Source organism: Benincasa hispida, unplaced genomic scaffold (assembly GCF_009727055.1).
Source record: "Benincasa hispida cultivar B227 unplaced genomic scaffold, ASM972705v1 Contig66, whole genome shotgun sequence".
Taxonomy (NCBI): Eukaryota; Viridiplantae; Streptophyta; class Magnoliopsida; order Cucurbitales; family Cucurbitaceae; genus Benincasa; species Benincasa hispida.
In genome coordinates, this window is record NW_024065007.1 from 386,084 (window position 1) to 458,172 (window position 72,089).

General features: G+C 33.2%; 5 protein-coding genes across 8 annotated transcripts; 3 read left to right on the top strand and 2 right to left on the bottom strand.

The window, feature by feature from the left end:
* The first annotated feature begins 20,208 nt into the window (after window positions 1-20,208).
* Window positions 20,209-27,434, top strand: LOC120069884. The gene is made up of 7 exons (XM_039021705.1): window positions 20,209-21,819; window positions 23,073-23,163; window positions 23,448-23,605; window positions 25,002-25,053; window positions 25,169-25,248; window positions 25,506-25,599; window positions 25,910-27,434. The coding sequence occupies exons 1-7, from the start codon at window positions 20,215-20,217 to the stop codon at window positions 26,713-26,715; spliced, it is 2,886 nt and encodes a 961-aa protein (XP_038877633.1). The 5' UTR covers window positions 20,209-20,214; the 3' UTR covers window positions 26,716-27,434.
* Window positions 26,501-29,705, bottom strand: LOC120069885 (very-long-chain enoyl-CoA reductase-like). 2 transcript variants are annotated; one of them, XR_005479717.1, is made up of 5 exons: window positions 29,407-29,705; window positions 29,203-29,242; window positions 28,019-28,773; window positions 27,440-27,613; window positions 26,501-26,631 (listed from the first exon to the last, which is right to left on the bottom strand). XR_005479717.1 is itself a non-coding variant. In XM_039021706.1 (4 exons), the coding sequence occupies exons 1-4, from the start codon at window positions 29,473-29,475 to the stop codon at window positions 27,545-27,547; spliced, it is 933 nt and encodes a 310-aa protein (XP_038877634.1). In that variant the 5' UTR covers window positions 29,476-29,705; the 3' UTR covers window positions 27,231-27,544. The 2 variants fall into 2 exon arrangements, 1 of the variants encoding a protein (XP_038877634.1); XM_039021706.1 differs by lacking the exon at window positions 26,501-26,631 and having other exon boundaries at window positions 27,231-27,613.
* Window positions 29,706-35,226: 5,521 nt separating this feature from the next.
* LOC120069887 lies at window positions 35,227-40,093 on the top strand. Of its 2 annotated transcripts, XM_039021709.1 has the most exons (5): window positions 35,227-35,560; window positions 35,654-35,955; window positions 38,808-38,902; window positions 39,348-39,499; window positions 39,970-40,093. In XM_039021709.1, the coding sequence occupies exons 1-3, from the start codon at window positions 35,448-35,450 to the stop codon at window positions 38,846-38,848; spliced, it is 456 nt and encodes a 151-aa protein (XP_038877637.1). In that variant the 5' UTR covers window positions 35,227-35,447; the 3' UTR covers window positions 38,849-38,902; window positions 39,348-39,499; window positions 39,970-40,093. The 2 variants fall into 2 exon arrangements, with proteins under 2 accessions (XP_038877637.1, XP_038877636.1); XM_039021708.1 differs by lacking the exons at window positions 38,808-38,902; window positions 39,348-39,499; window positions 39,970-40,093 and having other exon boundaries at window positions 35,654-36,148.
* Window positions 39,673-41,469, top strand: LOC120069886. The gene is made up of 3 exons (XM_039021707.1): window positions 39,673-40,093; window positions 40,202-40,417; window positions 40,672-41,469. Exons 1-3 carry the CDS (start codon window positions 40,091-40,093, stop codon window positions 41,005-41,007), a joined length of 555 nt encoding a protein of 184 aa, XP_038877635.1. The 5' UTR covers window positions 39,673-40,090; the 3' UTR covers window positions 41,008-41,469.
* A 3,951-nt stretch (window positions 41,470-45,420) lies between these two features.
* LOC120069895 (putative E3 ubiquitin-protein ligase XBAT31) lies at window positions 45,421-49,029 on the bottom strand. 2 transcript variants are annotated; one of them, XM_039021725.1, is made up of 8 exons: window positions 48,626-49,029; window positions 48,476-48,535; window positions 48,295-48,366; window positions 48,071-48,192; window positions 47,852-47,992; window positions 47,654-47,761; window positions 46,586-46,844; window positions 45,421-46,112 (listed from the first exon to the last, which is right to left on the bottom strand). In XM_039021725.1, the coding sequence occupies exons 1-8, from the start codon at window positions 48,803-48,805 to the stop codon at window positions 45,723-45,725; spliced, it is 1,332 nt and encodes a 443-aa protein (XP_038877653.1). In that variant the 5' UTR covers window positions 48,806-49,029; the 3' UTR covers window positions 45,421-45,722. The 2 variants fall into 2 exon arrangements, with proteins under 2 accessions (XP_038877653.1, XP_038877654.1); XM_039021726.1 differs by having other exon boundaries at window positions 48,279-48,366; window positions 48,626-48,707.
* Between the last annotated feature and the right edge of the window lie 23,060 nt (window positions 49,030-72,089).

Sequence of the window (72,089 nt, forward strand, 5' to 3'; positions counted from 1 at the left end):
GTTGAATAGGTCTACTATCAATGAGGGCAGCCAGGTTAACATAATCCTGCATTTTTTGTAGGAGAGCTTCCTGCAATGTGATTCTTAACAAAGTGAAATATAACCTTACAACTCTCCTCAACGAGTTGTCGACCTACCAATCTTTACTAAAAAGTAAGGAAAGGAAGAAGGGTGAGGCAAATATTGCTTCATCCTCTAGGACGTTCCATAGAGGTTCGACCTCAGGAACGAAGTCTGCACCTTCTACTTCTAACTCTGCAAAGAGAAAGAAGAAGAAGGGTGGTAAGGTAAAAGGGAAGACGCCTGCTAACCCACCGCATGTCGCCCCAAAGAAGTGTCCACCGGTTGAAAAGGGAAAGTGTTTCTACCGCAATTAGGATGGATACTGGAAGAGAAACTTTCCTTGGTATCTGAAATAGAAGAAAGCAGCCAAGGCCGATAAAAGTAAATATGATTTACTTGTACTTGAAATCTGTTTAGTAGAGAATGATGATTCAGCCTGGATAATTGATTCAAGCACCACTAACCACGTTTGTTCTTCTTTTCAGAGGATTAGATCTTGGCAACAGCTGGAGGCTGGTGAGATGACGATGCGAGTAGGCACCAGTCACATCGTCTCAGCTGTGGAGTGAAAGGGCTCCAGTTGGCTTTACAGAATAGGTTCCTTGTTTTGAATGATGTATATATTGTTTCCGAACTAAAGAGGAACCTCATTTCTGTAAGTGTTTATTGCAATGTAAATATACTATCTCTTTTAATATGGATAAAACGTTTATTCATAAATATGGTGTTTTTATTTGTAATGTAAATCTTGAATTGAATTTATATATGCTAAGGCCGTTAGTCATTAATTCCCTTCATAATACTGAATTGTTTAGAATTGTCATAACTCAATCAAAATGTCGACGAATTTCTCCAAAAGAAAATGCCCAACTTTGGCATCTAAGTTTAGGGCACATCACTCTCATTAGGATTGAGAGATTGGTGAATAATGGACTTCTAAGTGAGTTAGAAGAAAATTCTTTACCAGTGTGCGAGTCTTGCGTTGAAGGTAAGATGACTAAATGACCTTTTACTGGAAAAGGTTATAGGGCCAAAGAGCCTCTTGAGTTAGTACATTCTGACCTTTGTGGTCCTGTGAATGTGCGAGCCCGAGGTGGCTATGAGTATTTTATTAGTTTTACTGATGATTACTCCAGGTACGGATATGTTTATCTTATGCAACGGAAGTCTGAATCCTTGGATAGACGGATTAAAACACTTCGATCAGATCGAGGTGGAGAGTTTTTGGACTCGGCATTCCAGGACTATTTGTTAGAACGTGGAATCATTTCCCAACTCTCAGCGTCGGGTACACCTAAGGAAAATGGTGTAGCGGAGAGGAAAAATAGGATCTTGTTAGACATGGTTCACTCGATAATCAGTTACACTTTCTTACCGGACTAGTTTTGGGGTTTCGTAGTGGAGACTGCGGTATACATACTTAACTGTGTTCCCTCCAAGAGTATTGCAAGAACACCTCTAGAGTTATGGAACGGGCATAAAGCTAGTTTACGTCACTTCCGCATTTGGGGTTGCCCTGCACACGTGCTTGGGGCTAATCTCAAGAAGTTGAAACCACGGTCGAGGTTATGCCTCTTTGTAGGCTACCCCAAAAGATACACGAGGGGGTTATTTTTATGATCCGACGGAAAATAGGGTGTTTGTTTCAACGAAAGCTACTTTCCTGAAGGAGGATCATATAAGGGAGCACAGTCCACGAAGTAAAGTCGTATTTCGTGACCTTTCCAATGAAGCTACTGAAACTTCAACAAGAATTGTTGAAGAGCCTGCTACATCAACAAGAGTTGTTGATGGGAGTTCATCTATTAGGTCGGTTCCACCTCAAGAGTTTAGGGAACCTCGACGTAGTGGGAGGGTTGCGAACCCACCTGTTCACTATATGGGTTTCACGAAAATCCTTGCTATGGTAGCAGATGGCGACATTGAGGATCCGTTGTCTTATCAGAAGGAAATGGAGAATGTTGACCCGGATGAAGGGTCAAGGCCATTGATCTCGAGATGGAGTCGATGTACTTCAACTCAGTATGGGATCTTGTAGATCAGCCTGATGGGGTAAGACCTATAGGTTGTAAATGGATCTATAAGCGCAAACGGGGTGCTGATGGGAAGATACAGACCTTCAAGGCTCGACTTGTGGCAAAGGGTTATACTCAAGTAAAAGGAGTCGACTATGAGGAGACTTTCTCGCTTGTTGCCATGTTAAAGTCGATCTGCATCTTCCTGTCCATTGCAGCTTATTATAATTATGAGATCTGGAAAATGGACGTCAAGACGGCCTTTCTGAATGACAATCTTGAGGAGACCATTTACATGGTGCAACCCGAGGGATTCATAGCCCAAAGTCAAGAGCAAAAAGTTTGCAAACTGAATCGATCCATTTATGGGCTAAAACAGACGTCTCGATCTTGGAACATACAGTTTAATACTGCGATCAAGTCGTATGGCTTTGACAAAAACGTTGATGAACCTTATGTCTACAAGAAGATCATCAATGCTTCAGTAGTCTTCTTAGTGTTGTACGTAGACGATATCCTACTCATTGGGAATGATGTAGGTCTACTGACTACAATTAAGAACTAGCTAGCGACCCAATTCCAAATGAAATATTTGTGAAAGTGTCAGTTTGTTCTAGGTATATAGATCTTTCGGAATCGTAAAAACAAAGTGCTAGCACTGTCTCAGGTATCATACATTGACAAGATATTGCTCAAGTACTCGATGCAGGACTCCAAGAGGGGCCTACTACCGTTCAAGCATGGAGTCACTTTGTCTAAGGACATGTATCCTAAGACGCCTCAAGAGGTTGAGGAGATGAGACGGGTCCCATATACACCTGCCGATTGCAGTTTGATGTATGCGATGCACTATACTCATCCAGACATCTGCTACACTGTGGGCATAGTTAGTAGGTATCAGTCTAACCCAGGGAAGGGTCATTGTACCGTAGTGAAGAACATTCTCAAGTATATTCGGAGAACGAGGGACTACATGCTCGTGTATGGTTCTAGGGATTTGATCCTTACTGGATACATGAATTCTAACTTTCAGACTGATAAGGACTCTTGCAAGTCCACATTAGGGTCAGTCTTCACTCTTAACGGGGGTAGCTGTAGTGTGGTGAAGCACTAAGAAGGGGTGCATCGCCGACTCCACTATAGAGGCAGAGAACGTAGTTGCTTGCGAAGTTACTAAGGAGGCCATCTAGTTCAGGAAGTTCTTGAAAGAACTGGAAGTTGTTCCAGATATGTCTATGCCCATTACCCTCTATTATAATAATAGTGGGGCAATGGCGAACTCCAAGGAGCCGAGGAATTACAGGCACGGCAAACACATAGAGTGGAAGTATCATCTGATCCATAAGATAGTGCATCGAGAGGATGTGATCGTCACAAAGATCGCTTCATAGCACAATGTTGCTGACCTATTTACGAAGGCTCTCACGGCTATAGTGTTTGAGGGTCACTTACGGACCATGGGTCTACAGGATCGCCCGCGGCTGGACTAGGGCAAGTGGGAGATTTTCTTGTATTGGGCTTTTATGCCCTAGTTTATTGTTTTATATTAGTTTAATGTATACCCCACTTCGCTTTAGGACAAGTGGGAGATTGTTGGGGTTGATGCCCTAAAGTCTCGTGTCCTGTAGTTTGTAAACAGTTTGTATGAACACTTGTATTGTATAATATATGATATTTATTTCACGTCTTGTTTTTTGCTCAGTTGCATGTTTTATTTTCTTTACCACAAACCAATAAACATAAAATCTCTGGTTATATGTATGTAACTTAAGCATGTATGTGGTGACATACAAGTGGATCATGTCTTGAGTTATAACCAAAATGGACTATAGTATGTGGATATAGGAGGGAAACCTTATCCTGGTAATGCTATGGATGCAACCCGTTTTGTGGAATGATTAGTTGTGACTTGTCACAGATGGTCTGATCTTGATCATTCGTGTTGGGGACATGCGAGCGGGGACGTCCTACACAAAAAGTTTGTATAAGACCTGACCACGAAGTGTTAACGTCTCGTTATATAACACCATTCATGACAGAGACTTCACTTCACTAGAATGACCATAGGTAACATGACCTCAATCCTGAGTGAATTGGAAACTCCTGCCATTGAGGGCGGTCCTTTGATTTGTATGGGTGCGAGTGGCTAAGTCGCCGATTCAAACCTACTATTTTGAGAATTTTTCTGATTTGGGAGCTAGAAACTTAGCTACACAAGATGGAATTTACTCCTTCCCCGAGGCAGGGGTAAGTAGATAGATAGCTCCCTTAAGAACTGATTTTAGAGCTTGAATGATGTGGCGCCACACACCTTCTCTTGGCCTGAGAGGTGTTCACACATAGTTGGACTATGTTGTAGTGTTCATTAGAGGAATCAGTAGTACTTAAGGAGTGAGATGTAACTACATGGGCAAAACGGTAAATTGGTCCAGTTGTACTTACGAGCATCTGTGAAGGGTCATCATGCTCATGATTGGTTATATCCGATAGACATAGAAATATATTTGTGGTAAAAAGAGTTCAGTTGTTGCTTTTTAGTGGAATGTCTGACAGTTAACGGATAGTGGATCCCGTAGCTAAAGAGTTTAGTCAGCTATCCATGGACCGTTGGAGCTTCGAGCCACAGGTCCATTAGATCCCCTAGGTAGCTTGGATAAGGTTGAGAATCAGTATTTGAGTTAATTTGAAATGTTCAAATTGACAAGAGTAAGTTTGATTATATATGATATAATTAGACTGGTTAATTATATATGATATAATTAGACTGGTTAATTATATATGATATAATTGGCTAAATGTATGAGATACATTATTTTGGAGGAAATTAGATATAAATATGATTTATATCAAGTAAAGGAGAAATTACTATAGTAGATATGTGATATCAAACTATAGGGTAAGAATATAATATGATTATATTTATTAATTATTAAATTGGTTAATTATATGACAATTGGTCTAAAATTTCTCTCGGACGTGCATTAGTGGGAGCAGTTGCTTCGGTTATGGTAACCGAAGAATAAAATGAAAATTAGTTTCATTTTACAAAGGTTCGAAAAATTTGGCATCGGTGTGGAAATGTATACGATCGCATAAGTCGAGAGTCTATATGATAGTCGTTGAACGCCTAATCGATCGCACACCTCGCGCCTAAACGATCGCACGTTAGTCCTTAAACGATCGCTTAGCTTTCCTAAACGATCGCATAGTGTGCTGTGTTTTTCTAAATGATCATCCACCTTTTACTAAACGATCGCTTAGTAAAACCTACACGAACGTGTAGCTTCTTCTAAACGATAAACATTTAGCTATACGATAGCTTCCTTTTCTCTCCCACTTGCTTATCGTCTACACAATATGTTCTTCCTCCTACCTCTACCAAACTCACCAAAGACCACACTTTGGATTCTCACTCCGAGAATACTAAGGGCTTCATTTTGATGGTGTCGTCCCCGCTGCTATTCACTTGTTCGTGATAGTTCGTGCTGCTGCAGACAACTTGTTTGTTGGGCGATAGAGATCACGTAGAGGTCTTCCGCTACGTCAGAGTTTCAAACTTGAAGAGGGTTTTCAACTGGTATGAGAACTCTTTCCCTTTGTTTTTTATTGTACAAAGCATGCCTATAATTAGTGTAAATTGCATAACTGTCTGTTAGAATGTATATGTTGTATTTCGGTCATGGTGAAATCGAAAAAATCCGAATGCATTCATGGATGCGCTCTTCGTTAAGAGTTCCTTCAATTGGTATCAGGGCCAAATTCGGATATTCCAATTTCAATTATTCCACTAAATCTTGAAAGATTTCCATTTTAACACTTGAATTTTACAATTATTTCAAAAGGCAACACTAGAATTTTTTGTGAATTGACACAGAAATTAAACATAATAATTGAAAGTGGATAGGTTATAATTATAACTCAATTTCAACAATATATAAAGAAGATAAACGATCATTGTTACTATCTACTTCAGTTAAAAAATATTGTTGACTTTTAGAGCAATATCCACAAAATCAATTTTTACACCTCAATTTTTATGTCAATTTACATAAATGTTAATGTAAATGATGTCATTTATTCATTATAAATTTTATACTATAGTTATCGTGCAAATTTTCATGGATCAATTTAATAGAAAAATCTTCAAAAAAAAAATTTTTTGAAGAATTAAAAAACTCGAGTTTAAATGAAACCTTTCAAAAATCTAGAGCCATTATTAAAACATACTTCAAGTCCACGACGATTTTGTATAATTTAATCATAAGAATATATAAAATTAATTGTCTAAGTAGGTATAGTTCAATTGTAAATGTGTTTTTTACTAAAAAAAATGAAAGAAAGAGTATAAAAAATAAGGAAGAAAAATATATTTTTGATTTCTGAATTTTAGAGAATATGTGTCTTTGATCTCTAATATTTCAAATTATACATTTTAGTTAAAAAAATTTAAAGAACAAGTTTAAAATGTCCTCTAAAAATAGATAATTAAATTTAAATAAAATATTTTCTAGATAACTTACGTGACAAGATGATTTAAAAAGAAAAAAAATATATCTTTTTAATATTTCCCTCCTATTTCTTCTCTCTCCCCTCTCTTGTCCTCTCTCGCTCTCCATACATTTTGCGAACCCAGCTTCAGAATCTAGGGCGGAAGAACACCGGTGAGAGAACTGCGACCAAGATCCATGGGTAGAAGGAATTATGGATTCTGCCAAGCTACCAGTTGAACCAAACCATTTTCAGAAAAATTCAAAAAAACGTTCGGTTTTTAAAGATCCCCAAATGAACTTGGAACCGGACCAGAAAATCTATCAAACCCTTCCATTCCACAATTCCCGATCCCATCTGGGATCTGTCCATAAAACCGACTCTTCTCCAAATTAATAGCTCGCAAATTATTCATACTCTTCACCTTCCAACACATTATCAGACAAATCTAAAGATCAGCCCAGTCAAGGACCAAATCCCAGAAGGCAATGAACCTGAAAACTGACTAGAAGATAAATTAAGAGCCCAAACTTTCTGGGATTTTCTCTGAAAATTTGTTCTTAGCCAAAGAGATTGCCGACCCCCATTGCCGGAAGAAATCATCCGGAATCATACCACGAAATCCATTGCTGCTTAAATCGGCCACTTGAAGATTTTCAAAGCGAGCATTTTTGGGACTTAAATTTTCCAGTAAGATTATTGTTTATGAAGAAACTGCAACCGAAGAAAACCACGGTTCGGAGAAGTTTGGGTTTTCCATTGGTTTTTTTTTTTCCCTTATTTCTCTTGGAAGATTTCGCAATTCCCCGCCTAATCTTAGAAAACTCATCTAAAACTAGTTTAACAAACTAAAAAAATGTTTTTCGAAAAAAGAAAAGTTTAATAAACTAAAAATAATAATGTTTTTCGAAAAAAGAAAATACATGGAACATTCATGACAATGTATGAGAAGAAGTGTCGATCAACTCCCCGCCAACCTTTCAAATCAAATCCGTACAAATACCTTATAACAAAAAATAATGTTGCAACCTTAGGTTGAACCATGCAAATACCTTAAAATACCTTGAACTTAACCGCTAAAATGTTTGTTGAGTCAAAGAAATAAACTATATACTAGAAAGAAAAAAAGAAGGGATTGGGGGTAAACAAAACAAAGTACATACATTCTACATTCTTCATTATTCTACAAACTACATACATTGAATTATCTCCCAAATTAACGGTTTTGAAATTGAATTTCTAGAAAGAAAAAAAACTATGAGACGAGATTTGAGAGAGAACCTATAGAGACGTTGTCGATGGGTGGTGATGCTAAACTGTAGAGGCGGTGTAGTGTAGTGGTGGCGGCGACGGACAGTGGCTAGAGAAACTACCACAAATTAAACATAATTGCTAAGCATTGCTCCTCAATTACAAGTCACAATATCAGAAATCTTCACAAACCTACTCAAATCAAATAGATGCAAGGCCGCTCCAATGGACACGATCACACTGCTGGAGTTGAGCCATAAGGAGTTGGAAACTTGAAATCACTCATTGAGTTCCTGTACAGCGGCTATTTAGCACTAGTGAAAGTGAAGAATCTTTAAAAGCCTAGTGTTGGGTAGAATTTTTTCATTTTAATAATTTTAATTATATTTTGGAATCATATCTAATAATGAAAAACTAAATCCCAAAAAAAAATAGCCCTAAAGAATTTTAAAATTGCTGTAAGATTTGCTAAAATGGTGGGAAGATATGCCTACTTGATGGAAGCCTTGTGAGGGTTGAATTGAAAAACTAAATGCCCAGATGGGTCCCTACGCCTCACCTTTTGGCCATAAATCATACAATTAAAAAAAAACAGGTCATTTTTGCAATTGGATACTCCATTTTGGCCATTCTAAATCATTTCTCAAATAATAATAAGAACAAATGCTAGTTGCATAAATGGAATCCAAGCCCAAAATAATAGAATATGTAGTACAAGTATAAAATAATTGCATATATAGAACAAAAAATGGTAAAAGACCAAAAAACCCATGCTCGGCCACCATTTTGTGCATTGTTTCCCGGTTTTCTCAAATTGAAAACTATCACTGATAGTTATAATCAATGATAGTTTTCAATTTGAGAAGTGTGCTATCAATGGTTATCGGTAGCTTTTCGATTTGAGAAGTGTGCTATCAGTTGCTACCACTGATAATTGCTATCAGTGATAGCTCAATTTGAGAAGTGTGCTATTAGTTGCTATCATTGATAGCTGCAACCAGTAATATTGCTATCAATGATAACTTTCAATTTAAAAAATGTGTTATTAGTTGCTATGACTAATAGCTGCTATCAGTGATGCTGTTGTTGGTGAATATCACCGATAGCTGCTATTAGTGATAGCAACTGATAGTTGCTATTAGTGATAGTTTTCAATTCGAGGAATGTGCTATTAATTACTACCATTGATAGCTATTAATAGTGAGTTGCTATTAGTTATAGCTTTCAATTTGAGAAATGGGCTATCAGTTGCTATCGCTGATATGTTTCTATTAATGATAGCCAAATAGTGGCTATTGCTGATATGTTTATATCAATGGTAATGTTTTGATATTTTTATTTGTTTGAATTTGATATCATGTTATACTTGTTTGTAAATAATCAGGGTATTTTGATTAATTTGTTGATACATTAGCGTTTTTATATGTCATTATTGATGTATATAGGTATAGAATGATATCCTTTTATATTGATAGTCATAAAAGATGTCATTGATAGCTATAATGAGTGATATTTTCTATTACTATCAATGTAAATGATATCATTGATATTATTTATGTAATATGTAATGTTTGAAGAGATAGGAAGCTTGGGGAGATGGAAGCAAAAACTGGAGAAATGAAAAAAAAAAATAAAAGAAAAATAAACCGTAGAAAGGAAAGAAAATTTAAAAATTTAAAAAAAATCAGAGAGGAAAAATAAATAAAATTTTAAAGAAAAATAAAAAAATAAAAAAATTGGAGAGAAAGAAAATAAAATTTAAAAAAGAGAAAAGAAAATAAAATAAAAAATAAAACAAAAGAAGAGAAGAAAGGAAAGAAATTTTTTTTTTTTTTAAAAAAAAAGGCATGTAACAAAATAATGGAAGGCAAAAATAGAAATTAAAAAAATTTAAAAATTGACTAGTTAATATTTTTTATATTTATAAATATTTTAAAAATGTACTATATATTTTTTGCTTTATTTCCTATATATATTACAAATATCAACAATACAAGATGGGCCAAGGGTTAACTCATTGAGGCCCATGCTAAGGCCTTCAAATGGATGTTGTTTGCAGCCCATAATTCATCGGATGGTAAAATGAAAAAAAAAAAAAAAAAAAAAAAAAAAAAAAAAAAAAAGGATAAAAATTTAAATAAAAGCTTTGAAAATTTGCTAAATGGCTTTGTGTTTCATACGTGTGCCATGAGATATGTTTAATATCAAACTATGAGAAATGTTTGATATTAAATTTAATCATCTGACTGATCGGATGAAAGAGTTCGAACTTCTAACCTTTTAGTCAAGAATATATTATATATATTAGAAGGTCGGGATTCAAGTATGTTATTTTATTGAATAATAATATAATACAAATATTTATTATAAATATATTAAATCTCCTCCTTTGTGCGTGTGAAGAGGACTAAACTTTTCAACCCTACAAGTATCTTAACCTAAGAAGCACAGACACAGATACGGATACGATACAATACGACGATACGTTAATTTTTAAAAAAACTAAGATACGGATACGTTGAAGATATATATATATATATATATAATGTCTAATTAATTGCTATAATACATATTTTAAGTTAGATTATAATATATTCAAGAAGAGAGTGAAAACTTGAAAAAAAAATCCAGTAATGTCTAGTGATTGTTGAGTGACTAGAGTAGACGGTAGGAAAGAAATAGAAGATAAAGATTGAATAATGAAGTTGAGAATGAAGGAGATGTGAATCATGATTTAAATAGTGAGAGAGAAGGGAAAAATGAAGATTTAATTACGTTTCAGATTTTTTTAAAATTTTTTTATGTTTTATCATTTTTAATTTTTTTTTTTTTTTTTGATTGCTCAATTTAAGTGGACTTTTATGTTTGAAAGTAATTTTAAAATGGTTGAAATCACTTTTTTCATTTTCAAAAACACCGTGAAACATGTTTAATTCTTCAAAACTAATTTTGATGATATGAAAATTGCATTTAAAAGTGTAAAATTGAAAATTAAATTAATTTTGAGTAATTAAAATTGTGTTTTCGAATGATTTTAAAAATGAAAAAAGCGATTTTTGATGATTTTAAAATCACTTCTAAACATGCACTAAAATAAAATGGGTTGTAGGTTGGGCTTTTTAAATGGTTGGGCTTAAATTTGAAACAAAAAAATTAACCCACGTATCTGGAAGCAGATACGCGTATCTGAAAATTAAAAATAAAAATAAAAAATCAGATACTTCAAATCACGTATCAGACACGTATCTACCACGTATCTGGACGTATCCGTATCTGATACCGATTCTCTGCATAGAAGTATACGTGCTTCCTAGATCTTAACTATTGAGCGTACTGAAGTTAATATACGATATATTCATTCTATATAAAAGGAGGTGAAAAGTATTCATTGATCAAAGTACAGTTATATGTGCTAACATGAACATAACTCAATTGACATGAATGTATACTATCAATCTTGAAATTTAAGGTTAAATCCTTCACTCCCACATATTGTCCCCCAAAAAAAAAAAAATTCTAAGCATAGCTACATCGATTAGGACATTATATATTTATGAAAAATAAAGTTTGAGATTCTCATCTCCACGCGTTGGGAATTTAAAATATATATTATATGCACACGTACATAGATATATATATATATATATATACATCTATGTGTGTGTTGAAAATTGTGTTTGGTTTCTCACAATTTCTTACTCATAGTTTTCATATTTTCTATATAAACATTTGAATTCTTAGCCAATTTTCAAAAACAAAAACAAGTTTACGAAAACTATGGCCCCATCTGGTAACAATTTGGGTTTTGAAAATTAAGCTTATTTCTTCTCAATTTCTTACAATGGTTTGCATCTTTAAGTAAAAGAGTTTGATTCTTAACCAAATTTCAATATACAAAAATAAATTTTTAAAAACTATTTTTTTTAGTTTTCAAAATTAGGCTTAATATTTTGGAAACATCGTTAAATAGTAGATAACAAGTAAAGAAATTTAGAAGTGGAAAGGGATTTATAAGTTTAATTTATAAAAAAACTATAAACCAAAAAACCGAATGGTTATCAAACAGGACATACTTTTTTTAGTTGTTAAAATTTGACTTCGATTTGGAAACACTTTTAAAATCTAGACAACAAAACATATAAATCAATAGATGAAAATAATGTCTGTAGGCTTAGTTTTTAAAATTTGCCTAGAAATTCAAATGTTGTATTACAATATATGCAAATCATAATAGAAAAATTGAGATAAAACAAACCTACGTTCAATCAAAAAAAAAATTATAAAATAAAAAATAAATTCGCCATGGAATAAAGTGTACAACACTGTTAAAAATCGGGAAAATTAAAAATATATTGTAGTTTTAAAAACTATTTAGAAAAATCTGGTACTTTTTAAACTATTTAGAAAAATATTGTTGTTTTTTTTAATAGGTCGAGGGTTCAAAATTCGACCTAGGTAGGTCGAATTTTGAACCCTCGACCTTTAGATTTAATTTTTTTTCTTTTTAATTATTTTAGACATTCGACCTTTTTTTTTTATTTTCCATTTTATAAAAACAATTTTCTTCAAATATTTTATTTAGACTCTAAAAAGAATAAATTAAAAAATATATCTCATAAAAATAAAAAAATGTAAATTAAAAATATCTCATTTATATGAAAATAATTACAAAAATCAAATGTGTCCCACAAGGCAGACGTCATCGATTTCAAGCTAGTTGTAGTCGTCGACTTCGAAATTGAGATTGCTTGGGTTTGATGTTGCTCTTGTACCTCTGCAGGCGCTTCATAATATAAATATTCATTATGCTCCCCATGACCCCGACCATGTCCATGTACGTATGAAGACGAAGAACCAGCCTCTGAGTTATAATGTCCTGAACCAAATACTGGGATCATCATCATCGGACTAACATAATCAGTTTGACTCTACGTCCATCACAAGGGGCAACTCTTCCACATTATGGGCAACCTCATCAAACTCATCCTCTTCCTGAACAGGTCCTCTACGTCTAGGAGCTGGTGGAGGAACAATAGGTATATCGTACATATAATGTATCTCCTTCATATAGCTTTCGTTGTCACTACATATAGCAAGAACCTGGTTCGGATCATTCGCAACCTCACGGAGTCTATTGTTGTTCGATCTCTATGAATTATAAAACAATTAGATAATATTTAAAATAAATTTAGATTAAAAATAATTAGATAATATTCATTCATTTACCAGATGACCCACAGCTTCTCCCGGACGAGTGACGTAGCACCTTGTGATATTATTATACCAATGAATATATTATTGAATGACATCCTTGTCAAACTGTTCAATAAAAACCCCCACTTCAATAAACCTTGCACGATAGTGCCATCCCACTACCAAATGTGCAACTTTTTCAAACCAATCTCCAATTCTTAAGTCAATATCATACAGTACAGGTTCAGTATTACAAAGCAATGGGACATCTTGCTGAAAACCGAATTGTCTCATCACCCTGGAAGATGCCACTCACCAATGTGAAAACATATGAGAGGACTCATCATCCGCCATATGTTTTGACCATTCGTACAAAAATTAGGCAAAGTATGTATAATAATTTTGTACGGCTCCCAAATAACCTGAAACACAAAATATTATATTGGAGAACATTAAAGACAAATACAATAAAAATGTGTATAAAATAATAATTAGGTTCAGTGTAATGTACCTGATCAGGTTGAAGCATATCAAACATATATCTATACTAGCTGACTACATGTGTGGCTGTCCTAATCACACAAAATTTTTCTCTCCACCTAAAATTTTAAATTGATAATTTAGAATCTAAATTAACTAGATCAGTAATATAAAAATTAAATTGAATTAAAACAACATACTGAGAACCGTACGCTCGTCCAGCTAACTGAGCGTCATTAACATGTTGTAGCTGTGGAGCCATTGTTGGAAATCGCTCCCAAGCCCATAGTTGCAAAAGTATGAGAGGCTCAGCTATCTCTCGAACCTCAAGTCTTGTTGCTTTGCATAGTTATCTATACAACCATGCCAAACATGCTCCACCCCATGAATACCGCCCCGCATCATAGAGGTGAGCTAATAGTGGCAGGAACATCAAGTGAACAAAATGACTTGATTTGTCGGAAAACAGACTTCCACCCATCATTTGTAGTATATATGCTCGCGCATATCTTATGATGATTTCCTCATCTGCATCATCTGTGAGTTCACGGAATTGTGTTCCTAACTATATCAAACTTAACCTCGATCCTTTAATCTTGTCGGCAGGTGGGTCGCACCGAGGTATAATTGATAAACTTGTGACCAATTATCGTACATCACTCCGGTGACCGGCTCACCATCAACAGGTAACCCCAACAACACTTCTATGTCTTGTAGAGTGATAGTGCACAATAGACATATGAAATGTATGCGTCTCGAGCCTCCATCTCTCGACCAAGGCTATGATAAGATGTCAGTCCAACTGAATAAATCCCAATATGGCAACTCCATAGAATCCAGATGTGCGCAGTAGCTGTAGTATTCGAGGGTGGAGCGGGATAGTGCGCTGGAGAACTGCCTCTCGACGCCTGCAAGATATTTCTCTAGTAGTACGATCTCGCCATACAACAGATGAATGAATGAATTGGTCGTACAAAACATTGGGATCAACAGGTCCAAGGTTTAAAGCCATGATCTGAAAGAAAAAAAATATTTATTTCTCAATTAAAATAATAATGTACAACTTAATTAACTTGATTAAATAATGTACAACTTAATTAAAAGAATAATATACAACTTAATTAAAAGGATAATGTACAACTTTATAAATTATAATAAAAAAATTGAATATACAATAAAAGTATCTACACTTAATTACATATACATAATAAAAGAAGTATTTATTTCTCAATTAAAAGAATAATGTATAACTTTATAGATTACAATAAAAAAAAAATTAAATATACAATAAATTATTATAAAAAAAAATTAAATATACAATAAATTATAATAAAAAAATTGAATATACAATAAAATGAATATATAATAAAAAAAAATATTTATTTTTCAATCCCTAACTATCTAGAGTCCGTCTTAGTAACACAGGACACTTCTTTCGATTATGGCCTAACTGATTACAAAATCCACATCGTTGTCGAGTGATTGGTTTTGTCCAATCCATCTCGTTGTGATAACGTGAACTTTTCGGTCTACCAGGTTTTCTCAACAACGATGGATCAGGATGTAAGACGGACATATTAAGGTGCGTGATCCAGTAATCTTCATACGGTACATGTTGAAATTGAGGAGAGTAACATTCAGCATACGTTACAATTTATAATAGTTCTCAATAAAGTCTTCGTAGTTCATGTTAAAATGTGAGCAAACGGCCATAAAATGCGAGCATGGAATGTTGAATGCTTGCCACTTGTTACATGAACAATACCGCTCGAACCTGTTTAGCCTCAATATTTGAACGTTTCCTCTTTTGACATTGAGACTATGACGTCCGGTTTTCACATGAAACACACCTTCATACCGATCGTATGATTGTATTTCATGTTTACTAAATCTTGTAGCCCATTTATTTATTTTCTCGTGTGTGTACCTGGATTTTTACTCAACTTAGTATTATAAAATATGTTTGCAATAACTTGTTAATAACATATATATAAAAAAAATAATATTATCGGGTGTATTTATCTTGACGCTTCAATGCATCCCTTATTTCTTCTCTTATTTTCTCGAAATAATTCACGCATTTGAAGAATGTTATCTGAGCAAGAGCATTTATAAGCAACATTCGAGCTCCTTTAAGGACTCCATTTATGCACTCTGATAGATTTGTCGTAATCCACCCATATCTGAATCCTCCATCATGTGCTTGAATCCATTGCTCTAAACTAATATTGTCAAAAAAACTCAGACAGCTCCGATTTATTCCTTTGATATCTTCAATTGCTTTGTTGAACTTTTGAATTTGAAATTGATAACCGACACGATAAATATAATTTTTCAATGAATTAAATTTATACTTTTTATTGAAGTTGCTGACGATATGTCGTAAGCAGAAACGATGGTGACATTTTGGTCCCATCCAACCATTTGCTAGATTATTCACTGTTGTGGTTATACTAGCATATCGATATGAAATTAAACACACCTTTCATATGTTACAATTTCTCTCAAGTGTTTCAGGAACCATCCTCATGAGTCTACGGACTCTTCATCAGCAATGGCAAACGCAAGTGGAAGAAGATGGTCGTTCGAGTCAACTGATTTAACAATTTTCCTCTATATTTGTCGTACAAGTGTGTACCATCTATCTAAATTATCGGCCGACATTTATTAAAAACTTTTATACAATGACCAAACGCCCAAAATACAGAAGTTAGGATAACATGGCCTTCAGTAAGCGTTTCTTTCACTCTCCACTCTACACGTGTTTCGGGATTAGCCTGCTTAACCATACACAACCACCTAGGTAATAATTTGTAAGACTCATCCCAATCACCGAACACTTTAGCCAACGCTTTTCTTTTGCCCTCCCATACCTTATGGTAAGGAACATGATATTTAAACTTTGATTTGATGTTAGACTGTAGTTGTGTCACACTGATAGATAATTTTTCTCTTACGGCATTACAGAACTCTAATGCAATCATTGATGAATCCAATTGCACATGACTTTGACTTAGTTCTGAATAAAAACATGTATGTTGCTCATCGTACTTAGTGATCTCGAACAAGCCATGCGATTTTTTCTTTATTGCACGAAGTCTCCACTTGCAACCTTCCTCCTACTTCTTACACCGAATTGTCCAAATTGTCGGTGTCGATTCAACAACCTCATATGGTGCATGACATTTCATTGCAAAACATTTGACCGCGTATTGTAGCATTTCATTGTCTTGACAAATCATCTCTTTATACAATTGAGTATTGTCAACGTTCACAGGGGCTACAATTGGGTCATGTTCTCGAATGCTATCCAGTACATTCATATCCAAATCGTTGAATGTATCTGAAAGCATCTCATGTTTATGATCATCGAAATTCAACTCTTCAAATTCATCATCCGTTTCAGTTCTGAAGTCTTTGTACAGGTTGTTAGCCGCCATATCTTCATTATCACATGGCTAAATGATGTATTCAATTTTATATACACCCCTATCCTATTTACATTTACATACAAATGCACTAAATTCGACAATGGCATTGCAATTGAGAACACCAAGTTCATAGCTTGTGCATTCGAAATAGGGAATGACATAAACCTTACTGATCTTGATGGTTCTAGATTAGGATGTCTATATATATTATTTCTATCTAATTTGTCCATATCTACACTAAGTGACATCCCAACCATTTCAATGAATTGTTCAAATACAATTCCACGGTTCACATTTATGCTAAAACTCCTACTTGGTGGTTGGTCATAGTCGACTCCTTCAATACCATCAATCATATTACCATTTGTAAACAACAAAAAATCCCAAACATTTACCTGCCATTTTCTAAAACAAAAAAGACAAACATCAACTTTTTTGTATTATACTTTTTATAAGAAGTATATTAAAAAATATTAAACTTTTTTAAAAAATCACAATAATTTTGTATTAAACTAAAAATATTAAACTTTTTAATTTATAAACATAAACTTTTTAAGTTTTATGAACATAAACTTTTTAAATATCACAATAAATTAAACTTTTATAACTATTTTTAAACATAACAATAAATTAAACTTTTTATAACTATTTTTAAACATAATAACAAATTAACTTTTTATAACTATTTTTAAACAAACAACAAATTAAACTTTTTATAACTATTTTTAAACATAACAACAAATTAAACTTTTCAAATTACAATGAGGTAAAATTTTTAAAACTATTTTTTTAAAATTTAATAAAAAATTAAAAAATTAAATTAAATTAAACTATTTTTAACTATATTTTCAAAGTTAATACTAGAAAAATCAAATATCATAAGAAATATATTTAAAAAAATCACAATAATTTTGTATTAAACTAAAAATACTAAAGCGTTTAAACTATAAATATCAACTTTTTAAACATAACAATAAACTAAACATTTTAACACTATAAACATCAAAGTTAATACTAAAGAAATCAAATATCATAAGAATAAACTAAACTTTTTAAACTATACTAAATTTTTTAAATTATACTAAACTTGTTAACTATCACAATAATTTTGTATTAAATTATAAATATCAACTTTTTAAACATAACAATAAACCTGTCTCTTATACACATCTAGATGTGTATAAGAGACAGATAATTTTGTATTAAACTAAAAATACTAAAGCGTTTAAACTATAAATATCAACTTTTTAAACATAACAATAAACTAAACTTTTTAAACTATACTAAACTTGTTAACTATCACAATAATTTTGTATTAAACTATAAATATCAACTTTTTAAACATAACAATAAACTAAACTTTTTAAACTATACTAAACTTGTTAACTATCACAATAATTTTGTATTAAATTATAAATATCAACTTTTTAAACATAACAATAAACTAAACCTTTTAAACTATACTAAACTTGTTAACTAAAAAACAATACTAAAATATAGAATATCATTAAAAAAACGACAAATAAATAAAACTACTTATTGATCTTCAATTAAAAAATAACATTAAAAAATTAACATTACCATGGTAGACATCAATATAAGGAAGAAAAATGATATATTTAGCATAACAAATATTAAAAACAAAAAACTACTAATAAATAAAAGTTAAAGTTCAACTCACAAATTCGACGGTAGTTCTTTTTTTTCCCTTCAAAGTAACAATGTTCACCCTGTTATTTGTTATCTGACAACAACTACAAAAAATTAAAAAAAAAACAATAGAATCTATAAAAAAAAAAATAATATAAGAACAAAAATAAAATTTATAATTATTCTTAAAAAATAAAAATTTAGTAGAGTAACGAAATAGTTTGTGATCAAGGGTGAAGTGTGAGGACAATTTGTGTCAAACGAAATAGAAGAAGAGAAATGGAAATGGGAAGCAGTAAGTTAAAAAATGGGAGGAGAGGGATATTAAGAAGAAAAGAAATGGAAATGGAAAGCAAATGAGAGGAGGGAGATTTAGTAGAGGAAGAAGCAGATGATTTCAAAGGGTAGTGAGCAACGGACTGAAAATCCTTGTGGTGTTTAAAAACACATAGGTCGAGTATTCAACACTCAACCCACGGGTTGAAAATTAAAGGATGGTGGTTGGGGAGGCAGGGCATGCGTTTAAAGTTGCCCAGATTCTTGGTCAGCAGTGGCAGAGACAGATGAAGGCTGGCAGGGATGGGACATGAAGCTTGTTGAGGGTTGAACTTTCGACTTATGTAGGTCGAATGTTCAACGTTCGACAACTCTCCATGCAAACCCTGTCACCAAGTTCATCGAGTTCTCAACCCTCGACATCCATGTTTGTCAAATTCTCAACCCTCGACTTCTAGCCTCGAACAAATAAAACAACCATATTTCTTTAATTAGTTTTAAAACCACCATATTTTTCTAATAACTTTTCAAATCTACAATATTAGAATAAAAGATCCGTTAAAAATCTGAAGTATATACATGTGGGATTTATTTGATTTAAACCCAAAGGCAGTATAAATTTTTTTTTTCTAATGTCCGTTCTACTACAAAAAAAATTAGCACATTTGTCGTCAAAAAAGAAAAAACAAATTGTAAAAGTCACCCTAAAATATGATAGTAGTTGCAATCATACCCTTCAATTTTCAATAATAACAATTGGACTCCTAAACTTCTAAAATTTTTTAAATTAGACACTCAAACTTATAATAATTGTAAAAATCAAATCCACTCATGATAAAAATTAAATGCTCTATCTTATACAAATATATAAATTTAATGGATCAATTTTAACATTTGGATAAGGTTGAAAGTTAAATTTTTAAATTTAAAAGCGTAAGGGAATAATTGCAACTACAATAATATTTTAGCGTAGTTTTGCAATTTGAAAAAAAAAAAAAAACAAATTTAGATACTAATAAAAAAATTTTAAAAAAATGAAAATATGGAAGGGCACTAAGCACCAGACGTGCAAGGATGTAATAAAAACCGTTGACCGTTTCCTTTTCCTCCAAATAAAATTTTAACGGTAAACGAACCCTTGATTTCCGCTCTTCCACTTTTCTTTCTCTTTCTCTATTGCAAACGAAAATATATTTTTTTAAAAAATAATAAATAAATAAATACGGGAAAAAAAAAAGAAATTATGAAAAAGTAAAATAAAAGTCAAATAGAAGTAGAAGAATTTCCTTGTTAATTCCTTTTTCATTCTTCTTCTTCTTCTTCTTCTTCTTCGAGGCTTTTTTTTTCCCTTTCCACCGGCTGCAAAAATGGAACGCAAGAAGACGATGAACTGGGATGGACTTCGGGACGACGACGACGACGACCGATTTTTCGAGTCCATTGACAGAATGTCGTGCGCCATGCCGGAGGATTTGGCTTCCTCTTCCGACGACGACGATTTCGAAGATAGTCGAATGTCCTTCGCCTCCGTCGTCTCCTCCGCCAAACATGATGAGTTCAGAACCTTCGCGATGACTGCACCAATGACGCCGGAATACGACATTTGGATGGCGGCACCTGGATCGATTAAGGAACGTCGTAAGCGATTGCTCGAAGGAATGGGCCTGAATAGCGGCAAACAGTTTCAGAGGATTCAGAGCAAGGAATTCCAACGGGAGGTTTCAAGGAAATTACTCGCGACCGCTCAAAATTCGCAACCAGAAACCGTCGGATCTCCAGATGTTGTAGATCAGAAGCAAGACGCGTCATCACAAACGCCATTGCCGATCGTGCTCGTCCGTTCGCGATCTGATGGAGATATCGATTCATTCTCGATTTCCAGGGAACGGAAAGACGATCTAATCGGAAACGTCTCGAAACAGCGTCTTACAAGAACTTACTCGATGATAATGGCGTCCAGTGCTCGGATGTGTAATTATCCTGATTCGATTAGAGTTTCGCCAAGCGATTGCAGTCAATCGATTAGGCACGGTGCGACATTGTCGACCGTCTTCTCCAACAACAAATTAGGCGCGTTTTTTCTGATTAAGAATCTGGATACAGGAAAGGAATTCATCGTGAATGGATACGATCAAGACGGAATGTGGAATCGCCTTAGCGATCTTCAAACAGGGAAGCAGCTTACAATGGAGGAATTCGAGAAATGCGTTGGATATTCACCAGTTGTAAAGGAATTAATGCGAAGAGAGAACGTATCGAGAATGAACGGATTCTTCGGCGATAGGAAACTCAACGTGAATTCATATCTATCAAAGAGCTTAAGAATGAGTAAGAGAAGAGGAGCGGCTCTATTGAAGAACATCAAAGGCTCAATGACAGGTTTAATGGGGGAAAAAGAGAGGGAAATTCATCAAACCCTAGAAACAAAACCTAGCAAGAACGCATCGTCGTCATCGTCATCCTGTCCTTCTCCGCCTCATTCATCATCATCCACGGCGGCGCCGGCGTCCTCAGAATGGGTAAAAGTGAGACAGAGTGGCAGATCGTACAAGGAACTTTCGGCGCTGCATTTCTGTCAGGAAATTCAGGCGCATGAAGGATCAATTTGGGCAATGAAATTCAGTTCTGATGCTCGATTATTAGCAAGTGCAGGTGAGGATCGAATAATCCATATATGGGAAGTGCAAGAATGTGAAATAATGTCAATGAAACCAAACGAAGAAGGAAGTATGACGCCGCTTCATCCTTCATTTTGTCCTTCACCTGATAGACCCGCCATTGGAGATGCTTCAGCTTTGCCATCTGAGAAGAGGAAGAAAGGGAAAGGGCTTTCTGGGAGTAGGAAAATGAATGTGATTCCTGATTATGTTCATGTTCCTGAAACTGTGTTCTCACTTTCTGAAAAACCAATCTGCTCTTTGAATGGTCATCTTGATGATGTTCTTGATCTCTCTTGGTCTTCGGATTCTCAGGTCAGCTCCATTACTATTCAAACCAACCTCTCTTTTTGCTCTGGCTTCCTTTTTGTTTTTCCCTCTAAATATATTTGTTTTTCTGGAGTTTTTTTCAATCTGGTTGATATTCTTTATAATATTTTAATATTGTTTAAATTATACTCTTTCTTTGGGCTTCCATTTAGTCCAATTTCTTTCAATTGTTTATTTTCAGTGCTTGTATTTCCATAAGATTTTTTTTGAAAAAAATCAACTAATAGCACAAAATCTGAAATTGGATAATTTAAAGTATTAAGAATGAAAATGATGTTCGACATTTTTTTTTTTTTTTTTTTTTTAAGAAAAAAAGACAATTATAATCTCCTTATGTTTTTTCTTTTGGACATACTCTCCCCATGTTTGAATCATTGAGGTGCTTAGCATTGAAATTAATATTTACTTTAATTAACAACCTATTTTATGTAAGTAGAAAACATACATAAAATTATAAAGGAAAATTATTTTAAAATTGTTGAAAATATTTACAAGATAGAGCAAAATTTTAGAACTATTAGACGCTGATAGACACTGATACACTGATTGAAAGTATCTATCAATGTCACTGATAGACACTGATAGAAGTTTATCAACGTCTATCATTGATAGTTCTAAAATTTTGTTATATTTTGTAAATATTTTGATTTATATTTCTATATTTGAAAACAGACCAATTATAAAACTAATTTTTATTTGATTTATATATACTTTAATTTAATATTATATATATAAACAAATGTTAACTCTAGTACTTATTACATTAAGATTATCCGAATATAATCTTAAACATTAAAAATTCAAGCCTCATTTGATAATTATTTCATTTTTTGTTTTTATTTTTAAAAATTAAGTATATTTTTTTACATTTTCTTACAATGGATTGTATATTTCCTGAGTAAAAGAGTAATATTCGTAGTCAAATTCTAAAAATAAAATTAAGTTTTTAAAAATACTTTTTTATTCAAATTTTGGTTTGGCTTTTGAAAAAATGAGTAAAAAATAGATACGAAAGCAAGGAATCGAGAGGTAAGAGTAGTATTTGTAGACTTAATTTTTAAAAATTAAAAACAAAAGGCCAAATAGTTATCGAAAGAACATAAATAATATAATAAAAAATAAAAAAAAAATAAGTTTGTTTGTTTGGTTTTGCCGATATGTATATCATGTATGATCTATTAATCTGAAATCCTCAATGTTTGAGAACTAAAAAGCTCGGTGTTGTGTTGGAAATTTAGCTGCTGCTTTCATCTTCAATGGACAAAACTGTAAGGCTATGGGACATGGAAACCAAAAGCTGTTTAAAGATGTTTGCCCACAACGATTATGGTAATTAAGACTCTTTCATTGTATGTGTGTGATAGATCACAATAGATTATTAGTATCTATATATTAAAAATATTTACAAATAATAATAAAATATCATAATTTATCTACGATAAATCGTAAAGTCTATCACGATCTATCGTAAATAAATTGAAATTTTGCTATATTTATAAATATTTTAGTACATTTTCTTATATTTGAATACAGTCCTCTATATATATATATATATATATAATGGAAACAATAACAAATGAATAATTGTGAATATGATTATTATGATTATACAGTGACATGCATACAGTTCAACCCGGTGGATGACGACTATTTCATAAGTGGATCACTCGATGCAAAGGTGAGGATATGGAACATCCCAGATCGATATGTGGTTGATTGGACTGATCTTCATGAAATGGTCACTGCCGCTTGCTATACACCCGATGGCCAGGTTCATCATTACTCTCTCCTTCTCATCTCTATTTCTCCATTTTCCCATTATTATATTCTCTCTCTTATACCAATATCTCATTTTCTACCGTATTTAGTTTCTGAATTTTGAATTTTGTATTTGTTTAATTCTTCATCCTCTCATTTTTATTAGACAAAAATTTAAAATTTTGAGTTCAATTTTATGTAAAACTAAAACTTATGTATAATAGAGAAATTGTTTTTTTAAAAAAAAAAAAAAAAAAAAAACTGTCAATGGTATATTAGACATGAAATCGAAAGTTTAGTAATTTATTAGACACATTTAATAGTTCAAGAATTAAATAGAAATAGACTTCAATGTTAAAAGACTAAACTTATAATGTTACGATTTTATAGTTATTTTCTTTAAAATATCTATTGTTCCATGTTTTTCTTTTGGAAAAATATCAATGATTTTCAATGGTAAGCTTAATAAATGGTTTAAAGTGTTTCATTAATAATTTTGGAGTTTTGTTATTATGGTGTTATTATAAGCTTCCCAAGATTTTTGAACAAAATTTTTACTTACAAAAATAAAATTATTAGTACAAAGTTTTCATGGATACAACCACCCATATTTACAATATAAAAAATTGATTTTTTTTTTCCCCTGTCTTCCTTGTGGATCTTTCTCTCTCTCTCTTTTTCCCTCTAAACACAATCTACATTATTATAACATTTTATTTTACGAAACTCGAAAAAAAGAGTAAGAATGGATGATGCTTTAGGATAAAAGCAAAACAAATGTAAATTTACATTTAGCGTACTCAATGTACTTTCCTTAGTGTAGGGATTTCAACTCTATTTTAACATGAAACAATGAAAATGTATCATCAAGATTAAGTTTAACAGATTTTATTATGTAAGATCTAAATTTTACAGTTTAAAATCACATTTGGTGCCTTGCTAAGAACTTCATAAACTTAACATTCTTCACGGCGTGATAAAGTTATCACAAATTTTAAACTATAAAACTAAATTATGAAGTTTAGAGACTAAATTATTAAAAAATTAAAGGTACAAAGACTAGATTATTATAACATAAAATTCTAAGCACCACTACTCCATAAAAGAATAAAAACCAAAAATGTTTTCTAACAACAAGAAAAGTATTTACATTAATTACCCAATAATGCTTGAATCTTGATGTTAAGGAGTTGGCCGTGCTCAAGATTTATGGAGAAGGAGAGGCCAAGAGCATCTTAGATTCAAATGGGTCAAATTAAAGAAATTAAGTCAATAGTTTTAATATATNCGATCTACTATTAATGATTTTTTTTTAAAAAAAAAATGATGGATGTAGATATTTCTTGAGATATTTATGGCTCGTAGAATAATTCAATAGATGACTTGCATGAACCCTTATGTTTCTGCAGGGTGCCATAATAGGCTCACATAAAGGGAGTTGCCGAATGTACACCATAGAGGGTATTAGATACATACACATCTCTATATTAAATTCCAATCGCTTAACTATAATAATATTACTTATAATAATTAGGTGTTGTTTTAAGTTTACTTACCAATGTTATTTGGAGTATAGATTCCAAGTTAGAACAGAAGCACCACGTTGATGTGCAGAGCAAAAAGAAGTCTCATGCAAAAAAGATCACTGGTTTCCAAGTAATTAAGCCTGTCTTTTTCTAGCCTTGTTCTTAATTTGTTATGTAATCAAAATTAGGTCTCTATAGGTTGAAAAATGAAATAAAATTTAGTCCTTATGATTTATAATTAGACCCTACAATTTTATCAAACTATAGAAACTATTTATGAGATTTGACAAATTATAAGGACTAAATTCTAGAATTCTCATAACTATAGGTACCAAATTTATAATTTAACCTTAAATTTACGCTAATAATAACTTGGTACCTGAACAGTTTGCTCCAGGGAGCCCTACTGAAGTACTAGTTACGTCTGCTGATTCTCGAATTCGGATCTTGGAAGGCACTGAAATTACTCATAGATTCAGAGGTAAGAAAAGTTACACTTTAGTCCCCGAGGTTTGAAAAATTGTTCTAAATAGTCTCTGAATTAACTTGACTGTTAGTTAACTAATGGAAAAATGGCATGGCAAATTGAGGTGACATTTTAAATGAGTTGGAAAGATTTACCAATTATATATTATTATCTCATAGATTCAGAGGTAAGAAGACTCTATATGAAACCATGTCCACCTGGAAGGAACCAGAAAGTTAGAAAGGAAGCATCATTCAAGAGCTTAAAAACATTTTTTAAATCTATGATTGATTGATAAAATAGAATTGATATTATTGGATATCAGGTTTCCGAAACACAAGCAGCCAACTTACAGCTTCGTTCAGTCAAGATGGGAAATATGTGATATGTGCAAGTGAAGATTCTCAAGTTTTTGTGTGGAAAAGAGAGGAACCACGAAATCCAAGTTCTGGAAAGAAAGGTTTGATAGCAACCAGAGGTCATGAACACTTCCCTTGTAAAGATGTTTCTGTAGCAATCGCATGGCCTGGTATGATTAGTGGCGAACCGCCGTTGGTGCAAATGAACTCAAAACGACATTCGAAACGTGGCTCATCGCAGCCACCTTCAGCCTGCAGCTCACCAACTCGAGATGAAACCAGCTCAATTGCAAACAATAAGAAGCAGTTGCCACCTCTACCGAAGAAAAACAACAACAATGCTGTCGAGAACAATAATAACAACAACAATAACAATGGTAGTACCAATAATAATAACAACAACAACAATGGCAATGGTAGTACCTCAACAACTCCTCCAGATGAAGAACAGCAGCAGCAAGCTCAAGTTACTCGCTCAGAATCCAGAACTGGTGAATCGCTCAGTTCATCACCTTCAGCTTCGATCAGGTATGGTGATTCACCTTCTATTTCTTCTGCTGCTGCTATCAACAACAATCCATCATCTTCCTCGTGGTCTTCCTCTTGGTCCTGGTTTGATGTCGGAAACAGCCACGGCCACCATGCCGTTCCAGCTACAGCATGGGGATTGGTCATTGTGACTGCTGGTCTGGGAGGTGAAATAAGGGCCTATCAAAATTTTGGACTGCCACGTAGGATTGGACGACAGACTAATTTCTGGCCCACTACATAGGATGTGATGATTGGTCATCAAACAAATTTCCATGGTGTTCTCCTTAGGATTGGGAATTTGCTTCTAGTTTTACCAAATAGAACTCTTCTAGTGAACTCAGTACTAAGATAGAGTTCTCAACATATATAGGGCTAAAACGCAAGCTGCCGGGAGGTTTGTTTCAAAGGCTAAAGCTGCTGTTTTTGTAGATTATTATATACTTCAAACATGAACTTCAGAAAGTAAAGTAAAAGTACCCTACCTACCAACAACTTTTGGTATTCAACATTATTACATTATGTTTTTGTATATACTAGAATGCTGATAACTATTGATGAATTCAAGCAATCCAGTCTTGAAGTATCTTAAGCAGCATAACAGGTTTAATTAGAGAGGCAGCCATTAGCCATCTCTGGTTCTGTTTTTTGAGTGAAATCAGGGAAGGATATTCCCAAATTCTCATTCAATCATTTCTCAAATTGTAGAAAAGTCAAGCAAGTTCAATACAATTCAACAGAATAGAAATGGAAGAATAAGCAAAACGATCAACCTCGTTGTATTAGATCAACAGTTTCTACTCAAGTGGTCAAATCATTTATTTTCTTACATCTAAATATTACTTCCTAATGGATAGGTAAATCGGAGACTCTAGAGATTCCTCAAAAAGTTTCTTTGAAATGAGAGTTCATGGCCAAGCCTTGTAAAATCTTCTTATATCAAGTTTTATAGTGGAAAAAAAACATACTAATTAAAGTAGCAGTAGCATAACAGCCATGGATTTCCGGAAGTTTGCTTCATCAGTGTTGCCATTACGATTATTTTCTTGTGCAAGTGAAGGCTTTTGTTGTTTTCAGAAAAATGGAGGTAGAATCACCCATCTTCTTGGATACTTTGGCCTCCCTTCCTTCCCATCGAAAAGCTGCATAAGACAGCATTAGAATATAAGGGAAGAACAAAAACTGTAGATGCAGCCAGATTCCTTCTTATAGACAAATTTTATTTTAAGCATTTGAATCATGAAAAATATACTAGATTGATTTAAAAAAAAAAAAAAAAGATCACAGATAATGTTAAGAAACCAAAGCAATTGTTCATGATGGAATAATTTGCTGGTTAAGACCAATTAGACAGCACAAACCACCCAATGCGGAGGATTTTCTACTTCCGAATTAAAATCGGCTTGATCTAGACTTCATCATTAAATTCCAAGTGTACTAAATTAAACATAAAATTTACGAGAAGTATGAAATTTACAGTAAAAGCTTTTCAAAATATCAAAGGGGGGAGTGCATTTTACATGAACAAAGTGACAAATAGTAATCACCTTTTCCAAGCGGCGGTGTTTTGCAATTGCCCATTTAGTCATAATGTAGGTAGCCGCTATTACAAAAATATAGCCAGCAACAGTTTGTGTAGCGATATTGAATCCAAGCCATTGATAAATCTCAGTTGTGTAGTTGGCACAAGTTACAATATTGAAAAGGAACCCGCGTGGGATTTTGTAGCCTCCCTCTCCACTAGGATCTCTAAGATTCTTCAATATGAGATGGCAATATAAGTTGGATATTTGACATAACAATCCAAATCCAAAACCAATCTTCATTTGGAGGTCATTCACTGGGGTATAAAGTGGGTGGTTTACATAGTAGCCTATCAGAGCTCCAAAACTCCAATAGTACATACAATTACGGACGACATTAGACAAGGGTGAAGTTCCATGGCTAAACCTATGAACAAAGAAGGTCTCCATGATCCGCTTAGAGTAATGGAGGCACCAATAGTACATAGCATAAGTCTGGACAGGGTAGATATGACGCTCGTCTTGATAGCCGAAGAACTTATAGACTGGAAAGTAGTAAAACATGGGATAGATAAGGAGTGGCCCCAAATACTCCAACAAGAAGAGCGTTCTATAAGAAACCTGCCGCCCAAGATCCTTAAATGTGATGCTCAAGTTATCCAAGTTTCCGTCGCAGTAGTCTTGGAGTTTCTTGCTTGGGATAAGAACAATGGGCCTCTCTTTTGACCCTGGTTTTGCAGGCAGGGTAAGACGCTGTCTAGAAGGATAGTATTTTCTTCCTGTTGGATATCAGAATATAAGAGAAGTGTACAATCAGTGCTTCTGAGTTCGAGAAACCTAAATCTTTATTCATAGTGAAAACATTAAAAAAAAAAAAAATACTGAAAGCTATTACAAAATTCACAAGGAACTGCCAGCAACTATTGTATTAATTCATGCTTTACTAATCCAGAAAGACAATAGAAAGCTAAATCTACTGCAAAATACATGCTCGGAAGTTAAATCTAAACTCCTTTATTAACTCATCGAAGGTGCAATCGTACATATTAAGACCTTGCTGCACTAAAATTATTCCAACTGAGATGGATTTTCAAAATGACAGAGTAAGCAGTTGGTTCAAATCTCAGACAATTCATGATCATAGCAGAAAACACTAAACCTAAAGCTTAATCATCCAGAACTATAAAAACAATGGAGCCAGAACTTACGTCGCTGATGAATAGCCTCCTGCAAGTCGCTCACCGTAGCCTACAAATCGCAATGCAGTAGAAAATTAGTTTTTTTTTAAAAAAAAAAAAAAAAAGCCAGAAAACAATGAGATTACGATTTTCGATTCTCCAAACGCCACAACATACCTAAACTGTGCGATTAAAGTAGAACCAAACGAAAACGAGGTTAAACAAGAAGCTCACCGAATCATCGATTTGAAGGCCGCCGGTGATGATTTCTCTACCGCTCCTGGAAAGAATGGTGACCTTCATGGCTTGGACAAAGTGTAGGCGAAGAATATGCAGTAGTGATTGTTGTTGGTGCAGCAGTGGCCAGTGAGGGATTTAAGAGTAGAAAAGAGAGAAAAGTGAAGGTGTGAGAGATTCCATTAATGGCGTGAAGTTTGAAGCTCTGTGGAGTAGAGAAAACTTGGGAGACGGACCACTTGGTTTGTGAAATGGGAATTATGAAAATGTTAAGTCACGTTCAATCTGCCGCCCAAATCGGTTGGCCGTCGGGAGTACAAAAAAATTAAAAGAACCATAAATTACATTTATTTTAACTCAATTTATGGAAATGTTTCGTTTAATTTAAGTGTATGGAACATGAATTATTGCTTGGTTTTAAAGGACGTTTGCTTAACCAATTTTGGCGGTCTACACAAAGATAAGAGCAGTTAAATGAGCACCTAGGAATTTTTCTTATACGAAATGTTCTTAAATTTTGAGGAGTTTCATTTTTTATCCTTGAACTTTGAAATTTACTCAAAAAAAAAAAAATAGGATCATTTTTTATTTAGAATGGTATGTAAATTGTGTTAGGATCGATGTCTTAAATCTCGTGGTCATGTAGTTTATAATTGTATTTATACAAACTTATTATTTATCTAATAAAATAAATTGTATTATATTTGACTTTTAGTTACATTAACCCAAAAACCAATAATTAAGGTTCGAGGTTATTAGATAAAGCTTAAACATATTGTAAAGGCATACAGGTAGATCATGTTTAAGTAATAACTTGAATAGTCTGTAATAGATGGATAAGGTTGAGTACCTTATTCAGCTGACACTACGGATACAATCCGCTTTATATTTGTTATAATTGTTGTAAATTGCTACAAATAATCTGATCTTGATCATTCATGTGAAGACATATGAGCGAGGTTATCCTATACAAAGAGTTTGTATAAGACCGACAAAATGAACAGTCTCTCTTTATAACACCATTGCTATAAGAGACTTACATTTTGCTATGATGTTGATGACCATAGGTGACTTAACCTAAATCCTGGGTGAGTTATGAACTATTGCCTATGAGGGCGACTTTTTGATTTTTATGGGTGAGAGTGACCTAATTCGTTCTAACTCAAAGAGCCTACTATTTTGGGGATTCGTCTGATTGGAGAGCTGGGAACACAGCTTCACAAGAAATTCGCTCCTTCACTATTGTTAGGGTAAGTAGATAAATTGTTCTCTTAAAGACTGATTATGGGGTTGAACAATGTGGCGCCACACCTTCTCCTGGTCCGTGAGAGGTTTGGTTATATTTGGATTATAATTAATTGTTAATGAGAGGGATCAGTGGTACTTAAGGAATTATATGTAACTACAGGGGTAAAATAGTTAACGAGCAATTTGTGAAGGGTCAGCACAGGTTATATTCAATTGACACATAAATATATCTATGGTGTGCAAAGCAGTTAATAAAGGTTTATTAATTTAACTAAAGAGTTTAATTAATCAATCAATTATCATTGGAGCTTCAATTCATAGGTCCATAAGGTTCCCTTGTTAGCTCAATAAGAATTAATGAAAATTAAATTAATTTTGGATTAATTTGAATTGTTCAAATTAATTAGAGTTAATTAATTATATAATATATAATGTATATAATGTATATGATACATTAGGAGAGAAACAAATATTTGAGTATGATTCATATAAAAACTATATATTAAAATTAATATAAATATAATTCATATTAATACTAGAGGTTATATGGGAGAGTAATAAACTATAGATATATATAAATTATATATATTATTAAAAATTCAAAATTTTGAATTTTGAATTGAAATAAAAAAGGGAAGGAGTTATTAACTCTCTAACCCCCTCTCATATAAGTGAAACAAAAATTATGGAGAGATCAACCCCAATTACTTCATCTTCATCCTCTATCTCTCCACCAAAATTCTCTATGTGTGATTTTTTCTCTCAATCAAAATTTTCTTCCCTTTCACAAAATTAAAATGTAAGTCCACATAACTCTACGTGATTTTCGCCTCGAGAATAACGAGGAAGAACTTTTGATAGTGCCCAAAGGAGATCTTTTTGTGTTCGAGGACTTGCTGCGAAGTTTCATTCATGTTCGGGAGAAAGAGTTCAATCTGTGATACTTAGTTGTAGAGAGGAAAAGCAAAGAAGAAAGGTTCTTCAAGGGTAAGCCTCTCGATCCATTTTTCTCTCTAATTTTCTAAGTAGAAAAGCATGTTTAATGTAAAATGTTTATCGTTGTTTCTGTCCTTTGTAATTTCATGTTCTGTAAAATGAAAACGTGACACTATGCATTCGTTTACTTTCACTTCAAGGTATTCCAAACCCTTCAATTAATGTGATAGAATTGAAAGACATGCTAAAATGAGCATAACCTTTGATATGGTACTTGTACTATCATACTCGAGATTAGAGATTCGAGTCCCTACCACACGTTTTAATTTAATACCTTCGCCCAAAAAAATTGAAAAACAGGTGTGACATCATTTTTACAACGTCATTCACTTAGATTTTATGGAGTAGGTGATTTGTAATAATTAATTAGGCAAATGATTTTAATGATATAGTACAAGAGTGAGGATATGAAGAATTAAACTTTAAACTCAAAAGAAGGTATAGGTGATAACAACAATATTAAGACGCGTTTGGAATATATTTTCAAATGTTTAATTAAAAAAATAAGTCATTTTAGAAGAAATAGAGTATTCAGTAACTACTCAAAATGGCTGAGTTTTTTTTTTAAACATTTTTTCTCAAGTCAATCCAAACGGCGAAAAATTTGTATGGATGACCCCTATTTAGGAGCCCACTCGAAATTTGGCTTCACTTTCACAAACAAATGAAATTTGGCCTTTTGCTAATGTCATCTCATTGTGAATTTACCACTTTAATCCTTCCTCATCTCTTTTGCAGCACTTTTTCGTTTTTTTTTCCGTTATTGCTGCTTTTTTTTCTTTTTCTTCTTCTTTCTTTTTTTTTTTTTTTTCGTTTCTGGTGATTTCTTTTGTTTATATTGCCCTCTGGACGATTTCCCTTTTTCTTCTCTAGTGATTTCTGTTTATGTCACTTTCTTTTCTTTTTTTTTTTTTCTTCTATAGTGATTTCTGTTTATGTCACTTTCTTTTCTTTTTTTGTTTTTCTCTCTTTATTTTTTTGTTTTACAGTTTTTTCTCGAAGAAAAAAAGTTACAAATGTATAAGATGAAAAACAAGACAAAGGAGAGAGGAGTAGGAGCGAAAGCAGAAGCGGGGTGCGAGGAGCGGGAGCGGAGAACGGGGAGTGAGAAAATGAGAGGAAGAAACTAAACGAATGAGAAGAAAATTGAAAAAAAATATTGCAACTATCTTATGAGGATCAAGATGAAAGAGCGAGGAGCGGGAGTGGAGAGTGGGAGCAAGGAGCGGGAGTGAGGAGCTAGAAACAGGCCCTCTTACGCATTTTGAGATCGAAGGGGTACTTTCACATGTAGATGACTTTAGTAGAAGACCAAAATTTAACCGTTTTTTAAGGCGAAGCCAAATTTCAAGTTGGCCCCTAAATAGGGGCCATCCGTATAAATTCTCCTAAACGGATCCTTAGTCTTCTATATAATTATAAATAATATTATGCACGATTTCTAATTTCTTTCCTGCCAACTTTCACATCAATTTATTCATTTATTTGAACAGAAAAGATATTTTGTAGAACAAGGTAAGAAAACTTATAAGTTTAATTTAATTCTACCTTGAAGTGTGAGTATTTTTTTGATATAATTTAATTTTAATTTATAAAAACCTTTATATAACAATCATTTTAATTCTTGTCGTTTTCTTTTTTACTTCAAACATATTTGAACGTTGCTATCTTGGCTGAGAATATGTACAGGAGTGTGATTAGATTGTGGAATAATAGAAAAAAAAATCGATATAATTAATATTTTAATCATTTAGAAACCACAGTAACTACTTTTGGACTACGATGTAAAAATAAAAAACAATTACTATGGACAATAATTTTAGAGTTAATAATTAATATAGTAACAATTTTAAAGTTACAAATATAGTAACATCTCACTTATAATAGACCCCAATTTAGATCAAAATTTTAGTATATTTGTATATTCTTTTGCATTGTCCATATAATAAATAGTTATTTTAATATATAATAAATTGTCAAAAGATTAAAATGAGATTTAAAACTGGTTAAATTATAAAATTAGTGTTCTCTCTTATACACATATTAAAATTTACTCATCTACGATCAAAATGTACATAAACTCAACTCATACAAAACTTGCATTGTTTGATGCAAAAGTTCAAAATACGGTAACACGAGCCTCAATTTATGATGCTATTGGGGTTGATTCAAGGAGAGATAGAAGTGATTATAAAATAATTTTACTATCTTTTTTGTATTTAGTAAAACATATTGAGATTTGATTCATTCATTTCATACCTTTTTTAAAATCAGTTTCCTACCCACTTTTAGATTCATTTCTTAATTAGAGTAAACAAAATATATGGTTTTAAACCATTATTTAAATTGTAAATTATATATATATAAATTAACACTAAATATATTTTAGTTATCATATATATAAAATATGACGATTTAATATATATTTTTTCGAAAAATTATTTCAAATGGTAAAACTGTTGAAAATATTGACAAGATATAACAAAATTTTAGAATTATTAATGATATATATTACAAATGGTAAATGGTCAATGATATAGCAAAAATATTTACAAATGGTAAATGATACACTTCTATCAGTGATCAAAGATGATAGAAGTTTATCAGTGTCTCTATAATTGATAGTTCTAAATTTTTGTTATATTTTGTAAATATTTTGGTTCACTTTTCTATATTTAAAAACAACCCTATTTATCGAACATTATAACTAATTTATTCACATATAAAACTGAAGCTTACCAAATAATTATATGCTTCATATTATAAATGATTTTTATTAAAAGTATAGTTGCCATCAATTATTTTAAAATTACACCAATTTCAAACTAAAGCCTTAATGTATTGTCTCAATCAAGAGGTCACAAATTTGACTTTTTACTCAACATGAGTTGAACTAAGAAAAAAACAAAATACAAAAAAAAAAAAAAAAAAATTAAAATATCATGGTCTCATAGTTTAAAGTTTGTTCACTTTTAATTGTCCAATTTTAGTTTTCATATTTTCAATAAATTTTAAATTGTTAATTTTTATCGAAATTGATTAAATAGTTATGATAATTTTCTTGCAAGAAAATACAATATGTGAATATGTTTTAAAAAATTATAGTAAAATACTATTAAATAACAAAAAGTTTTTTTTTTTAAAAAAACTCATAATAAACCAAAATTAAACTTAAGATTTATTGCAAAATACGCATTAAATTAGAACATTGAAAAAGTATAGGACCAAAAAAGTAAAAAGTAAAAATAAATAAATAAATAAAAATCGAGCTGCATTGTGTCACAGTTATGTTTATCCAAGATTTGTTATCTATGGTCACATGTGCATCGTGTCACAGTCATGTTTATCCAAGATTTGTTGTCTATGGTCACATGTCCTTTCAACCTCTTTCTATCATGCTTTCATATGATGTATTTTAGTTTGTTTTTTAGTACTTTTTGTTGTGAGTGATCGCAAACTAACCATCAAATTCTCATATATGGAATAGTATACTATAAAGTCGTTATGGTTGTTTATTGTTTTATAGCCTATTACAATCTTTATTTTCTCAAATCATGTTTTCGAACGTTTGTGAAAATTTTCTTTTCTAAATCCATTTTCTCTAAAATAGGGATGGAGGTTGCGAGAGACACCTAGTGTACCATCGATCATTCGAATGGGAACTAGCTGATTTGTTTGTGAGCGAAAACAGGTGTCACATTGCACTCGCACCGCATATGATGGCTTGCAGCATAAGCAATTAGTCTGCTTTGAAAACAGAAAAAACCGTGGGAGAAATTTGGCGGGAATGAGAAATGGAGCCCCGAGGAGGCGGAGATGGAGGTTTTAGCCCTCGCGCCACCGTAGAAGATATCCAGAGGAGGCTGGTTCGACCGTCGTCGTCGCTTCACTCTCTTCCACCGACGCCGTTATTCTACTTCTTCCTCCAATAATTTCACTCGGTAATGTTTTCAATCTCCTCAGGGCCTGAACTTCTATAATTTCTCTTGATTAATTCCAGGTTTTCTCGCGGAAAAGCTGCTCAAGGCCGAATTTCATCGCAATTTGAGGCGAAATACATGAGGCTGTACCAGAATCGAGAAGCGAAAAAAGGAGAAACAGCAAGCAAGAAGAGGAAGCTCGAAGATTATTTGGATCCGGTTCTCCTCTCTGCGGTTTCTTCGAAGATCAGTCGGATGGAAAAGATTCCTAAGATGACGGTAAAGCGAGAGGTTAGGGATTTTGAGTGGCCTGTCAATGAATTGAGGATGTTGATGGAGGATACGACAGTTGGAAAGGAGAAAATTGATGCTGTTAATCTTGGTAATGACACTGATAATCTCATAGAAAATAATGAAGACGGAGATGTTAAGTTCTCTACTCCGTTTCAAAAGTTTGAACACACTGCATTAGTATTGTTCGAATTATGAATTAAAATTGAAATATTAAGTAACAAATGTACGAATGTAAAAAGTTGAATAGAAATAAAGAATATCAGAAGCTTCTGTCTGTTCAATTGCATCTTGTAGTCATACAAAGGGCCTCTACCGCTCTGAGCTGAATTCTTCATCCCAATCTTGAAATCCCCTGGCCATTTACTTCACATAATTTTCTATTCAAAATACGAAAACACAGCTCATCATTCGGTACTACTCTCAAAGCACCAAATCCATGCTCAATTATGATTGGCTGAGAGGACTTTGGAAGATGGCGAGGTGGTGCACTAGACTTGGGTGTCATCTTGTGGTGATTTGTTGAGAATGCGTCCAAAATCCCATATTGACTAGATTAAGGAAGGATATAAGCATATAATCGAGGGACTACATCTTTATTCATACGAGGCCTTTTGGGTGAAACTAAAAATAAAATTTGAAAAATACCATATCATTGTGAAAATATACAGTTGTTGGTTGTCCTTATGACAACACATGGTACCTTACTTTCCTTTGTAGCTAATTTTTCTTTCGGCTTTTGATGCTTTTGGATTGCCTTTTTTACATGCTAATGTCATACATGGAGAAGAACAATCATCATTGATATTTTGGACGATATTTTGATGAATTGAGATAACATTTTACCGAGTATGATCCGTTAAGAAAACTGGGCATACTTTTTTGCAATAAAAAAATTAGGCTGTGATAAGAGGACACTAGTGTGCCACCTGTGCTTAAATATTTGGCAATATAAATGAGCCCTTATCCATCCTATAACCATTTTATAAAGTAATATGAGAAGTCCAAAAGTCATTTGAACTCTGACAGATATATTCGAGGGATCATTCTTGTTCAAATGAAATATTTAGAGAGGAAAAATTTCCTCTCTTTTCAAGTTTACGTTCAAATTCTTGCGTGCTTTATTTCAAATTTCTGTTTCATTGAGATAATGTCCAGAGTACTGCTTCAGTTAGGTAAAGTGAGGTTGTTTTGACGTATGGTTTAATTAGTTGTAATTATGTCTTGTTGATAGTAAGTATATATAACTTCTATCATCTTTGATCATTGATCGAATAATACAATTACACTCTTTGTCATCATTCTCTTTGAGAATTTGTGAAACAGAACGGGACTGAATAAGTTGTTAACAAATTGTTAGAATGAAAAAAGAGATACCAATTCTGAGACTTTGATGCATATATCTTAAAATTTAAGCTTTTCATCAAGGCAACGGCGTTCATATGGGTAGTGGGTTGTAGTTGGTATAATACATAGGTTAGTAAGATTAGGATTTCTCTGATAGTTATGATCTTTTTGTGCCTTTTGGACTTTTGGAGAATCCTGACTGACATTGAAATGGGAGCCATAGATAAGATCAGTCTTATTTGAAGTTAATTCAAATTATTTGATGAAACTAAGTGTTGGCCGCTTTTCGATTTGTAAAATCTCTACATGACGAACTAGGAATTATGTTAGTTAAAAAGGCTCCACTTATTGACCTTTTTTTAATGAATAATAGTATTCGATGTGAATAGAAATGATGTTGGTGAATTGGCTCTCACAGTATGCAACAAACTAAAACATGTGACTTTTTCCATTCGTTTGATGAAAAAGCCTATAGGAGGTGGTTACTTTGGATTTGGTGAGTTCCTTCTTTTCTTTATTTTTTTATTCTATTTTAGTTGCAGTAGTTAAGTCAGATGTCAAGTTTGTATATGTATCATTGTCTGATGGAATCTTTCTATAAAGCCATTTCTACTTGTATAGAACCACAGGGCAGCATTGGTGTTGACTTCCCAATCATTGTTTTAATAGGCTGAGTAAGTACCTTTAATATTTAGCCTCGAGATATATGACTTCTTTGGACCATAAAAAGCTTACGTCTTCCTGAAACACTAAGCTTAAAGTATTAAAGTCTTGTGCAATGATTAGAATAATAATATTAATTTGTTTCATTTTTTAAAATATATGAAGTTTCTTTTGGGTAATGGAATGCTGGTACCTGAGTTGTGACAATTCAACTCATCATTGGGGATAATTGGCTTTGTGGCTTCGAGACCTATGCTTTCTATGGGCCATAAAAGGCTTATGCGTCTTGAAATTGCTTCAAGGCTCAAAGTCTTTACACCTTGTGTAATGATCATAATAATGACACTAATTTGTTTTATTCTTAAAAAATATCAAAGCTACCTTTGTCTTTACACCTGTGTGATTAAACATTTACTCCTACTACTACTACCCAGGTTTTTTAAAACATTTAAGATAAATCTGTCCTGTTGGTGATAATTGTGGTGATGCTAAGGATGACCTTTAGATAGTTTATATTATTATTATTGATATATTTTAAACGTATGTTGAATTTTTAGATTTTTGCATAATTTTTATACCGCCTTCAAGTTTATGCCTTGCCTTTTCAAGGAGAAAAGTTCACATTTAGCATTTTAAAACATTTTTTTAATTACTTAATTGTTCTTGTATCCCTATGATTTGAATGTTGTAAAATGCTACTACAACATGTGAGGGTGGTGCAAGACTTTGGACTTTCTAATTGAGAATATATAATGTATGAACCAATTGAATTATGCTCAATTTGGCATGAAATGATTCGGCTTTGTATATGCATTGACACGGGATGAGCCTCTTTTAATTATGAGATTCCCTCGATCTTGAAATTCGTATTGTCATGCATTTTCTTATCTATGTCAATATTATGGACAAATTCTGAATATCTTTTCTTTGTAGGTTGGGAAAATATATTTTCCAAAATCATGCATTTGAAGTAAAAGACAAGAAAATTGGGTTTGTTTCCAGGAAAACGTTTTGCAGATAGAGTCTTGGTAAGTTACTCTAAACAAGTAATATTGAAAACCAAAAAAACATGACAACTTAAGAAACCAGAGGCGAAATAAACAACGTTGTGAAGTAAACTTAAGAAACTAGAGGCGAAATAGACAAGTAAGTTGTGAAGTAGATCTTCTTTGGAATAAGATGATATATGCACTATTCATTTCTATATACTAGTTTCCCATACTGCAGGGTTTAAACTGAACAAAAAAAAGTGAAAGATAAAGAAAGGTTAAGAAGCATTTATAAAAGACAGGGTAAAGAAAAAGAAAAAGAAAAGAATTATTCTCTTGATTTGCTCAATCTCTGATAATGGCGTCGACCGCTGGTAGTGAATGATGTGTTAATTTTAGGTCCTTATTGTAGGTTATCTGATATTGTCTGATGTTTACTATTCCTTTGATTCTCTGTGCTTCTGCTCATGTCTGCTGCTTGCAGCCTGCAGGTTGGCACCCCACAAATGGATGTTACTGACCTTTTAACTTGGCCACCACCAGGGACGAGGATTGATGCCTGCCCATTCCTGATGAAGAATCATCGGGATACGAGATTTGCATTTGGTTCTCCATCTTCCTTAATACTCTGGCAGAGTACTGTATAACTTCCTTTTTTGTCTGCACTTTGAGTTGCATTTACATTGATATAGAGCATGGAATAGACTTCTCAAAAGGAAAAGCACATCTCCATTTTCATTGTTTATTATGTTTATAAATAAATAAGAAAAAAGTTTTGATTTGTGGGTGTTAATATTGATTATTTTTAAGGATAAAACTGTCATTTCAATTTCATTAATTTTGTGGATTCCATCGACTTCCTTTTGTTATTTGCTCTGTTCTTTTATCTCTGTATCGAATCTCAATTTAAATTTTACTTTTATTCCAAACATTATCTTCTCCATGAATGCGATATTATTGTATATTTCTTTTTGTTCTTTCCAATTGATCTTTATATCAAAGTTGACACTAATTTACACTTTTAATTGGTTTTCCATTCTTGTCTGAATTGGTTATCTCACTGTTCTATAGCTTAATTAATTGACTGAAATTCCCATTCGGAACAGACGTTTCTCTGGCCTTCTACCAAGTTTGTGGGCCTCTGGTGTCACTGCAGTACGAAAGTAGTCTCATTAAGGCCTTTTACATCGCTCTTTTGCCCTGCCAATCAGAAAATGCTCGGAAGAAATGGCAAGTCCTCTCTCCCTTTAAATGGTTATAGGTTGTCGTGCATATACTGTCTGTTCTTTAATGATTTGAATTCAATGTTTTTCATTCTTAATCCCCTCCCCTCTGCAGCCACCTCCTTTGACGTTTCTTAGTATATCAAATCAACCACCAGAGTCTCAGCTAGTGATGGCTCAACAAGACGATGGGTGGCCTTTGGGATTAAGACTGCTAAATGCTAGAGTTGGATTGCTGGAAAATCGAGACTTTCCTGGATCAATCTCCTTCAACACTTTGCCTACTGGATCTCCCATCTCCTTCACGGACTCTTCAGATCTTGATTCTGAGGTAGTGTCTCAAATTCTTGTTCCTTTCTTTTTTTTTTTTTTTTTTTTTTTTGTTATAAAGGGTCAAATTATGTGTTTCTTCTATTGGAATGCCTTGAATTCAATATCTAGCACTCTAAACTACCGAGTGTGTCACCAAGTACACACTTTTAGTGAAACACGGAAATTTTTATGTCGATTCTCTATTGTTTTACGTTTTTCTTTGTTGTCGTTTCCATAACACATTTCTCCGCTTCGTTTCTGATTGGATTTCAGTCAAGTGGGTCGTTCTTCCATGCTAAAAGCATTACTCTGGGTAGTCTAATCGGTGGTTCTACTCCTAGGATCATGGAACTCTCGAGAAGATCATCAAGAGGAGGAAGCACAGAAGCCAGCCTAGGATTAGACAGAAAGATCAATAACTACTTCAAGTTCAAGTCCAAGCCATGGTTATTTTCCCTGTGCTGCAAACTGAGCACTGACGCCGTCATTGCCACTAGAACTCGCTCGCTGGCTCACTTTCTAGAAGTGGAGAGGAGGCGAACCGCCGCTGCGGCGGCCTCCCACCCTCCGCCAATTGCCGAAAGAACCAACAATATGTTAACCAGTTGAAACAATGGTTTCATTAGCCAATGGCAAAGTTGGTCCTCAACAAGTAGGAAGAGGCCAAGGAGAGTGGTTAATTGATGGGAATGGGGTTCTTGGTGTTGTTTTCATCTTGCCTTCAGACAAATTATTAGGCTGCCACTCATAATACCGTTAAATGTGCCAGTAGTGAGTTGCTTTTCTTGGGTCTTCATCAGCTGTTTTGAGATTTGACTCTTATCTCTAAATCAGGTACTCGAGAACCCTTTACTTTAAAATTGCTTGTTACCTTTTTTTTCTTTCTTTCTTTCTTTTTTTTTACACATTGTGAAGCGAGAAGATGGAACTCAAAATTGATAATATAAGTTCATGTCATTTGAGATGTGACCTATACTCATGTTGGCTTGTTCATTACCTCTCTTATTTTTTACATATCCGGATGGCGAATATTACTCTTTTGAGTTTACTTTCTGGCTTCTGTTCATTTAATTCAGAAAAAAATTTAATAAAATGAAACTAATGTAGATATTTGTAATGTTACTTTCAGAAACTTGTTTATTCTTGACATTATTTGATAAATTAGGAATAAGGGGAGGGATTAAGAGGGTGTGAAATTTTTAGGAGTTGGCTAGTAGTACATTCGATACAATAAAGAATGAGAATAAATGTAGGAGGACTTAGATGTATGGACAGATTTAATATAAGCCGAGTCCCCCTTAACTTTATGCTCTTTATATAATATATATACAAAAAATTGACTTAATCCCAACATTAGTAGTTAGCCTAGCGGTAAATATGGTTTTTAGCCATCTACAAACTTAAGTTCAAGTCTCACTCCTTATATTTATTTTTTCAGATTTTCCTTCCTTATAGTCTTTCCTTAATAGTAACATTTTTTAAGTATAGTGACTACGGAATGAAAGATTGAATCTCTAAGAAAGAAGGTCATGCCAATTATCTTTGTGCTAAACTCATCCAATATGGTGACATTCTACAACTTTAATTTTTTCAATTTTTTTGCTCACTTGTTTAGATATATTTCGTTACATAATTTTCTTTTTTTACCATTGCACATTATCGATCGAAGTACATTAATTAATGATAGACATTTATCGATGAATGATCAAGTCTGTCACTCATTTTTTGTTAAATTTATTATTAGTCAACTTGAATATAATTCAATCGATTAAGTTATTATATTCTCGATCAAAACATTAAAAATTTAAATTCTCACCTATATGTTTGTTGAAATAACAAAAGGAAAGAAAAAGTATAGTTTGATTTATCATATCAATAAATTAAAAATGATGAGAGCATGATATTTACTTTCAATTTCTATCTGTGATTGTTCGGATACTCATTGCTATTGGGCCTACATTTAATTTTCATATCAATAATAATATAATAAATAATTGAATGTAAGTGCTATTCGACTTATTCCCTATCAATAATTATTTGCATATTTGTTTCATAGATATTAATTATCATGAAATTTCTGTGTTTGATTCACAAGATTTCAATTTTTTAAATACAGGATATTATTATCCATGGAATTTTAAAATTCATCTGACATAAATTTTTTAATACCTTTCATATTAGTGGGATTTTTATACATGAAAGTAATGAATAAAGTTTGATTAATTAATAAATTAATATAAATTAATATTACTATTTAATTTAATTAATTACGAAATAAATATATATATAGATCCAATAAATTTCAACTAATACATTTATCATTGATATTATTATGTTATCTTAACTATTTAATATAAAATTTTATTATTAATTATTAATATTTTAATTAATTAATATTTATGTAGTTATTTGTACTAAATAGATAAATAATTTAATAATGTCTAATTCAAAAAAATTTATTTATTGGTAATTTAAGTTATTAAATAATCCATCAATATAACAATATGTTAAATAAATTTAATTATGACTATTTTAGTGGTTGTTTTACATTGATTAAATAATTATTTTATTTTAGTTTTTATATTTAAATTTGGTAAATCACATTCATTTAATTTCTAGACATTAATATTTCTGCAAATCCAAACACAAATATTAAATATCCCAAACATTTAAGTTCAGGACATTTAATATTCATACCATGAAACAATATCACGAAAGCAATCTCTTTAATAGAATAAAATGGTATGCAAGTGATATTTGTTTTCTAATCTGCCATTGCTTATTTGCTCATTGTTTGCCATTTTTATGTTCTCATCATTGGTTTACATCTATAAGTTCATTAGCAATGACAATATATTATTACTAATAAATATAAAATAGTCCATTCGATTACTGCATTTGCTTGGTAATAATGTAAGATCCTCAAGTATCTAAAGATTCTCAAACATCTTTGGATGCCTTTACAGAGGTCATCTCGAATTTTAGATGCCCTTCTCAACATAGATTTTTAAAATCCGTGTGTTGAGTGCATCTCCAAACCTTCTATCTTTTTTCATAATATATATATATATATATATATAATTATCTTTTTGAAAAAAAAAAAATAATAACTAAAATCATAGAACTATAATAATTTAAAAATGAATTCAAATTAATAAAAACAAACATGTTATATAAATTCAAATTATATTGATTATAAGTTAATGAATAGTCGTGAAGTCATTCCTGAAACATTAGGTAATTTAAGACATTCTAAAATAGAAATCCTATAAAACAAATATGGTTATCCAAGTATTCCCAATATCTTCAAAAATATTTTTTTTTTAGGAAATATCTTAAAAAGTATTACTACAAAACAAAAATAATTATCTAAAATTGATTTTTACTTGTTTGACTCTTCTTCATATTTCAACCCCGCAAGTGAGAGGAGTTTTAGATGATAAAAAATTAAATTTACCTTTACCCAAAAACTTAAGTTGACGAATGAAGGTAAATTTAATATAATATCTAACATAGACATCTAAAAATTCCAGTTATCTACATTTTTAAGAAAAAAAACAAACGATCCTAAAAGTGATCGAAGATTCGAATTCTCCTCTCATATTTATTGTACTACACAAATTATAAATATGTATTTCTAAACTGGAAATAGTTTAAATACACAAAAAACATAATTCAAACCAAAATCAACTTAAAACACAACAGAAAAGTGGAAACATTTTATGAAAAATATTTTCTGTTTGACTTGGGGGAAAACAAAGTCGAATGATCTTACAGTATCCATGTTGTACCTTAGCAATTTTTTTGGTTTTTTAAAAATGATACTATTTACATTGCTTTCAAGAATAAAGATATTCTTGTATAGTTTGCAGTTGATCTTTTTATAAGTTAAAATTTCCCTTTATTAATTATGGAAATTTACTTACAAGGCTATATACAAATCAACTTTTTTAGGAGTCATGCTCTTATTTTGGTTTTGCTTCAAAATAGGGAGAGAAAAAAAATGATTCCGCGCAACTCTTATACTCCTCATTTATTAACCACATAAAAATAGAATTAGAAAAAAATATATATCTTTAAGAAAACAAAAATATCACATAGCATTATTTTATTGCACAATACTTATGATGCACTGAGATAGGTGCATTCAAGAGAGTACCCAAATTTTTTTTAACAAAAAAGAAGAAAAAGAACCGGACAATAAGAAGATATCAAATAACTAGACACAACATCTAGGAGTATTCAAAAACTTGATGACCTGATAAATCCAATCAACCCAACTCAACTCGTACTCTTTTGGTTGGCTTATGAACTCATTTGGGTTGAGTTCAAATAAATGAAAATTTTATGAATTAGGTTGGTTCATGGATTCACTTCAAATAATCAACTTATTATTAATATAGAAAATGTATGTTTTTAGAGTTGTTTTCAAAAATAGAAAAATGAGTCAGCTTACTTATAAATATTACAAAATTTTATTGTCTATCAATGATAGATAGACACCGATATATAGTGACATTTTGTTATATTTGAAATATTTTTAACAATTTTATTATTTAAAACAATTATAATTATTATTATTTACTATCAATACAATTATATATGCATTTGCATATATTTATTTTAATTTCACTTAATTTCATAATTTTTTTTAGATAATTTATTCTCCAACGATTAATGGTAGCAAAACCATCTTTCCGACTTTATTCCTTCTATGACATGAGTCCCATGACATGACAACAACTAATCATAGAGTCTGATTAAAATAATAAATAAGAAAGTCGAAAATCAAAAGTCAAAATATCAAGAGGTTTTTTTTTTTTTTTTTCCATGAAGAGTGTATTTAAGTTACTTTAAGGATTAAAATTAAATTCTTAAGAAAATAGAACCTAGAATGAAAAGTAGAACGAAAAATTTGAGGGACCAAGACCACATTATTAAACCTGATTGATTGTAAATGAATCTCAGATGATTAATGTCTTTCAAACTGCCAAGAGTGGCTGCGATTTGGATGGAGCTTAATTAAATAAATGAGCAATTTATGAAGCTTTATTAGAACTCAAAACCATAAAAAGTACTCAGCAAGCATACGACTCAGAAATAGTAACTTGCTGCAGCTTCAGTAAGAAAACGACGAACGACAGATTCGACCACCTTATACTTACTCAAGATAATTGAAATCGCAACGACACTTGTAGCCATGCTTCTTAGGCATTCAAGTAGATTTTTAAAACAGAACCATTGCTGTTTTTCCATATCCAAGACTCTTACATTGACTGGATAATCCGCTTTGCTCGAACAAGACCCCAAGGAGAAGATGTCATTTAGAAACTCTTATCAACCTCCTCGTCACATTCAACTGGAAATCTTCCTGTACTATGGCCACCAATCTTCCCAAACGACCCCAAAGCTGATAAGCTCTTGAAGCTACTACTGCCCTCACTGAAATTTGACTTTCTCGACCGCCTTAGTTTTGATGAATTAATTTCAGGTTCTGCATTATCAGTCACCTTGATCTTTGCCACGTGTAGTTGAGTAATGCTGCTCCGACAAAAAGGGCAAAGCGGGGCGGTAGGACAATTGCTCGAGCTATTTGGCTTCTTGTAACAGCATAAAGCTAGGGTGCAATGGGCACACATTTGATGACCACAAGGATCAACCTCTAAAGTGCAGGCCTGCTCAAAGCATATGCAGCATAACTCGAGATCGCACCCCTGTTCGAAAATTTCCCCAAGAGAATAAGAATCAGAATATGTGCAGTTTGAGACAACTATGATAGTATGTTTCACTCGTTAGAAGTTGTATCTTTACATCGCAACAGTTTAGCTGGGTCGCCGAGGCCATTCTAATGGATGATTATAGCTAGAAGGATTCATGTGTTCACATATATATGGATGTTTTGCTCTGTGTTTTCATGTTTTTGTGTTTTTGGTATATGGATGTTTTCGTGCCCTAAATGTAGCTGAAAATTGAAATGCGTGCGATACTTAAGCGTCACAGTAATATCCAGTCATTTGTTAACTTCAAAATCCCAATTCACAGCAAGTACAGAGTTATTTCTAGTGTAATAGTAAAATCTCAAATATGCCTATTGAAGAATTTTCTTCAACAAATTTCATGCATTATTGATTTTAAACAATATGAATCATCTGCCTCACGAAATCTCAAGAGGAAAAATCAATATTACCTCAGATTCTGCATCATCGAACTCAACATCAGATTGTAAAGGAGATGGAGGTGAGTAGGAATTCTCCTTCAAAATGGCCTTCTCTCTCTCCATGTTTGCTTCCACCAAGGCCCTCTCTAGCAGAGCTTTTGCCTCTTGATTTAGCTCATTGATGAATTTCAGTTTTGATGGCCAGACAAGAGGTTCTGCTGCTGCAGGATTAAGCAAGGCAGCACACATCCAATTCTTGCGCTTCATAGCAACCGTGTAAGGTATTCTCCTGCAATCAAGTGCCGACAAGTTCAAAAAATTAAGATTGAACAACTGCAGTTAAAAATTTCCAAGAAATTGTGATTGAAAGTGAGCAACAACTTGACAAGATGCTATTGTCCTAGGACGTTAATGCTATTTATAATCATGATTCACTAGTTCGTGATTTCAAAGGAAGAGTCACCAATGTTGTTCTGAAAGCACGTAATCCGTGAGAACAGAAAAATAAGAAAAAAGAACTCTGAAAAACAGGCACCAGACATTTTCACTGAATTTTTGTTCCAAGAAAACGTATCAAGACAACAAAGTTCTATAGTAAAGCTTAAGTTATATGCAATAGTTTTTGAAATATAATTACTTTTGCAATTTCTTCAAGAAGCTACAAGAACTCATTGGAAGACCTCGTAGAGATTCTTCACCAAATACATACTGCATCTCCTTTCCAAAGTTACAAAAGAAACCTCATAATGAAAATATCATGAAGTTTTTCTTCGGATAATATGTCTGAAGGATGAATTAAGGCATCAAGGGGAGGTACAGAGGAGTGAATTATGGAAACTATAAACCTAACATGCGTTTTTTTTTTTGGACGAAGTGTGGGTTTTAGAAGTTTAGGTTTACATATTTAGGACTTATGTAGCTCGTGGGATTAGCAGCTCCGACACTTGGACTATTCAATGACATACTAGATGAAGGCTCAGTTTCAACGTCAAATAGTAGAAGCCTAACTAGTGAGTCAGATGCCCCGGGACTTGGAATAAGAGCTCAACAATGAGGGATACAGGAAAAGAGTGATCAGTTCATAGAACTTGCGCTTACCCAGCTGAATCCACTTGTAATCTTTCTGCTCCCCACGCAAGCAATTCTCGAACACATTCTAAAGAACCACTTCTAGAAGCTAGATGAAGAGGCGAACTCCCTGGATAGCTACAGAAAATCAATGTAATCTCTCTTAATTTTAAAGAAAGATCAGCTTATACAAATACAACCTACATCACAATCTGCTTAGATATGTACCCATAAGTACAAGTTAAAGCACAAACAAGAGCTCCATTTGCCAAAAGGATCTGGATGCACTGTGGCTGTCTTCGACGTGCAGCTATATGCAATGGAGTGGCACCTCCTCCATCTCGAATGTTCACGTATCTGATAAATCCCCTGCCAATGACATCCATTTCAAAGTAAATACAGCATCAAAACACAGGAGATCGAGATCTGTGGCAACGAGAAACTGACCAAGTGGCTGCAACTGGAGCTGAATGGGCAGCAGAAATTATGGCTTCTAAGCAATCTGAGTGACCATAATAAGCAGCATAATGCAGGCAGGTTCGGCGATTTAGAGAATCAAACATAAGAATCTAGTAAAATCATGAAAACAACACATCGTTAATGATTACTTTGTAATTAAAATAAGCATACACCAAAAAAATTCAATAAATCATACAAATTGGGACACAAACGTTTGCTCCTGCTTCAATAAGTTTCTGCACACAGGATATCTTCCCATTCATTGTAGCCAGCATTAATGGAGTCTAAGTCGATCACAGCCAAAATCAAATTAAACCAAAAGAGGAGATACAGAGAGCAAACAAAATGGATTAACAAGAACATACTCAAATTGATTCTAGTTGAAATCCTCACCTGTTTGTTGCGATTCAACACATCGGGATTCACAGACCGATCCAAGAGGAAAGAAAGAATCTGATTAAACAGCAAAAGTTTCCACCAATGTCCAATTATTGATTCACCAAACAAGAAAACGAAAGAAAAAAAAGAAAGAAAGAAACCCACCTCGATCTGACCATAAGCAGCTGCGATGTGCAGAGCAGACATCCTCGAACGAGGAGTGGTCTGTTCCAAGACAGTTGGATCAGCTTTTACCATAGTCTCAACAAGCTCCAAATCCCCATTCTGCACAGCTCGGAACAGCCCATTTTCAAGGCGTTCGCCGCAGCTCAAGCCCTGACCCATCACCTCTCCGGCCGGTTACCGTCGTCAGCACATGGAGAGGTGCCCAGCAACTGGTTCACGCGCCACCGCGTGCGGTGGTTGTGCTGGTGGATTGGGGCGTTGCTGTAGCTAAACGCTGATTGTTGAAAGGGAAATTTCTTCTCCTTCGGCTGCTTTGTCTGTTTTGACCCTTTTTGTGTGAAATTTATGACTATTGCTATCTGAATTTGACCCCTTCTCTTCTCTTCTCCTCTGAATCCGAGTGCTGTTTTTATTTTTATTTTATTAATTAAGAAAAAGCAGATAGAATTTAGTCAATTAATTATTACATTAATTGATTAATCTCAATTGCTTTTCTTTTTTTCTCTCACTTTTTCTTAAGTTTCAAAAGAATTAGGCTACACGGTTGGTGACGTGAAACTTTTACGGTAAGATTTTTTTTTTAAAAAAATTATATTAATACTGTTTTCTTTTTTGGTTTAGGATGTTTTTATTTAATTAGCAAAATATCCATTTATACTCCCTTAAACTTGGAATAATATCAATTAAAATACGAACTAATAATTGTATCAATTTAAATCATGAACTTTTATAATTAATTTTGTATATTATTGATTAATTAACTTGATCATAATAATATTATGAATAAACCCAACAAAGGAAATAAACCAAGAAAGAAAAAAACTAGATAAGTAAAAATACAGGAAAATAATAATTGAAATAAATTCTAATTAACTTTTAACACCTCCCTCAAATTCAAGGTGGTAGAGTAACAACCAACTTGTGTTTGTGAAGCGACCAACTGAAGTTGATCACGGAAACTAAAGAAAACTCCCGAATCAAATCAGACAGATCTAGGCTGGAGACAGAACCCACGAAGAACTAAAACATAGAAAACTTCTGGGTCGAAGATAAAGATGCTCATAGAGAGACTTAAAACAGAACCTACGAACTACTGATTTGAAAACGGAACAGAGATTATGGAAGATCAGAAAACAAAACAAAGGCTGAAACCTAAAACAAGAACGCAGAATCAACAGGTGAATCAAATATGGACCTACCTCCGTCGATAGAGGCAAAGATCGGATAGAAGCGAAGGCTAAAAAAATTTAAATCTTAGGACTTAGAGCTCCATATTGATTTTGTATATTATTGAATAATTTACTGGATCATAATAACATTACAAAGATAAATAAACCCAATAAAGAAAAAATGCTAAAAAGGAAAAATTAGATAAGAAAAAAAAAATACAAGATTAAAGTGAATACATTAATTCTTAAACGTGTGTAAACTTCTTCTAATGTTAGTTTTATAGAATGATTAAAGTGAATGCACAATAGTTTTAAATGATATGTTGTTTAACAATCTAAATTGATTCATCTATGAAAGTTTAAAGGTTTAATTGATATAATTATAAGTTACACACGAGATTTTTTAAACACAACATGATGAAGGGTGTAAATTGATATACTACAAAAGATGCAAATATTAGTCCATAATTAAAATTGATACAACCACTAAAGTTTAGAATAGAAATCGATATTTTTCCAATATAATTTAAACATTCATGCTTATTTCACTCTTAACAATTTAGATTTTTAAATATGTTATTTAATTACTAAAATTTTAACATAAAAGATTTTGAGTACAATGATCTTTAAATAACGTTCACATCGTGATTTATAATTTAACTAAGTTAGCTTCTCATGTGGATAATTTTTATATTACCAAACACTATTAATTAGCTCGATAGAAATGGACGATTTCATTGACCCACACCTCGGTATGTAGTTGAGTTCTACATTATTAAATACTTAACCCGACTTAGATTTTTCTCTTTAAAAAAAAAAAAAAAAAAGTCTTCTTTGATGTTTTTAGAATACGAAGTTGCATTAGACTTGAAAAGCTTCCTGTCAAGTAAACGACCGTCAAAAATAAGTTGTAAAAATATAGGTAGGAGAAACATTTATTGTATACTTGATACTTGAGATGTAAAGTTAGGTGTATAAATCTTTTACACTTTTTCATATCATCTATATTATAAATCAAGTTTAATTCTTTAATTAAGTGCTTATCAAGTTCAATATTTCTTGAAACATCTTTGTATGTGTCAACCCAAATATTCCAACCATAATCTTACATGCCTATATAATGCATTCCGACAAATTTGATAACTTAATTTCCTATATATATATATATATTCTATATAGTATTTCCCTACTATGTATTCCTTATATCTACTAACAACATGCATATATATACGTATATATGGAAAGATATAAGATAATTTCAAAATTAATTAAAAAAATACAATAATGTAAGAAAAAAAATCACAATTTTCTTTTCCAAAAACTTCAATCAGGTTATAACACATAAAAAGTACAAGTCTAGATTTGTTTTTTTTTTTTTTTTTTTTTCTTTCCGTTAAAGAAATTATAATGTTGTTCTTCCAAGGCCACAATGACCATAATTAATTTCAGCAAAACAGAAGCTCAATTTAATCCACTAAAAATCATTACTTTAAAATAAAGTATTGGATAATCATTATTGAATTATAGACCACACCTCCACCATACCTAAGATGCCCAATGCTAGCAAAAATATATAAATAAAAAATTTCAACATTTTAAAAAATTCTACAACTAAACTGACTCAAAATAACAACAAAATCTAATTCTTCCTCACTGAAGTGATCCAAAACTTCACTTGAGATGCCAAAATTTAAGGATTTTGTTGAACCTTGTGAATTGCGCACGGTGTTTGAAAAAAAAATGTCGAGTGACCCTTTGCTAACGTCAAATTCAGGTGAAATTATCAAAATATACTCGTGTGCATGCGAAAAAGCAGTCTCACTCTCGCTCATCTCACTCTCTGTTCTTTTTTTACTCACAAATTACTATGTCTCTCACTCGTCTCGTTATCTCTTCTTTTTTTATTCACGAATCACTATTCTCTTGCTCTCGCTCTCGCTTCGTTTCTTCACTTACAAAATCACTCCTCTCTCTCGTCTCTTGTTCACCAGAGTTAGTCGTGTGGTCTCGTCATGCCAGAGAAGAAGAAGAAGAAAACGTACCGAGGAGAAGAACCCGCAGAAGAAGAAGACAACGTACATGGGAAGATTTCTCGTATCAAAGAAGAGGAACAAAAAAGAAGGGCAATACCGTAACTTCACGTGATCATGATATCAAAGAGGCTTTTGACATTTTCTATTTTAGAAACTAGGCCATTTACTATTTTAGACCTTTAAAATGGATTTTTTGAACCATTATCTCAAAAGTTAACAACAAGTAATCTAAAATTTAACAACAAAATCAAGAATATAACTTAAACTAAGAAACATTGTAAAGTAAAAAAGAATAATACGCTTTTAATGCGTGCAAGTAAAAATAATTCCAACGTCAAAAAGTACAATAGCTAAATCAAGTAGGATTACAAGAATGGTTCACTACTTAAGCTTTGAATTTTAGATAAAATAAGGTGAAACATTAACTCAAAGTGTAAAACTAAAAATACATCATCAGATTAGAGGATTCTTTTTCAATAAAAAAAAAAAAAGAAAAAAGAAAAAATAAGATTAGAGGATTCATAAATATATAAACAAGTAAAGAATAACAAGCTTTTTACTTTAATAGATTAGCCTAAAGTTTAAACTTCTTACTTAAGTACAAAATAAATATCTTACTTTTAAATCCTTTCTTCAAATAGGATAAATAAGAAAGACAAAAACTTGCATATAGATTACATCATTCAAGTATGAATCCAGCCTTTTAAATGTGTTTTGTTTGCTGTTTTTTGTGATTTTCATTTTCGTTCTCTTTATTTTGGGAACCAAAATTCAAACCATCAACAAAGCATGCAACTAATTAAAATAATCTTATTCCTTTCAAGAAAGATAAAATAATAATAATCTTAATTACTTTGAGTAAGGCAGACTTTTTGTATGTAAAGTTTAAAATGTCAATATTGATGAAAATATTGAGATCTCAATTTAATAAAAGTATCAATATATGTCTATGTTGATGGACATTTTTGAAAAAAAATATAAAAAAAAAAAATATATATTTAGAAGGATAAATAAACATTTTATATTTTTTAAATTAAATTGACATGTTTGTTATTTATATTATATCTACCTCAGTGGCTTTTTATTGATTATTATTATGTTTGATGAATTTTTTAACAATAGAATAGAAATATTGATTTTGTTAGGATTTTGGAGAGACAAAACTTCACCGCATGATGCGAACACATATATATACACACACCTGGGCACGCTTCTTTTTCTTATTGAAGTTTTTTTGGGCTTAAGCCCAATTGTGGGCCTAAAAGTTTATTAGGTATCAAGACACACACACGTGTGTGTATATATATATATTTTATGAGGTAGCATCAGAAAGGGGAAGAGGCAAATTTGTTGCGACTTGTGACGACTTTTTTTTTCTCAAAGTTTTTCTTTTGTTTGTATCAGTCTGTGCAACAGTGAGGTAAAAGAAAAACTCCTTGTCCTGAGGTTTTTTTATGGTTAATTCCAAGATACCGAGTTGTGGTATAAGAAATCAAATAGTTTGTGTTAGGGGGGCTATTTATGAGAGATTTATAGCGCAAGTTTGATACTTTGTAAGCTTCATTATAGTAGAACATGCAGTTGCAGAAGACTGGATGCTCGTTCTCTTTTTTTCTTCTCTTGATTATTGTTATTTTATGATTGTTAATCTTTTTTGCTCTAACCTATGGAAGTAGGAATGTTAGATATAATTTAGTTTATGCATTTTATTTATATCTAAGTATAAATTCCTAACAAATGGTATCAAAGCTTTTTGGTTTAGAAGTCATGGGATTATCAGAGGCAAGAGGTTTTGAGGGAATCATGAAATTTGATGGAAAAAATTTTGGGTCTTGAAAGATGCAGGTTAAGGATTTATTGACTTACAGAAATTGCACAAGGCATTACTAATGAAATGTATGTTATTCAGTTATTAATTTTTTTACTTGATATTTGGGAGACCTTGAAAACTGCAGTGTCTAATTCAATTGGGGACAACACTTTAAAGTTTTCAGGGATTTTTGATTTAGCTATATCTGAATAAATTTGTAGGAAGGACAGTAGTAAATAATCTACTGTAGGTTCAGTTTAGCAGTGACTAAAAGGTAAAGGCAGTTTAGACTCTGCAAATGATGGATCGAGTAGCAGTAATAAAGGTGGAAGAATAAGAATAAGAAGATAGAGTGCTTTTACTGTCGCAAGAAATGTCACTTCAAAAATCAGTGTAGGAAACTATAAAAGGATCATAAAAGGAAACATGAGGTAAATCAGGCTGAAACTAAAGAAGTAATGATAAATCTGATTGAAACTGATGAAAATTAATCAGTTATTGAGAGTAGCACACAAAATAGTAGCCACTCATCTAAATGGATAGTGCAACTTTCATACATGCAACTTCAGATAGGAGCCTATTCACATCTTTCACATTAGGACATCGTGGTCTAGTGAGGATGGAGAATGGTATATTCCAAGATCACTGGGATTGGGAACATTAATCTAAAAAACTAAGTTTGGAGAAAAGTTAGTACTATGAGATGTTAGGTTTGTACCTAGGATGAAGATAAATCTCATCTCTATTGGAAAATTGGATGATGAGGATTACAGATATGAGTTTGGCAGTCACCGGTGTAAACTCTTGTTGCGATCCCAGGTAATGACAGTTGGCCACAAAAATTCTAAACTTTACAAATATCGGTTTAGTGTTGTCAAATGACCATACAAATATCGGTTTAATGTTGTCAAATGACCAGTAAGACAGTGGATGCCAGTTAAAACTACAGATGACAGGTGTAGAGGTACAGTTGAGCCAACAACAATGATAGCCAATGTTGACCAGTTAGATCACGGTCCATCAGTTTATAAGCAATTGGGAAATCCAAGAGAGAAAGTCGATGCCTATTACGAACCCCCAATTGTTTTAACAGTCGAATGAACCATTTGCAAAGTGGCAAAAACGAATAAGGGCATCAAAGTGGAAGACCAAATCGATTGCTAAGGTCAAAGATAAAGTCTATAACTTCAAAGCAGGTTTGAAGGAAGGAGTCAAACCATTTGCAAAGTGTATCTTCTTCAAGAACAAATGTTCAGGATTGAAGAAGATGTCAATTGGTACCACTTAGCTGAAGGGGGAGTACATGACTATCCTTTATGTTTGGTGGACAGTTCCACATAGCTTGCTCATACCTCGGGGAAAGCACAAATGAGCTACAACTATTTTTTGATGGTTTCCCTTTTTGTTACTTTGTTGATTTTACAGCTTTTATGTTTGAACCTTGGAGTTTGTCAAGAAGATCAAAGATAACAGTTGTAGTGAGCATATATTCTTGGAGAGTATAGTCTTGGAGTTTGCCAATATATTATGTTTTATTGCACTGGGAGGTAAGATCGTCGTTTTGTCTCCAGGTGGGAGAATATTAGGGTTTTATAGAGACAAAACTTCACCACATGATGAGAATATATATGTATATGTGTGTGTGTGTATATATATATATATATGTTGAGCTATTTGGGAGATATTTGTAGTGCCAATTTGGAACTTGGTAATCTTCATCATAGTAAAACCTGCAGTTGCAGAAGACTAAACGTAGTCTCAAGTTTGGGGTGAACCAGTATATTTTCGATGTCGTTCTCTTTTTTCCTTCTTTTGATTATTGTTATTTTATGATTCATAATCTTTTTTGATCTAACCTGTGGATGTGAAAATTTTAGATATAATTTAATTCTCGCATTTTATTTATATCTAAGTATAAATTCTCAACAGATTTATCCTTTATGTTAATGTTCAACTTCATAAAAATTTGAGAATATTGAAAAAAAAGAATGTTGATGTGTCGATGAAAATTTAATGTGTAAGTAAGAATATATCAAATGAAACTTGACATAAATTGTCACACTAGAAATATAATTTTTTATTGCCTTTTATCATACCATTTTATAAATATACCATTAAAGACCGAGGAAAAAAAGGCCGAGAGTTTCCTTTTTAAAAATGAATTTGTGCACGCTTATGTTTTTTTCACTTACCACTTTACACAACCTATTTTTCTCAAATTTCTTCTTCTCACACCCTTCCTTGCAAAAACCCTCCCTGTTTCCCTATTTTCTTCCCTCCTCTCAAATCATAACCTTTCCCTCTCCCACCACTTCCATCCTCTCGCTAACTTCACTAACAATCGCCTTCATTGCCGATGTGGCCTTGTAGTTGGACTTAGTTTGAAAATGTCGCAAAAGCTCTTCACCCATATGATTTTGACCTTATCTTTCAATTTCCTCTCTTTCTAATCTTATAATGCTTGATCTAGGGAGAGCTTCCATTTTTTGTTCCCAGATCACGCAACAGAGGTTACTTTTGTTTTTCTTTGATTTCGACTCTCATTTTTTAGATTCTACTTATTTTATTTTGTTTTATTTTATTAATTTAGAGAATGAGAGGGGATTCATTCATTTCTTCATTCGTACTGTTCTTTCCTGTTGGAATTGACTATCCTCTGACAGTGAAACTTGACAGCAGCGAACAGTCAGGAACCGACAGTCGTTAGAAATATGGAACCTACAAGCAAAAACTTGTTACAGGCTGAATCACGAATCTTGCTCTCTTTAAGACGTTTTGTAGCTCTGCCCAGGTGTGCAAGTAGGTCAACGGTATTGCCACGTCGTCCCCAGGATAAAACAACAAAAAAAAAGGTCTCGATTGGAAATGCTCTGTTACCGATCGGAAACTCACACTGTTCAGACTGATTTTCTCTGAAAACAAAAATGTAAAATTGCAAATGGGTTGAGAGAGTAGAGAGTATCTGTGAGGGAATGAATGATGAGATGATCTGAGATGGTTGAAGGCTTACGCCTTTTATAGGTGCAGAGACCCAACAGGAAAAAACGCAAACAATATTCGGCCACAGAACATGCAAATCCGCAAATTGTATGGAGCCACTAAACGTGCGCACTGAAAAGACTTGACTGCACTAGGGTTGGCAAAATTCCCTGCAGGGTCAGGTGATCGGGGCGGAGAATCCCCGATTTGACCGGGGATGGGGTCAAATTGGAGAAATTTTTTGGGGCCCCGTCCGAGGATGGGGACGGTATCCTTGCCCCGACCCCGACCTCGATTAATCCCCGATCCCAATTTGATATATTTATATTTTTAATATTTTATAAATATAAACAACTTATTTATATGTATGTTTATGATATATAGACTTATAATGTTGTGGAGCCCAATATTAAATATCTAAAATTTAAATCTAAGCCCAAAAGTCAAGGCCAATTTTTAAACAAATTTTAAATAAATTTTAATTTAAAAAAAAATGGGGAGTCCTCGTGGGGAACTAATAGGGGATTCTCTGCAGGGAATTAGTAGATGATTCCCCGCGGGGAAATGGGGAATGAGGCGCGAGGACCCCGTTTACCCGACGGGGGCGGGGGTGGGGGAGAATTTACCCTACAGGGCCGTGGACGGGAGACGCCCCCTGCCCCACCCCGGCCCTGTTGCCAACCCTAAACTGCACTCATCGCAACACGTGGAGCATGTTGGGAATAATGTCTAAATCTCCTTGTAATTTTGTAGTTTGTAAACTCTGTATAAAAATATTGTTATTAATAAAGTAAGTGTTGTTTTATAAGCATATACTCAATCCAATAAACTAATATATGAGGTCATTTCATGTAATTTAAACAAGTATGTAGAGACATACAAGTGGATCTTGTTTAAATAATAACTTAAATGGTCTGTAGTAGATGGATAAGGCTGGGTACCTTATCTTGATAACACTACGGATATGACCCGCTTTGTAGGTGTTACAAGTGTTGTAAAGTATTACAAATGATCTGATCCTGATCATTCATGTGGAGACATGTAAGTAGGGTATCCTATATAAAGAATTTATATAAGACCGGACCACGAAATGATTAGTCTCTTTATATAACGTCGTTAATAATAGAGACTTACATTTCATTAGGATGACCATAGGTGACTTGACCTAAATCCTGAGTGAGTTGTGAACTCCTGCTCATGAAGGCGGTTCTTGTTGGGATTGGTGTCCTAATACACCCGTAGTCTCGTAGTTTGTAAACATTGTACACATTGTTATGAATAAAATAATAATTATTTTATTTTGCATTTACTCATAATCCAATAAACAAAGATCTGTGGTTATTGTATGTAAACTTAAGCATGTATATGAGATATACAAGTGGATCATGCCTTGAGTAATAACCTAAAAAGGTCTGTAGTATAAGGATTAAAGGAGGAATACCTTATCCTGATGACACTACGGATACGACTCGCTTTGTAGAGGTTTACAAGTGTTGTGAACTACTATAGATGGTTGTTCCTGACCATTCATGTGGAGACATGCGAGCGGGGGTGTCCCATACAAAGAGTTTGTATAAGACCGGACAACGAGATGACTAGTCTCTTCATATAACGTCATTGATACTTAAGACTTACATCTCACCTAAAATAACCATAGGTGACTTGACCTTAATCCTGAGTGTTTTGGGAACTCCTGTCTTTGAGGGCGGTTCTTTGATTAGTATCGGTGAGAATGGCCAGATTGCCAACTCAACAAGCTTACCTTTTTAGGGATTTGTCTTATTGGAGAGATGGAAACTCAGTTACACAAGATGGAATTCACTTATTTCCCGATGCAGGGGTAAGTAGATAAATTGCTTCCTTATGGGCTGATTCCGGGTCTTAAACATAGTAGTCACAACATTTCTTTGGAAGAGAGGATTCAGTCATAGTAGGACTATGACTTATGTTCATTAGAGGGATCAGTGGTACTTAAGGAGTTAGATGTAACTACATGGACAAAACGGTAAATTGGTCCAACTGTATTTACGAGCAATCTGTAAAGGGTTATCGCACTATTGATTGGTTGATATGGACACAAGATATATCTGTAGTAAGAAGAGTGCAGCTGTCGGTCTTTAATGAAGTGTCCGATAGTTAATGGATGGTGGATCCCGTGACTAAAGAGTTTAGTCAGTTATTCACGTACAGTTGAAGCTTCAAGCTACAGGTTCATAAGGTCCCTTTGGTAGCTTAATGGATTCAAGTTGAGAATCAGTTTTTGGGGTTGATTTGAAATGTCAATTGACAAGAGGAAATTCAATTATATATGATATAATTGGTGTGATGTATGAGATACATCAAGTGGAGGATTAATGTAAATATGATTTACATTAAGTGCTATAAAATAGAAAAAGAACTATGGTTTGTATGTTTCATGAGATGAAATATTAAAATTATAGGTTATAAATAAATATGGTAAGTTGGTTATCATATTTATTTATAATAATATTAATTATTTGATAATTATCTATTTTTCTCTAATAACTATTTGAATGGGAGGTTATTGGTAGTTTTATGGTAACCGTGAGATAAAAGGGAAAAGGTTTTCCTAAATTTTGAAAAGTTGCTACTTTCGGAAAGTTACTCACAGTAAGGCTATCAAGGGAAATTGTTTCACTAAACAATAGCTCATAGAGAGACTAAATGATCGTGAAGTTTAACTATACGATAGTTCACTCAGCTGGTCGTAGCTAAACGATCGCGTTGCATTGTCTATAGGCTTCCATCTTCTACACGATTGAGCACATCGTCTATACAATAGATTGTGTCATCTCCCACTTGCTCAATCGTCTACATGATTGTTGTTCCTCTAGTCTCTTCCTCTAACCAAGTTCTTACAGAGTCCACAACTCCTGGATTCTCACATCGAGAATACCAAGGTAACCATTGTGGTGGTGTTCTGATTTTGAGGTTCTGGAGGCCATTCGTTGGGTTCATATTCGTTGTTGATCATGTTGCATCGGTCGTTGTGTTCGAGATCTGTATTGCTGAGGACCCTGTTATTTTGATCGAGGGAGTTTAAAACTGAGTCTTCAAAGGTACGCATACTCTATCACTTGATTATCTTGTTAGCATGCTGTAATTTCTAGTTGTTGCATGACCTATGAGTTTCTATTTATTGATTGTATTTGTTAGTGTTCAAATTCGAATGGAATTTGGAACGAACCTTTCGCTACTATGGAAATTCTCATGTCTGATTTCCTTCAGTTCTTTGATGTGTATGGGTAAGAGTGGCCAGATTGTCAACTCAACAAGCCTACCATGTTGGGGATTCGTCTGACTAGGGAGCTGTAAACTAAGCTACACAAGACGGAATTCACTCATTCCCTGATGCAGAGGCAAGTAGATAAATTGCTCTCTTAAGGGCTGATTCCGGGTCTTAAACATAGTGGCCACTGTTGGGATTGGTGTCCTAATTCTCTCGGAGTCTCGTTGATACACATTGTTTAATGAATAAAATAAGTGTTATTTAATTATGACATTTACTCATATCCAATAAAGAAAACTCCTTGGTTATCTTATGTGAACTTAAGCATGTATATATGAGATACAACTGGATCATGCCTTAAGTGATAACCTAAATAGGTCTGTAGTATAAGGATTAAGATGGGATACCTGATTCTAGTGACACTATGGATATGGCCCATTTTGTAGAGGTTTACAAGTATTGTAAACTACTACAGATGGTAGATCCTAACCATTAATGTGGAGACGTGCGAGCGGGGGTATCCTATACAAAAAGTTTGTATAAGACCTGGACCACGAGATTACTAGACTCTGTATATAACGTTGTCGATACTAGAGACTTGCATCTCACTTAAACGACCATAGGTGACACGACCTCAATCCTGAGTGTTTTAGGAACTCCTACCTTTGAGGGCGTTTCTTTGATTGGTGAGAGTGACCAGATTGCCAACTCAAGATGCCTACCTTTTTTAGGACTTGTCTGATCTAGGAGCTAGGAACTCAATCCACAAGATGGAATTCACTCATTTCCCAAAGCGGGGATAAGTAGAGAGATTGCTCCCTTAAGGGCTGATTCCGGGGCTTGAACATAGTGGCCACAACTTCTATTTGGAAGAGAAGACTCTGTCATAGTAGGACTATGATTTATGTTCATTAGAGGGATCAATGGTAAGGAGACAAATGTAACTACAGAGGCATAACGGTTATTGGTCCAGTTGTACTTACGAGTGATTTATGAAGGGTTGTCGCACTTCTGATTGGTTAAGATGGACACATAATATATCCGTGGTAAGAAGAGTTCAGTTGTCAATCTTTAGTGCAGTGCCTGACAGTTAACGGATGGTGGATCCCATGACTAAAGAGTTTAGTTAGTTATTCATGTACCGTTGGAGCTTCGAGCTACAGGTCCATGAGGTCCCCTTGGTAGCTCAATGGATTCAGTTGAGGATCAGTTATTGGTGTTGATTTGAATATTCAAACTGATAAGAGGTATTTGATTATATATGATATAATCGGTATGATGTATGAGATACATCTAGTAAAGGATTGATGTAAATGAGATTTACATTAAGTACCATGGAATAGAAAAAGAACTATGGTTTATATGTTTCATGAGATGAAATATTAAAACTATAGGTTATAAATATAATATGATAAGTTGGTTATCATTTATATTTATAATAATATTAATTATTAGATAATTATTTCTTTTTCTTTAATAATCAATTGAGTGGGTGGTTATTGTTGATTCATGGTAACCGTGAGTTAAAAGAAAAATTGTTTTCCTAATTTTAGTAAGTTTTGACAAAAATTGATTTGAGATTTCTCTCGGCAAAAAGAAACTCACGACACTTGTCAAGTAAATATCGAATTTAATAAGCAATATTTTGTTATTCTAAACGATCGTGTAGTGTTTTGTAGGCACAAACACCAAGCTAAACGATTGCATAACTTTTGTTAGACAATCACTTAGCTTTAGCTAAATGATTGGGTATCAACCTATGCGATAGGTTATTGTCATCTCCCACTTGCCCAATCATGTACACGATCGGTGTTTATTCCTTCGTCTGCCTCAAACCAAGTCCGAACAGAGTCCACCCTTTGGATTCTCACATCGAGAATACCAAGGTAACCTTCTTGGTGGTGTCATACTCAACTCGACACCGTCAAGGTTTTGTGGAGACCGTTCGTGTTGTTGAGGAGTTCGTGACCAAGGCGATCGCTGAGTTCGCGTATGAAGTTTTCGTGCAGTGTTGCGGTCGTGTTGTTCGAGTGTTCGAGGTTACTGTGTTCGAGTGTTCGTGAGCAAGGAGCATGGAGACGATTCTACAAATGTTTGTAGCTTTCGCCTTGTTCATTTGTAGTTATTCGTGCTGTAATTTCTATATTAATTGTATAACCGCATGTTTCTATACCTTGTAATTTGTAATGTTCATTCATGATTGTAATTTGGAATGATCTTATTTCCGCTGCTCATGGAAATCTCGAGTTGGATTTCCTTCAGCCACACCCTCTCTTTGCCCGAGAGGACTTGATCATAGTGGGACTATGACTTATTGTTCGTTAGAGGAATCAGTGGTACTTAAGAAGTTAGATGTAACTAACTGGGCAAAACGATTTTTTGGCCCAGCTGTACTTACGAGCAATTTGTGAAGGGTCATCGCACTATTGATTGATTATATCCAATGGACATAAAAAATTATCTGTAGTGTGAAAAGTGCAGCTGTCGGTCTTTAGTGGAATGATCGGCAGTTAACGGATGTTAGGTAATTTAATTAAAGAGTTTAATTATTTATCCGAGTACCATTGGAGCTTCAATCTACAGGTCCATAAGGTCCCTACTGTAGCTCAACAGGAATTTAATTTGAAGTGTTCAAATTAACTGAGGGAATTAATTATATTCTATATAATTAATTATAATGTATTTGATACATTATGAGAGGAAATTGAATATGATTAAAATTTCAATTATACGAATGAGATTCATATAATTAAATATAAATATGATTTATATTGAGAGGATTAAAACATTTGGTTATGATCCAAATATCATTTACATGGATGAGATTCATATAAATGGATTTAATATAAATGTGATCTATATTAAATGTCATGTATAGTTGAGAGAGAATAAAATCTACAGTTTGTATTGTATTTGAGCAATATAAAACTATAGGTTAAGTGTTATATTTGATATAACATATAGTGTACATATAATAAAGTAGTTATTATATATTTTATTAATTTATTTGAAATTAGTAAAAGGGAAAGAACTATAACTCTCTCCCCACATTCTCTCAAAGAATAACTAACAAGTCCGTACGTGAAGAAGAAGGAGATCCACGAAGAAGAAGTGAATTTGTTTCTTGTTCAAGTGGATGGCGGCGGCAACGCACACATGTGGGATTTCTATCGTACCCACATTGGTCTATCTTCTTACTCTCTCTAAGATATGGGTACCCCTTAGGGCCCAAACCTAAGGTCCAAAATAGGAGTATATAAAGGAGAATTCACTTCCCAACTTAACCGATGTGGGATTCTCAAATACCATTTAAAGAAAAGAACTCAATTTTCACCAACAATCCCCCACTTGAAAATTTGAATACAAAAGAAACGCATTTTTCATAGAGTAGTTTCAGTCTATACAACACTGTGCATAAGCAAAGGTGTATTTTGACTTGAACCTTTACATAGTGTAGATGATTCAGAATATACTAGAGTAACCCTTGATTTGAACTCTATCTCTAACAACATCTCACACACGGTATCATTAAGGTATAGTTCGAAAGCCTATGCTTTAAGGCCTTCCACGTGCATTCAGATTTAATGAACACTCTAGAGAGTTTGCCTAAAAACGCATAAGAAGCGACCCTCACTTCCACATTCACACAGGTGAGTCTATCAAGAGTACTCTTATAGCTAGGTACCCCACTTGACATCAAGTATAGATCTCATTAAGAACTGAGTACAACTTCTCTTACGCTTCAGGATTGTAGGGTTGATGTCCTAAATCTCGTAGGGCTCTATAGTTTATAAGCTTTGTATGAATAAACTCTTTTGTGATTAATAATATATGATATTTTTATACATTTTGTCTATTAAATATGTGATATTTTAGTTGCACTAACCACAAACCAATAAACTAGCATCCAAGATTATCGTTGTAACTCAAACATGTATGTGGAGACATACAGGTGGATCATATTTAAGTGATAACTTAAATGGTTTGTAGTATATGAATAAGGTTGGGTACCTTGTCCTAGTGACACTACGAGTATGACCCACTTTGTAGGTGTTACAATTGTTGTAAAGTGTTACAAATGATCTGATCCTGATCACTCATATATTAGACATGCAAGCGGGGATATTCTATAAAAAGGAGTTTGTATAAGACCGGACCACGAAATGTTTAGTCTCATCATATAACACCGTTCATAATAGAGACTTTCATTTCACCAGGATGACCATAGGTAACATGACCTTAATCTTGAGTGAGTTGTTAACTTTTGCTTATGAGGGTGGTCCTTTGATTTGTATGGGTGAGAGTGGCCAGATCGCTGACTCAACAAGCCTACCATTTTAGGGATTCGTCTGATTGGGGAGTTAAGAACACAACTATAAAAGATGAAATTCACTCCTTTTCTGAAGTAGGGATAAGTAGATAAATTGCTCCCTTAAGGGCTAATTCTAGGTCTTGAACAATGTAACGCCACATCTTCTCCTAGCCAGAGAGAGATTTGGTCATAGTAGGATTATGATCTATTGTTCGTCAGAGGGATCAGTGGTACTTAAGGAGTTAGATGTAACTATAGGGGCAAAATAGTAATTTGGCCTAGTTGTACTTACGAGCAATTTGTGAAGGGTCATCGTACTGTTGATTGGTTATATCCAATGGACACGAAAATATATTTGTAATGTGAATAGTGCAACTGTCGGTCTTTAGTGGAGTGCCCGACAGTTAACAGATGGTAGATAATGTAATTAAAGAGTTTAATTAATTATTCACGTACTGTTGAAGCTTCAAGCTACATATCCATAAGATCCCCTTGGTAGCTCAAAAGGATTTAGTTGATAATCAGTTTTTGGGTTAATTTGAATTGTTCAAATTAATAAGAGAGAATTTAATTATATATGTATAATTAAATTGATTCAATTATATATGATATAATTGTTATAATGTGTGATACATTATAGTTTAATTGGAGGAAATAAATATTTGAATGAGATTCAAATATATTTTCTATAAATCAGATTCATAGTTGTTAAATTTAATATAAATATGATTTATATTAAATGTCATAAAATAGAGAAAATGAACTATAGTTTATATTGTTTACGATATAATATTAAAACAATAGATTATGTGTTATATTTGATATAACATATAGTTTAGTATAAATAAGATATGATAAGTTAGTTATCATATTTATTTTTTTAAATTTTATTATTTTGGATATTAATTACTCATTTCTCTCCAACCACCTTAGTGGGTGATTAAGTGGTTTTAGGCAAATGGAATAAAAGAATTTAATTTTTTTCTTTTCTTCCAAAGTAGATTAACGTTGAACACTACACGATTGAAGGTTTCTATACAATAGAGTGAACAGAAGAGTTCTGTCTTCTTCAATCTTCATCTTCCTTCAAACTCAAACTCACCCTTCTAACCAAAATAGTCAGATCTCACAACTTCTAGACTCTCACCTTGAGAATACCAAAGGCTCCCAATGGTTGTGTCTCTTGTTGGTTTAAAAATTCTTGAAGAGGGTTTTCAAGGTTTGCTGAGTTCGAGGTTCGTGACAGATCGAGGGATTTACAAGAAGAAAGGTTCTTCAAAGGTAGTATCTCTTGAACTCTATTTCTTTATAAAAAGCATGTTGTGATTTATTTAAGAATGCATATCTTGTATGTTTACTACAAATTTAGTTTTTCAATCAAAATGGAATTTTGACGATCTGCTTCCGCTCAAGGATCTCTTTAAAATGAGTTCCTTCAAGGATATCATGCTCAGACTTCAAGTTATAGGAAGGGAACTTTGTGTTCGTTTTGCTTGATCCACTATTTATCACTTGTGATTAGTTATTACTCGTTCAACCTATTTCTTGGGATCTCCAATCTACCTGTTGGGTTTTCCTCATAGTGATTCATCTTTCTATAGGCATGAATCTAATCCTTTTGAGGTTTTAAACACCTTTTCTCTGCCATTCCTTTCGTCAAAGGATCTGCCAAGTTTTCATCAGTCTGTATATAATCTACTCTAACTGCACCAGTATTGAGAAACTCTCTAATGGTACTATACTTACAACATTTTTGTCGTTTTTTCCGTTGAAATAACAAGGTTATGAACTTTTGTGATTGCTGCAGTACTATCACAATGGATCAAAATGGCTTATACCAGTTTTTTCCATAGAGGAATCTCTGATAGCAAACTTTGAAGCCAACCTGCTTTTTCACTATTTTTCATAAGTTATTGCTAGTGCTATCATTTCTGATCACATCGTAGATTAGGCTAAAATAGTTTGTTTCTTGGACTTTCAAGAGATAGCTCTTCCTACTATATCGAAGATATAGCTATTTGTAGCCTTTGAATCATCCAAAAGGGAGTTCCAGTCAGCATCACTGAATCCTTCTAGGACAGCAGGAAACTTCTGATAATGTAATCTTAGGTTCTGAGTTTTCTTCAAGTACCTCATAACTCTTTCTATAGCATTTCAGTGCTCTATACTAAGTATACTTTTACATCTACAAAGTAATCCTACAACATAAGCTATATCAGGTTTAATGCAGTCATCAACGTATCTAAGACTGCATATAATGCTCGCAAACTCAGATTGATTAACACTATCACCAGTATTCTTGAACAACTTAACACTAGGGTCATAAGAAGTACATGCTGGTTTACATTTAAAGTAATTGTATTTCTTTAGAATCTTTCTACATAGTGAGACTGATCCAAAGAAATTCCCTTTTCAGACTTAATCACTTTTATGCCTAAGATTACACTTGCTTCTCCTAAATCTTTCATATTAAAGTTTACACTCAATGTAGATTTCACATCATTTACGACGTGCAAATTCGACCCAAAGATTAACAAATCATCTATATACAGACACAGGATGGTGTAAAGGTTATTTTCAACCTTATAATAGATGCATTTGTCACTTTCATTAACCTTGAAACCTTTAGATAGGATTAGGTTATCAAAATTTTCATGTCATTGCTTAGGGGTTTATTTCAAAACATAGAGAGATTTATCTAGTTTACAAACTCTATTTTATTGATCATGGACTAAAAAATCCTTATTTGTTCCATGTAAATCTCCTCTTCAAGTTCACCGTTTAGGAAGGCGGTCTTTTCATCCATCTAATGTACTACGAGGTTATAAAGTTCAGCGAAAGAGAACAAAACACGGATTAAGGTAATTCTAGTGACAGGGGAGAATGTGTCAAAGAAACTACTTTTAGATAGTAGGGGATTTTTACGTGACTTAAAAATATTTATTGGTTAATGCGATAGTCGATATTAAAAAAGTAGTGGATATTAACCATCACATTTACTCTTTTTCAATCTTTCACTACTCAAATCTTTCCATCAATCATTCTCGAGGACAAAGTGATCTAATGCAACAAAATAAAAAAAAAATAAATAAATGCTTTTGTAGGTTTTTTCTTCTCTTTCATAATATGGATTAACCAATTATATATAAAAACCTGAATTGTAAATATTTAGAAAGGCCACACAGTTCTTAAAAATATTTAGAAAGGCCACACAATTTTTAAAATAATTTTTTTTTTAATATCCACTATCACATTAACCAATTATATATAAAAATATTTAGAAAGGCCACGAGAACAAATTACGGATTTAAGTAATGCGAGAGAGAACAAAACATGGATTGGTTAATGTGATAGTGGATATTAAAAAAAAAAACTACTTTTACGTGAATTAAAAATATTTATTTTGAATAAAATCATTTGAATTGTAAATGTGATGGAGGATATTTAAAATAGAGGATTTTTATTTAATGGTTCAAATATATCTTAGCCCTTTTTAGATAGTAGGAAGATAAGATGGATATCAAGTATAATTGTTTTAAGTTTTCTATTAATTATAAACTAATTTAAACTTGAATTGGGGTTTATTGGAATCAAATATTAGAGATAAACAAATTTAAACCAAATTAATATATGTGTAATTTTTTTAATCATAAATTTTGAATATCACATTTTAGTTTTCTATTAATTATTTACTAATTTAAACTTGAATTAGGTAAAAATCAAATAGGAGAGATAACCAAATTAAAAAAAAAAAAAAAAGAGATGTGGAAAGAACGTATGCATAGAGATTTCGTCTGTCGGAGATTTAGGAATCTATGAAAGGACATCTAAGGCTAAGTAAGGAAGAATGAAAGGAAGTCCATTACTGAGAAAAGTGGTGATCTCGTCTTGTTTGCTGGGAGAGAGGAAGCTTTCGGACCACATTTTCCAGTCAGATAGCGAGCGATCACTCAGCAATGAACACTAAGAGAAAGCGGCTGGGAATGAGTATCTATCCCTTACAGGAATCGAACCCGACAAGAAATTATCTACATGATAAGATATGTATCATAAGCACAAGGGCTTTAGCTTAGTTGGTGGAGCCTTTCTTTCTCGGTCGTCTGTCTTTCTCGTTGTGGATTCCGATTCATGCGGTCGTTCTCTGTTGCATTAGTGTTTTCACTCCCCACTCTCCACCATAACAAAAATTTTCCACTATATCTCAGGAGTCGTCAAAGGAAGTATGGCGGGTCCAAGTAGGAAAAAATTAACTAAACTAATAGGGCATACAACAATGGATCAATTCATTCAACAAGATCCGTTCGGATCGGACCAGGATGAATTGGATTGGTCTGACCTCTCGCTCGGATGTCAGACTCCCGCCGCCGACAGATGTCCCATGCCACGTTTCGTGAACTGCTATGCCCGAAAATGAATGAATTGTGATATAGTGTCGAATAAGCCACAACTCTATTCCCGACTCGAAATCTATCAAGGACTTGTTGGGAGAGAAAATAGGGAGCCCTATACCATACATCCTGCTGCCTCGGGACGACTGCACGTTACATCATAGCAGCACGACAAAATGAAGGCGGAAACCCGGTTGGGCGTTCCTGCGCACCTGGCATCCTGCAAGAAAAGGCCCATCTCGAACAAATCAAGGGATTGAGCAGCAAGAAAGTCGTCGACGATAATACGCCTTCTTTCATTTTCATTTCCAAATCGAAAGTCAAGGCGTTAGCGCTTTAGAACTTTATTCACACAAACCCTTCGATGACTTATCGACTACCTTGCTTGAGGAATAGTTTCACAAAAATGGAGATGAACCGAAATAACGTCTGATCTTGTTTCTGGATTGAGTGGAAAAGGGATATAAGAAGTTCGTTCTGTTCCTCTGTGCATCTCTGTGATGGGTAAATCCCCATGAAAAAGGGGCAACTTTCGTGTAGTTTGTGATTGGATGTAACTGTTAAGATTTTCTCTTGGATAAATCTTTCTCTTAATAGATCTCTTCTTCTTTCTCAATTTTCAGAGAATGCTACGTTGTATTATTGTAAGTTCTCTGTTCCGAACATTTCCTAAAAGTAGACGACAAGTTTGAAATCTTAATGCAGGCAAGGCATATCTTGTTGAATCCGTCTTTTTCGCCACATCGCATATAACGGGAATCGAACTCCCTCTGCAGTGGTGGGCGGATGGGGAATGTTCGAGATACTTCGATCCAACAACTTTTTAGGAGTTGGTTTTGTTTCCCCTTTCTCTAATAAGAAGGTATCTTTATGCCAAAGATCCTTCCTTCAACTGGTGCAGGAGCGCACTTCCTTTTCCCCAACCTAATAAGGGGTGTAATGAATAAAGATCTCCCGCCAGCTGTCTTCTCTTCCTATCACTTCACTTCGTTCGAAAGATTCTGATCTCATCGGATCTCACCAGGCCGGGCGAAGGGAAGGAAAGATGGGTGATCCGGGAACAAACGAAGAAGCTCGTAGCCCCCTCCCCCTCCTTCCTCACGCCTATTTTTTCTCCCCCTCGGGGAGAGATGAACTCTTTTTTTGAATAAAAAGATGAATAGATAGGGCCATGATACATTCCGAAATTTGTAAAGAAATAGACTCTTTTCGTCCCCGCCTTCCTGAGGACTTATGTTATGTTTTGGAATAGGGATGTTCGCCTTTTTGTAACAAGTAACCCATGATATTGACTAATAGATGTTCATACTCTTACCCGAAAGTCAGATATCTATTCATAGTTGGCCAGTCCCCCGCGGCTTCTCGCTTTTCATGAATGTGTCTCCCCCTCCGCTTATGTGAGTTTGACCCGCTTTGACTCTGCTTGCTTCTGACTCCTTATGAGCCGTTTGACGACCTGACTTTTTCGAAGGGTCGACGGGATATGGGAGCCTCAGCTCATGCATCGGTTTACTGAAATCACCTCCGCTATCCCACTTCCTTCTATTAAAAAAAGTGAGTTGCCTTTACCTAAACAAAAAGGCCAAATTCGGGGGCTCCTCTTTATATATTACATAAGCCCTCAAGTAGGTAACCCCGAAAGGCGAACTTAGCGACTTTTTAAGAGTTGGTTTTGGCTTGCCTTTTTCCGTCTTTAGTTTAGGTTCATCATGGCAGTTTTTAGATTCGTCTATTTATCTGTTAATTCTGTATCGTTTATTAATTGTATATATTCAAAAAAGGGTAGTCCTTCCCCTAGGTGCGCCTAAAGTCTTATGATGATCCCTTTCAAAACTGGTTAAACCATCAAGCTCGACTAAGAAATCAATGTCGGAGACTCCTTCTAGTAACCATCCTCAAAATCCAGGGAGGTGTTCTTTAAGATATGGCGGGCCCTAAGCTACACCCTTCTCTGCTACCAAATCCTAGATCTTTCAGAAGACCAAAGTGAATAAGCTCACTTGATTCGTGTCTGATCCTCCATTCTTTCTCATAGACTAATGCTGAAAATCTTCCTTAAGGAAAGAAAGATCCGGTGAATTCGTGACATTCCAGTACCAATGGATGTACCGAAGTCAATTCTTCATCCAGTTCCTAAGCAAAGACCACTCAAGGAAGTCCTAGACTCTTTCGGTTGGAAATCAAATGATTAATCAGGAGTCACCTTTAAATCCAAAGGTTTCATCTCTTGTTAAAGGAGATAATGAAATTGTGAAGATAAGGAAGCGAAATCTCACTCTACCAAGCCACAATTCTAATTATTTACTAATTTAAACTTGAATTAGGTAAAAATCAAATAGGAGAGATAACCAAATTTAAACCAATTTAATTTTTGTGTAGTTTTTTTACATCATAAATTTTGAATATAAAATATTAAAATCAAAATAACCTAATTTAAACCAATTTACACTTGAACTATAAATTATTTTTTAGTGTTTTTAATGTCAAATTATATTATATAACCCTATAACCAATCACTAGAAGGGCAAAAGGGGAAATCGATTGTTTCTCTAGCATACCCTTTTGACCTTTTGAATAGTATAGATAGATATAGATACAAAAATAAAAAAATCTAAAAATAAATAAATTAAATAATGAGGAGGTAGGATTTTAATTCAACGAATTTGTAGAGAAAAAAATAGATTAAAGTATATTTAATTTTGAATCAAAGATAAATCACTATATGATTTAAGTAAAACCAATGATTTTTTTTAAAGATTTAAAACAATAAAAAGTTATAAAATTTAGAATTTAATAATAAATTTATAACATAATAATCCAAACTAAATCTGGGATAAAAAAAATTAAAATAGATCAAATTAAGAAAATGAAATTGAGGGAAGAAAAAGATTATTTTGGTTTTCTAATTCTATTATTTTTCTTAGTTTGAATCTTTAGTATAATCATAACATATTTTTCTATTTTCTTAAAAATTCTGTGATCTTTCTAATTTTTTTTTTATATATATTATACTCTCTTAGTATATTTTATCTTATTCTATTATTATTATCATTTAATTTAAACCAACATATTATTTTTCTGAAACCCTAAAATCTTATTTTTGATATGCGAATTTGCAGTTGTATGTTCCTAAATTCAAACTTCATTGCAATCAAATATTATGATTTATGGATTTATGGAGGTGAAAATAACTAAAATATTATTATTTTCCTTAAATATTAAAATTGGAAAAAAAAAAAAAAAGTACAACCACTAAACTAATTTCATTGGTGTACATTTGTATTCTATAACCTTTCTAGTGAAGTTCACTCCTTTGGTATCGAAACAACTCTTTAGCAGCAATATTGAAAAGTATATATATATATAACTATTAAAATTGCTTAAACCTAAAAAACAATAGTCTTCTGCTTCACCATCTTCAATATGTGAGAATCCTTTTCTCTGTTTTCTTCGATGTGTGAGAATGTCTTTTCTCCACTCTCTTCAATATGGAAGAATCAGT

What these genes read in the sequence shown, in the direction of transcription:
- LOC120069887 (XM_039021708.1), top strand. Translation starts at nt 35,448, where the DNA reads ATGGAGCCCCGAGGAGGCGGAGATGGAGGTTTTAGCCCTCGCGCCACC. An exon ending in CACTCTCTTCCACCGACGCC is followed by an intron (nt 35,561 to 35,653) that starts GTTATTCTACTT and finishes GATTAATTCCAG; the next exon opens with GTTTTCTCGCGGAAAAGCTG.
- LOC120069884 (XM_039021705.1), top strand. Translation starts at nt 20,215, where the DNA reads ATGGAACGCAAGAAGACGATGAACTGGGATGGACTTCGGGACGACGAC. An exon ending in GTTTGCCCACAACGATTATG is followed by an intron (nt 23,164 to 23,447) that starts GTAATTAAGACT and finishes ATGATTATACAG; the next exon opens with TGACATGCATACAGTTCAAC. An exon ending in GCTATACACCCGATGGCCAG is followed by an intron (nt 23,606 to 25,001) that starts GTTCATCATTAC and finishes ATGTTTCTGCAG; the next exon opens with GGTGCCATAATAGGCTCACA.
- LOC120069886 (XM_039021707.1), top strand. An exon ending in CTTCAGATCTTGATTCTGAG is followed by an intron (nt 40,418 to 40,671) that starts GTAGTGTCTCAA and finishes ATTGGATTTCAG; the next exon opens with TCAAGTGGGTCGTTCTTCCA.
- LOC120069895 (XM_039021725.1), bottom strand. Translation starts at nt 48,805, where the DNA reads ATGGGTCAGGGCTTGAGCTGCGGCGAACGCCTTGAAAATGGGCTGTTC. An exon ending in TTACAAGTGGATTCAGCTGG is followed by an intron (nt 46,845 to 47,653) that starts GTAAGCGCAAGT and finishes ACTTGATTGCAG; the next exon opens with GAGAATACCTTACACGGTTG. An exon ending in TCGATGATGCAGAATCTGAG is followed by an intron (nt 46,113 to 46,585) that starts GTAATATTGATT and finishes ATTTTCGAACAG; the next exon opens with GGGTGCGATCTCGAGTTATG.
- LOC120069885 (XM_039021706.1), bottom strand. Translation starts at nt 29,475, where the DNA reads ATGAAGGTCACCATTCTTTCCAGGAGCGGTAGAGAAATCATCACCGGC. An exon ending in GGAGGCTATTCATCAGCGAC is followed by an intron (nt 28,774 to 29,202) that starts GTAAGTTCTGGC and finishes GATATCCAACAG; the next exon opens with GAAGAAAATACTATCCTTCT. An exon ending in AACACCGCCGCTTGGAAAAG is followed by an intron (nt 27,614 to 28,018) that starts GTGATTACTATT and finishes TGTCTTATGCAG; the next exon opens with CTTTTCGATGGGAAGGAAGG.